At 34.2% G+C, this 65019-nt stretch overlaps 4 protein-coding genes across 4 annotated transcripts; 3 read left to right on the top strand and 1 right to left on the bottom strand.

The window, feature by feature from the left end:
* Window positions 1-7135: 7135 nt before the first annotated feature.
* rgs8 (regulator of G protein signaling 8) lies at window positions 7136-20885 on the top strand. The gene is made up of 6 exons (XM_042726082.1): window positions 7136-7334; window positions 14099-14166; window positions 14643-14747; window positions 14831-14892; window positions 18938-19104; window positions 20005-20885. Exons 3-6 carry the CDS (start codon window positions 14647-14649, stop codon window positions 20197-20199), a joined length of 525 nt encoding a protein of 174 aa, XP_042582016.1. The 5' UTR covers window positions 7136-7334; window positions 14099-14166; window positions 14643-14646; the 3' UTR covers window positions 20200-20885.
* Window positions 20886-27784: 6899 nt separating this feature from the next.
* On the top strand, window positions 27785-30080 carry LOC109058064 (regulator of G-protein signaling 5-like). Its single transcript, XM_019075283.2, has 5 exons — window positions 27785-27899; window positions 28091-28171; window positions 28289-28350; window positions 28915-29081; window positions 29166-30080. The coding sequence occupies exons 1-5, from the start codon at window positions 27826-27828 to the stop codon at window positions 29406-29408; spliced, it is 627 nt and encodes a 208-aa protein (XP_018930828.1). The 5' UTR covers window positions 27785-27825; the 3' UTR covers window positions 29409-30080.
* An 11833-nt stretch (window positions 30081-41913) lies between these two features.
* LOC109058048 (regulator of G-protein signaling 5-like) lies at window positions 41914-50165 on the top strand. Its single transcript, XM_042726081.1, has 5 exons — window positions 41914-42067; window positions 43356-43469; window positions 45000-45061; window positions 46779-46945; window positions 48342-50165. Exons 1-5 carry the CDS (start codon window positions 42024-42026, stop codon window positions 48501-48503), a joined length of 549 nt encoding a protein of 182 aa, XP_042582015.1. The 5' UTR covers window positions 41914-42023; the 3' UTR covers window positions 48504-50165.
* Window positions 50166-57378: 7213 nt separating this feature from the next.
* On the bottom strand, window positions 57379-60301 carry LOC109101225 (regulator of G-protein signaling 4-like). The gene is made up of 5 exons (XM_042726080.1): window positions 60148-60301; window positions 59719-59847; window positions 59397-59458; window positions 58547-58710; window positions 57379-58450 (listed from the first exon to the last, which is right to left on the bottom strand). The coding sequence occupies exons 1-5, from the start codon at window positions 60189-60191 to the stop codon at window positions 58202-58204; spliced, it is 648 nt and encodes a 215-aa protein (XP_042582014.1). The 5' UTR covers window positions 60192-60301; the 3' UTR covers window positions 57379-58201.
* Window positions 60302-65019: the final 4718 nt, after the last annotated feature.

Below are 65019 nucleotides of genomic sequence, written 5' to 3'. Positions count from 1 at the left end.
GACTTAAATACTGCACATCCAATTGTAAAATCAAAGAAAAAAACGAGAGTAAGATTTTATTATTATTATTTTTTTAAGACTTAAAGTTTTTGTGATCATAACGTCATAAATATTACATAAACAGAACATAAACCTATTGATGAATGCAGACAGAACAGTTATTGAGACAAAAGGGGGGGGGGGGGGTTGGGTATTGCCACCTGGCTCAAGTATGTAACGACAGTAGACAACCCATAATGGGTTAGCAAAATGTATTTATTATATCAGAATGGGATTTCATGGAGCACCTAAAGTGACATTTTTACTTATGCAAAAGTTATTTTAGGGCTCTGTACATTTACAACATCAAATGATATAATATAATATAATATAATATAATATAATATAATATAATATAATATAATATAATATAATATAAAAGGAAAACATAGCCTATCATTAGAAGGGGAACAAAATAAAGTTTTAAGTTTCCACCAAGAGTCCTTGTGCTACAAAATAAAATATGCGTAGCAACTTAGATGATAACCATTGTACATGATAAACGCTCTGATTTCACCTTAGTTCAAGGATGGTTCAATAAAACAGAAAGAACAAAAATACACTCTCTTATAGAAAGATATTTCACCCTTTTTTCTTAAAGGAATAGTTCACCCAAAAATGTAGATTGGTTTAAAGTTTAAACACACAGCTTTTCACTTCACAAAACTGATAGACTGGAAACTGGATTAGAAGTTGTGGGTAACTGTGATGCTTTTATCAGCTGTTTGAATGCTCATTCTGACGGCACCCATTCACTGCAGAGGATGCATGGATGAGCAAGTAATGCAATGCTGTTTCAATGAAGAAACAAACTCATCTATCCTAAATGGCATGAGGGTGAGTAAATTTTCATCAAATGTTCATTTTTGGGGTGAACTATGTCTTTAAGACACTGGACATGGGTGTTACCTCTTGTGTTGGCAAATTATTAAAATGAAATGTGTTTACTTTTTTTACGTCACAGATCATGCATCAAAAAATTTACAAGAACCAAGTTGGCAGCATGAAGGTCACGTACTCCACATCCAGGGCTACATGCTAACAGATATCTAACAGATATTTCCAGGTACTTGATAAGCTTGACTATAAACATATACTGTCATTAGGAGGTTGTGCAGTAATATATCTCCATGCACACTAGAGGGCAGAGCAACTTCACTAATAAATGTGTAAGTTGATTTTGTGCTGTGGAATCTGTCATGCATAACCTGGTTTTCTAAAGAAACAACTGTAGACGGATTTCTGGATACCTTTTCAACAATTTATCAAAAGCCCCAAAACCTATAAAAAGACACCCCCCAAAAAAACAAAGTCTTAAAATAAAGAATCTTTTGTTTAAGGTTTATGTAACAAGCCATTAGCCATTTGCCAACCCATGCTAAAAATAGTTGAAATGTCTGCATCAAAGACCACATTTGTATAACAAAAATAGTCACAGCTTCCAGTCTTATGAGTGATAATTTACTTCCAGCTGTAACCACAAGACTGCTGATGTTGTTTTTAACTTTGCTGTTTAGGGCCAAAAAAAAAAAAAACAGGAATACACAAGCTTCAGCTGAACTCTTTCATAAGAGAAAAAAACTGATGTAACCATCACGTTTACAAAAAGATGAAAATCCATTGCTGGAAAATAATGCTTCTACATTAATACACTAGTGCTGTTGTTGTCATCCTGTTTCTTAATAAACCCTAATAGTTTTAAAGACAACATTGCCACAGTTTTATTCAATGGAAAATTCTCTGTACATGATTGAATGGTACATTTGTAATGGTAAGTGGAGGGAGATTTATGAAAAGTCATGTCTTTCATATAATCCTCTATTAACATCTATGCTAGTTAAGTTGTATGTGGATGTGCAAGTAGCTCAATTCATTACAGCAAAAGGCCCTTAGAGACATTTGGATCAGGTGAAAAGCTTTGAGTCGTCATTCACCGCATGCTCTCATTCTGCCCATTAGCTTCAACACACTCCCTCCAAATCAGCTTCTTTTAGATCGGACGCAAGTATGAAATATATCCTTTTGATAGTTTATTAATTTAAAATTGTTCCTCTATCTATCTATCTATCTATCTATCTATCTATCTATCTATCTATCTGTCTAGCTATCTATCTATTTACTGTATCTATCTGTCTGTCTGTCTGTCTGTCTGTCTGTCTGTCTGTCTATCTGTCTATCTATCTATCTATCTATCTATCTATCTATCTGTCTGTCTATCGGAACAACATTAAACAAGTAGCTTGGAAGTCTGTTATCAGATGAGTCTAATAAGAATGGAGTTGGCACACTGCCTCATTTTATGCTTCGTCATGATGTCATCTCTATTTCCAGTTTCCACTGTGACAAAGACATAAGCCTCTTATGTTGTCTATATGCAAATATAATCCAGTTGTCTTGTGTTTACTTACTGCTGAACGGTTACAGTCATTTTGTTTGTAATAAATAAGCTTAATAACCATTACATAAAAACTATTTGCAGTATAGGTACACTTCCACGTCTACAAATTAGGGCTCTTAAAAAAATAGTAAGTTTTAATAAATGTTTTAATAAATGTCAGACAAAGTCAGGAAGTCAGAATAAATGTTATTAAGTTTTTTGATTTCATATGTTGGAATTGAATTTTGAAATGCAGTTATTTTATGACAATTTCATATTTTTTTATTTTATTTATTTTTTTATTTTTTAAAAGAGAGTGCTCCTGTTATGCTCTATAATGTCACATTCTGTGTCACAATTACACTGAATGTTCAAAATAATTAATGAAGTAACAGGGTTGTGCATGTGGGACACAGCTGAAAATAATTTTAAAATAAGTTTAATATAAATTCAGCAAACAACAGTGTGTCAAACTTGTGACACTTTATGATTTTAATTGCTGGATACAGTCCTGGGACATGATCAGTGAGTTGAGACAGGTCAAAATAACCATTTTAATTGAGCTGTATAAAACTAGTTTCTTCATTGCTTTTTATGCTCTTTTATGTTCATTTTATCTTAGATGATAGTTAGAAAATAGTTAATAGTTGGCCTATCACTGTGAAGATTATTGGAGTTGTGCATTTAATGTTTTCCAGAAAGTAATTTGACACCAAATGAACCCTGTTATTCATGGAAAGTGTTACTTTGTAACCTTATACACAGAAAATACTTAGCAGGAAAATATTTTATAATCTTTGTTGCAAAATGCTTACACTGTATCACAGAGAAATGCACATTAATAATCATTATACCATAGTGTCTTTCTATTGCCATTGTTCAGCATGTTTTAATTTCAACATTTTTTCCCTCCTTTTTTTTCATTAAAATTCTCACTCTTTGAAAGTCTGTTATGTTTCTCTTTATGTGCAGGTGCAACTTTAGACAAATGATTGACATCTTTTTCCAATTTGGACATAGTGTTAAAAATCAATGTATAGTCTGACAGATAAGGTCATTCAAAGCAATCTGCTACAGAGGCATCTGAAAAGCCTTCTTTTATCTTCTTCTTCTCTCCACCTACAGTGTGTGGGTGTAGAACTGTTTCTTTTCTCCTGTCATCACGTTACAATGAACAAGCCTCCCTGAATGCTCTTCATTCACTAGTGATCTTGTGGGATTCCTGCCAACGTATCATCAGTGACTGCATGGAAAGTGACACAAGAGGGGAACCTAATGGCTGGAAGAGTGGACTAATTGCAGGGGGAGTACATGCTTGTCGCAGGGGGCAAAAAAGAAAGTAGGAGGCATTTAAACAGTCTGATATCTGGAAGAGAACTGTGGAGCAAAGTGAACAGGGTAGCGTACTGTATAATAACACAACTGCTGATCTTTTATTGTCTGAGGGCAGCAGGGTTAAGCAGCCCATTGAGCAGACATACCTTTTGTATCTCACCTCCAACAACATGAGTGTCATTGTTGTACTCGCTCTTGATAAAATAATAATGAATTTCATCATGAGCACATCTGTTTTGGATGTATCACCCCTGAAATAATATTGGCAGGTTGAGTGTGCTTGGCTGTCAATGCTCAACAACTCTCCATTTATATTATTCCCGAACAATATGCTAATATCAGCATTCTCAGTAATCCTGTTTATAATATATGTTGCAAAAAAATATATTCCATCAAAATACACGGTTATTTTTAAATAGCCATCAATAGAGAAATGCTCAGGCAAGATAGTAATTACAGCATCTAGATAACCAGACAACCTTTGACCCCTTGTTCCAGAATTATATTTATTCTTTATCAACCTTATTTTGCAACACAGATGTAAGCTATTTTCTTTAAATTTGTGAGACTTTCAATTCATTAGCCGCTGCCGTTGGGTTTCTGTTGATTTTTAACAATAACTGAAATTGTTGTTGTTAATTGATGGTTTATGCTTTTGTTGAATTTTTTAATTCATTTTTTTTTTTTTTAATAATCATGTTTAATTGCAGAATTATTGACGAAACATCATTTTTAATTTGATTATGTCATTTGCAATGCCTCATGCGATTGTAGTTCATTCCATACAGTAACTATTAAATACACATGTACCATGTCTTTTTGTCTGATTTTCATATACTTTTTACTTTAAATAAAAGTTTTTAATGTTATGATTCACCTCATAGTTAGTTGGCTTGGTTCATGGCTTATAACACTTTTTTTTTTTAAATCCCTATGTAAAAGATGAATGGAAAAAGTACTTCCAGAACCAATGCCATTGGCAATCTATATGTCTAAATAGCAAGAATAATAAAATGCAGTGAACTGCACAGTAAATCTATTTACAAGGCAACCAGTATGTTTTTAAATTTTTTGTCATAAATTAAAATAATATGATAGCAAATACAAGTTTGCAATATAAAGCAGCATGACAGACTGTTTTTGTACAGGTAAAATAACTGGAAGAAAATGAATATGGAAGCCTCACACATTCAAGTTACAAATGGCTATGACCACTCTTACATTAAAAATCAGGTGAATAATGTGAAGTCATGTTAATTTATCTTGATTTTGGTATCTATACATTACAATTGGTAGTATCCATCTGCGTCCTGTGGTTACTTTATATTCAAAAGCATCAAATTAGACATTTACTGTACAGTATGTATTTCTGTATCATACTGATAGATGTCATATCTTTTCATTTCAAAAGAGCATCAGCCTTCATCTCATCAGGCTTTCCCAGCGATTTGAAGCTTAGTAGATCCACCTTTGAAGCTGATTAAGCTGGGATGTTCCTCCTGACCAGTTAACATCACCCTGTCTGTGACCCACTATACAAGGTATTTTACAGATTTATGTCAGTGCAACTTAAAGAGATTTAAGTAAATATCTTTTCAGGGGATGTTATATATAGATTTATATCCAGTGTAAATTAATTTATTCAAGGAATATTGTGGAATTTTAGTACAATTTAAAATAATTGTTTTCTATTTGAATATATATATTTAAAGTGTAATTTATTCATGTGATGGCGAAGCTGAATTTCAGCAGTCATTATTGCAGTATCACATGATCCTTCGCAAATCATTCTGATATGCTGATTTGGTGGTCAAAAAACATTTTTTATTATAATCAACATTGTGCTGCATTTTCTTGCTGAATAAAACTATCAGCAAAAAAAAATTTATAAAAAATACTTAAGATTTTAAAATTGTATCATTATTGCAGTTCATAAGTTTCTGGCATTTTTTTATTTTTTATTTTTCAAACAACCATGTGAGAAGACGTAACCATGTTCATATTCCAGAAAGACAATACCAAGATTCAGCAGACTCAAATTGTGAAAGACTGGCCACCACAGAGTCTTGACCTTTACCACACTGAAAGTCTTTGAGTTGTGTTGTAGTTGACTTTACACTGCCTTTCTAAAAACTTTGCACACTCTAATATTATGTAGGAACGCATTTTTGTTTTGATAACATTGTGCTTTCATTGTGTCATTGTTTAAACAACATTATGCAACATCACACCATTTATTTCCATCAAGAATCGCATTACTCTTTGGCTGAGATCTTGTATTGACAATAAGAGAGTCAAGCCTCTCTGTAAAGTTTCTTCAACACACAGAATAGAAATTTCAACATGCAGTTTGATGCTAATGGTAGTAAGACTGAATGAAAAATGAAAAAAAAAAAGAGTAAAAATTAATTACTAGACAGTCCACTGTCCATTGTCATAGACATTTCCTTGACAGTTAGTCATCAAGTGAGCATATCTCCTCAGCCCCTTAGAGGGAGACTAATTCTAACATGCATGAAGAGTTTATCAAACAGCTGCTACACAAAAGGCCCATCGTCCTTGAGAACCCACAGAGTGGATTTCCACATCATGCCCTTTGTGGGGCTATTAATATAGATATTATTTCAAGTGGAGCTTGCTCAGCCTTGTGGTGAAAATGCCAGGATGTAGAAGCTTAGTAAGCGGTCTGTATTTGCTTGATGCGACAAAAGCAACTAAAATATTCAGTGATTTGAATATTGTAGTCTTTCTCAGAGACAGTGCATTCGCTTTCTTCAGTGAACAAACTCTAATGAAGGCTCTGAATACCTCCAATTCATTCAGCATGGCTGTTGTGCATTATTCACATGTGCCTGTATGTGTTCATATGAGCGTCTAAGATGATACGACACTATTTTGAGGGCATAATATGCCTCCAGTGGAGAGCTGAGAAGGCTGAGTACTCAAGCAGTTAGTCTACAGCCCATACTCAGAAAAGGGCTATCAAATGAGGCCAGCATGTCCCCATTTTAAAGCCAGCAAGGATTTGCCACGGTGAGCGCAGGATGAAAAGGCGGCTTTGATGTCTACGCCAGCTTGATTTAGTCACCTTGTTCCTTTCCTCAAAAGAACCCATTACCTCGGCCAAAACCTGCGTACTAGACCTGAAATTTCCCTCTGGTCTATGACATACATCCATGCAGAATAACAATTTGACAGCATGAGACCTCGCAACACAAACAAGACTCTGAAAAGCCTCGATGGAGCAAAACAAGGCAGCATAGTATTGGCAGTTGAATCTCCGGAGAGACCAGTGTGTTGACAAAGCCTCTCCCTCTGCCTATCTTTCTCCCCTCTCATCTCACCTCTCTCCCTCCTCTCTCTCTCTCTCTCTCTCTCTCTCTCTCTCTCTCTCTCTCTCTCTCTCTCCCTTTCCTCGCTCCCTCACGCTTTCACACTGATGAGCACGCTGTGTGATGATTGCTACATGTGGGCAACAGTAGATATCTCTACACAAGAACAGAACGACGCTAAACCCGTCGGATAAAGCAGCTTCTCCAGCCTGAATCAAAGAGCTGTCATACAACGGCAGTAAACTGTAAAGGTAAAGGCTCCATATTCATAACTCCTGATCAACTGTTGCATAAATTGCTCACACTGGCTTTGTGTGTCTAGGATATTTGTCATAGTGTACAGCTCTCACCATCTGTCCTCCTGTCATGTCTTCTCTTGTGTAGGGAATTGAGTAGAAGATCATCTATTTGGCTTTTACAATGTAACATTTATGAATGATGGGAAGTGTGCAGTTGCTTATTATATTTTGTTGTTTTGTGAATGTTACTCATCTGTGTTTGCATAAATGCTAGATTCTTTTTTATTATAAAGTGCAGGAAATTAATACAGAGTTATATTGTTTATAGCTACAAATAGCATCCCATTTACATACACATTGTTTTTAATTTTCTGACATGCATAATGAAAACTGTGAAGGGATTTGTTGAAGGGATTGGGCAGCTAATCCATCTCTCCAGCAGTAACTGTGAGGGCTTTGTAGGTTTGTAAATGTCAGCGAGGGGAAGTGACAGTGATGAGGAGAGACTTTGAAACACCCACACACACCACCCACTGCTCTTTTTGAGACACACTGAAGATATGTTTCATTCTGCTGTATAGAATCCTTATTTAAAGGCACTTTTGCAGGCTTTGGATGTTATGATTATAACTTTGAAATGGGGAAGAATGCACAGCATCTTAACATTAGTTAAAATGAAATTAGAAGTACAATGTACATTAAAATGTAAGAGACTCATAATTTTATGCATGATGCATTATTTAGTCATTCCAATGGGAGTTTTATTACCAAAAACACTTTACACAGTAATAATATACATCAGTAACATTTTGGCACTACTTTAATGATAGTATAACATTATTAAATTAAAGAATGCTAAAATATATTTATTTTTAATTAATAATTTTTATTAATTTTGATCAGTTTTATTTATTCATAATTGATTGTGCATGAGTTACTGATCTGAACACCCACATTGAATCTGCATGCAGAAAAAGCTCTGATGATTTCCACAGAATTTGTACACCTGTCACTGACCACTTTTCATTCATGTTGGCCATTCATTTACATGAAAACAGCATTTTGGGGGCCTGGAAACACAGTCTTTTGAAAATGGGTTTCAAAGTTTTCAAAAATGATACCATTATCTATGTATAACCTACAAAAAACTAAACTAAAACCACAAAACACATTTTTGTTCTTTGAAAGAAATTATATATATAAAAAAAACTAACATATTTTATTTCAACTTGTTGTAAAATTGGGTTAACTAAAACTAAAATGAATAAATAAAAATTTATTTAAAAATATATTAAAATAAAATTTAATCCAAAATTGTAAAAAAAAAAAAAAAAAAACTATAATAGTACAATATTTATTATTAAAATAACCATAAGGCCTTTTCATTTGTTAAATATTTTGTCATAATTTTTTTTTATATGAGTGTAGTATTTCTTATTTTACTATTCCATTACACACATTTTCCCCCTAGTAAAAAATATATTTAAAATGCATTTACTTTTCATACTAAGTATATTTCAAATCTATTCACATATTTACTGACATATAGCTTGAGACTTAGTGATATAAAAATTTATAATTAACCTTTATTTGGAGTGCTTCTTGTGCACAATGCACATTTCTTAATATTAAGCCTAAAATGTGTTTTAATGTCACTACTGATGAGGATTGTATGATCTTTGATCAATTCTGGTCTTTAAAGGCAAGATATACCTGAAATTTACTTGCAATAGCTCCAATTTAGCACAATCAAATATACTTTAGTATAGGCTATCTTTAGTTGTTCCAATTTAGCAGACTTTAAGTATACCATGAAATACCTGAAAGTACAATAGCAGGGTATGTTTATTAAATACATAAATATGCAAATGTATTTATAGTATATTTATTAGGGGTGTGATGAGACTACGTGTCTCGCGAGATCTGACTGGTCTCGGGAGAAGGTGGATATCCTCATGCAGACCTTTCAGATATACAGTATTTGCATTACACTGGCCCTTTCACCAGTGGTATGTAATGTAAGGTATGTAAGATATTATATTCACATCAGACAAATGGCCGCATGATAAGTGGGAAAATTACGCAGTGATGTCTTTATCCAGTCATAAAAGCAGAATTCACAGTTTAACACACGGAATGTCACGGAATTTCTCAAATTTTGAATTAACGAAAAGTAGGTCATCACACTTAAATCAAATTATGATATGGACTAGTATCTGTAAATATAAAGCCGAAAAAGTCGATTTAAATATGAATCCTGCATGTTCTGCCTGTCTCTGTTAATGAATGGCAGAGGCGTGGTTTACACACACACGCATACACACTGAAGTGCGCGTGACGCTCGCGCCGTCTCACTAAATGAGGCCGTAAACACATGAACAACATCTCCAGAACTGCTCTGAGAGTCACTTCACGAGCATTTAACCGTTTGATTTGAGTAAAACTAGCTCATATCACATACACAGAACTTTAAAGGTATTCACGGCAACCCGTCAAAATAAAAGTCCGGTTTGAAATAACGACAATAGAATGTACACAGCCTACTACTACTAGTGCTACTACTACTAAAATGAAACAAACATTTTAAAGGAATAATCACACAACATTTCTTCCATGAAGAAATGTCACTGAGGACCGGACCTCGGTAAATTTTTCATGTTCAAAAATAAGATTTGTTCTCTAAATGACTAATTTGCTGTTAAACTCCTATATGAATATCTGCATGTATAATTCAGTTTAATTCAGAAAGTTTAGTGTCCGTGTTATAGAAATGATCACTGCGAGATGCTGGGGGAGTGAACGAGGCTTGAGAGAGTTGCCAGATCCAGCTATTATAAGAAGTTATTGACCTGTCTTTTCCACTTACTTTTGACACTTTAGAAAGTTAATAAAGTAGGAAGTAGAAGTTGCGGTCTAGGGTCAGCGATATCTTTATCTTATCTAATTTGCAAAAGATTTGAAATAATTTCAGTTTATTTTTATTTATTTATAGGTTTTTGTTTATTTTTTAATTTTTTAATAGCAATATGTGGCAACATTGCCTCACCGGCACTTAATCAAAAAAGTCAATGGACAGGTTATTGCTGACAAGATACGACATTCGATCTATGCTAAGTCATTCAGTATAGTAGTTCAATTTTCACAAATCATGCTATATAAACATTCATAAGCTGGGGAAGTCGTGGCCTAGTGGTTAGAGAGTTTAACTTCTAACCCTAAGGTTGTGGGTTCGAGTCTCGGGCCGGCAATACCACGACTGAGGTGCCCTTGAGCAAGGCACTGAACCCCCAACTGCTCCCTGGGCGCTGCAGCATAAATGGCTGCCCACTGCTCTGGGTGTGTGTTCACTGTGTGTATGTGCACATTGGATGGGTTAAATGCAGAGCACGAATTCTGAGTATGGGTCACCATACTTGGCTGTATGTCACGTCACTTTCATAAGAGCACTAGACAAAGTTATCAGCTATATAATGGTTATAAATAAAAACTATAACAGCAATATGCAGGTTGCATGAATAATAAATAACTGATAAAATTATCCACCCCATAAATATAGTAAAGTATTAACAAATTTTGATGCAATAAATAAGGTATGATTTAAAAATTATCATCCCTCCAAAAAGCGAAAACATACATTTCTGTCTCTTTTAAAGTGTTAATGGTGTATATGATTAGTTGTATTTATAGGGGTTGTTGTAGCACAATTCTATAATAAGGGGGTTATTATAGAAACCCCCTGGACCACACTAACCATGGTGGTATTTGAGAATAAGTGTTCCTCGTATAACCAAGCGGATGGTTACTGTTCCTACCACATTCACACAATCGCAGTTCTATCCAATTTTTCTGAATTATGGCCCATTTGGAAGAACAGCCACTATGTGCTAACCTTTTTCAAACAGATGTCTCTCTGTCCCAGATTTAATGAGACCTCACACAGATAAGGCACTTATTCTCATTTTTCAGCATAATTCACAGCTACTAATTTATCCTAGAAAAGTAAAAAAGGGCTTGCTGTTTTGCAGATATCTAAATAAAGCAACAGTGACCTTAACTTCAGAGTTTTGTTGTACCGAATGTGATTTGACTAGACAGTAGCCATCATGTTACATACTGTAGGTAAGGACCTCAAAGAGGAAAGGACATTGACAAAAATAGAAGAGAAAGAACCGTAGGTGGGCTGCAGCCTGGTGTTACCCTGCAACTGTCAAGGCAAAGCGTGAAACAGGGTGTAAATGAAGGTAATGTCTCTGGGGCACAGAAGCACCTTGCTAAAACAGCAGCTAAACCCTCACTCTCACAAACCCCTAGGAGACATGTGCTTTTGGTGGATGATACCACACTGAAAAACAGCTTAATTTAACCCACACTCTTTAAAATAAAGCTTCCAAAAGAAGGTTTTCACAGTCATGCCACACAACCATTTTTGGCTTCCCCAAAGAACCTTTCTGTCAAGAGTTCTTAAATATTTTTTTTCTTAGTAGTACACTTTTAAAAATAAAGGTTGCAAAAGGAGGTTTTCAGACTGATGCCAAAGAAGAACCATCAAACTATGAATACTTTTTATAGTAGAAGGACATTTTAATAACCTGAAGAACCTTTATCTTAAAAATAAAAAGTTCCAAAAGGGGATTTTGCAATGACTCATTAGAAGAACCCTTTGAGTTCCCCAAATAACCTTTTTTCCACTATAAATAATCTTTTGCACAAAGGAAATGCTAAAGGTTCTTCATGAAGCCATCAGTTCCGATAAAGAACCTATATTTGTAAGAGTGTAAGGTGGTTAAGTGTTCTAGCCTGGCCAGCTGGTCAGTTTTGAGCACTTTTAAGATATTCTGTCTTAGAAACTGGCTTGGTCAGGTCAGAAGACCAGTTAATACCAGCTAAGGCCAGCAAACCAACTCAGACTCGTATAAACTGGTGGGATTTCACACCAACATTTACATTTAATCATTCAGCAGATGTTTTCATCCAAAGTGACTTGACAAATGAGGAACATCACGAGCAATTTATTAAACACGAGTCAACATATTGTCTGTAAGCGTTGCTGGAGAACTTTGATGGTTAAGTATTTTAGGCTCTCTCAAGGTTAAATATTTAACTTGTCTATTCCAGAACATGGAGAGCAAAACTAATTTAAGGCTGGTAAAAGCAACTGCATTATTTTTTCAACATGGACAAGCCAAAGAGCCTGGAATTCAAAAATAGCAAAGCGAGGGTAGAAGATCATATGGAAAAGCACATTGAAAGTGGGTAGAGGAGTCTCAGTGGGAAACCTGACATCTCACTGAGCTCCATCAGACCTTCACGTGTTCTACTGAGCACGAGGGTGAGATGCATTTTTCCTGAGATGAGTTATCTGTGAGAACCCCCTCAATATCAATGTGCCAGTTTTCACATTATTGATTTATCACTGAATTATACTATTATTGTTTAAATTAAAATATGTATTATTTACAGAATATTTTTTTATTTTACTTTTTTATTTATTTTATTTTTAGTTTAACAATGTGATTATGCTGTCCTGCTATGAACTCTATTTCCAACAGTGTATACTTACCTAACCAAAATAAACCCCAGAACTTAAAAAAGTTTTATTCTAGCCCATTAGCATCTTATTTAAATGTGAGACAGGACCCACAACTATGAAATTATTCTGAGCACAGAAACTCAGATCCCAACATCAAAGACAAATTGAGAATATTATATTGCCGAACCCTCACAAAAAGGGAAGGAGAAAGTTAGCCATGTTTTTATTTCACTCGGCATCTCATGATGATTTTATAAGGATGAGACATCAGAGTATCTTTTAGTTAGCAAACTCCCTGTAGGTCCATTTGTGCTGCATGGCTGCATAGAACATGAACTGGCTTCTCCCTGCCTAGATAGATTTGTCAGTGCATTTTATAAATAGCATGGCACATGTTCTCATCCAGTGACTGTAAATGAAAATACGCCTCAAGCATCCAGTGCATCACCATCTTGAGAGAATTTGGATTGTTTAGACAGTCTGCAATTAGAATACGTTTCATAATTTCTGCGAGGCCTCACTAGAAATGCATTTACTCTATTTTAGTGCATCCTATTAGCAACATGCAGCATCTAAATAACATAAAGTACCTCAGATATATAACAATATTTAATTGGTTTATGGAAAATTCACCCCCTTCTTAACTATTTTGAGAACTTTTAACCCTTCAGTAGTAATTAGTCACACAGTCACCTTTTTTTAACCACCTTTTAAGAATTTCAATACCAGAGCTGAGTTTAATAAGCAAGCACACAGATTAAATTGGAATATACCTTCTCTTTAATATCCATGGTAGACTAAGCGTTTCTGATTCCCAAGTGTACAATAACACAAAGTTATGTTTTTCGTACATTACTCATGCATTACTTATGCCTGTTAGTGTCTGTGGAGCAATTTATGATCCTTCAGAAAAAGAAGAAATGGTCATTTTCGTGCAGTGCTCTCTATTAAAAATAACTAAATGTGAAAGCAATAGGTTGCATCAGCCTCATAGGTTGAAAAGGTAAAAGAGTGATGTTATTTGGAGGGAAGTGTTCCTTTAGAAGAACTGAACGTGCCCAGAACTGCAAGTGCAATAACAAGCAAAATAACGTGAGTCTTATGTTGGTCCAAATGTTTTATATTGCATCAAGGGAAAAGGTGGCATCTGGCACGCAAGTAATTGTGAACCATGGGAATAGTGATTAACAAAATATGCTCACAGAGGAGTAGCATATATATGTGTAAATCTTTTTCATTTTCACAGGCAAATCAGCTCTTCACTTGTTCCTACAGTACAACCGACTGAAAGAAACTGCATTGCAAGGACATTCAGTGAGTATCCACTTATCTTGTAATTTATGTAAGAGTTAATGTGTGTATCTCTGTTTCTGTCGCTGTCTGTCGCTGTCTCACTCTCGGTCCTGATTGATTCTTCTATGATGTAAATGTACAAACCGAATCCATGATAATGCCTTATTTGAGGGCCAGGTGCGCTGCTGCATTTCAATGATTCACATTTTGAGGGAATATTCATGTTTACAATAGTGAATCCACATCTCCAGATAATTACTGAACATTGCAATGGTGTGTTGTATAATGCAGGCTCATGGTAACGTCTGCGAGCATCACTACAATCTAATCAAACAGGCTATTATGCGCACCTGAGCTGTTATTATTATCAGTAATTTGGTACGTTCTAAAAATAACTCATCACCGGTCTCTTATGAATACACTAATGTCATTGACAGCTGCTAATCTCTTGTTGTTTAAGATTGCTTTTGACTTTGTTTTTCTTTCCTTTTTGTCAGGGCCATGAAAACTAGACTAGGGTGCCTGTCTAACAAATCAGACTCATGCAGCGATTTTTCAGAATTCCTGCCTCCTGCTCAGGAGAGATCCACAAGATACTTGAAGTGAGTAATATGTTTTTGTAAGAAAAAAAAAAGTGAGAATATGTGTTTATTGGCTGTATTATAATCATGATTGGCTTTCTTAGGTTATCCACTGATGAAGTGACCAGATGGGCAGATTCATTTGACGCACTGCTGTCCAATAAATGTAAGTCATTTTACACATGATTATGTGTTTGTGTCTGAATTATTGCACACATTTGAGTGATTGTTCAGTTAGGGACAATTCTGACTACTTTAAATTAAATTTCATCTAGTCACATTTCATGTTGAAATATTTAGCACATGCAACTATTCAATAATAACATTTAAAACTGTATAAAAATCTAAATTCTTAAATAAATCTCTGATAAAGCAGCTATCACATTATTATGTAAAAATCTTAAAAGTAATTGTTATTATTATTATTATTCCAGTTGTTATAAATGCACTTAATAGTCTAGTATAAGCTCAAAATAGTGGCATACTGATAAATGTAACATTTCAACACTCTAAAAATTAATGATAAACAGACAGACAAAAGTTTAAGCTATTATATTTAAAACTAGTAAAATACAATGATTTAAAGTGTAATTTAAAGTGAAACATTTAATTTGATATTATTACAAAGTGCAGTTTTTAAAAGCGTACATATTGTGTAAAGAAACTCGTAAAAGTGTACTCTCTTTGAGTACACTTAAGTGATCTTTTATTTTATTAATGTTATATTATCTGCAAGTACAGTTTAAATATACTTTTACATTTACTAAAAGAAAACAAGAAGATAGAATAGAAAAAGAATAGAGAAAGCTAGTGTTAGGGGCCTTTTTTCAAAAGAAAACAAGCAGTTAGAAAACGAATAGAGAGTGCAAGTGTTAGAGGGTCAATTCAACAAATAGATAAAATAGAATTAGAATAGAAAGTGCTAGAGTTAGAAGATCAAATAAAGATGGAAGAGATGTGTTTTTAGCCCTTTATTGAAGATGGATAAGGACTCAGCTGCTCGAATTGAGTTGGGCAGGTCATTCTACTAGAAGGGAACAGTTAATGTAAAAGTCTGTGGAAGTGATTTTGTGCCTTCTTGGGATGGCACAATAATGTGCCGTTCACTTGCAGAAAGCAAGCTTCTAGAGAGCACATATGTCTGATGCAGTGAATTTAGATAAAGGGGAGCAGAGCCAGTGGTGGTTTTGTAGGCAAACATCAATGCCTTGAATTTTATGCGAGCAGCAGAAGATTAATCTTGCAGCCGCATTTTGGATTAATTGTAGAGGTTTGATAGAACTGGCTGGAAGACCTGCTAAGAGAGCATTGCAATAGTCCAGACTGGACAGAACAATAGCTTGAACAAGGACTTCTGAAGCATGCTCCAAAAGAAAGGACCTGATCTTTCTGATGAGGAATAAAGCAAATCTGTAGGACCGGGCCATTTTAGCAGTGTGTTCTGAGAAATTCAGCTGATCATCAATCACAACTCCAGGGTTTCTGGCAGTTTTTGAAGGAGTTATGGTTGATGTGCCTAACTGAATGACTAACTTTTGAGACTTGAATTACATGACAAGCCCACATTCAACATAATTAAGCACACTTCCTTTTTACAAGTGTTGCCAGGGTGTTGCTATGTGACTGCAACAATTGTGTATTCTTTGAGTGTACTTAAGTGGCCTTTCATTTATTTATATTTCCCCCTTATATTCACCCCAATGTAAACATTAACAGTTTACCTATTTCAAAAACCACTGATTTACAATGATGCTTATTTTAATCTAAATAGGACCATATTGTATAGATTTTGATGCTGTTCACCAACCACACTCCAATACATTCTTACAGCAGTTCGCATTGAAATATTATGAAATGTATTATTATTATGCCACATGTTGTCCCAGAACTAAAAGACTTGCTTAAAACTTTTGTTCTTGGCTAGTCAGTCAGAGATGTACTGTTGTTCTGCCATGATATGGTTCACCAGCAACTTATGTAAGAAGCTTTCCATATTAATAAGAAGGATGCCATTTCCATGTGAGTCACGCGTTTGGCTGTGACTTCTCTTGTCGATTGCTTATAAAATGACAGGCCTTATTTCCTCAGGCTTAATTCCAGCTTCAATTTAAACTGTGTGTGTGTGTGTGTGTTTGTGTGTGTGTGTGTGTGTGTGTGTGTGTGTGTGTGTGTGTGTGTGTGTGTGTGTGTGTGTGTTTGTGTGTGTGTCCTTTCCTGAATCTCACAGCACTGACACCCCAGACGAGACGTGCCACAAATAGCCTCTCTCTGTTCTGTTAACAGGACATTTGTTCATGCTAAAGACTTCTGAAATCTGTCAATAGTAGTACTCGGAAACGACAGACAACAAATCAATTAGATGTCATTTATTAGCAGAGCTTGCAAAATCTGAGAGAAACCCCAAAGCTAGGAACTCATCCCACCTGGTTATACCACGAACATGACTGATATCTCAAATGTATGTAACTTGTTGAGAAGAGTGTGGTGGATGATAAAACAAGGAAACAACACACTTAAAACCACTCAGTGCACCTTAGCAAGTGTGCTTAATTGTATTAAATGTACTTAAAGTCTTAAGAGTATATTTTAAAAATTGTACGTGCAGATAATATTAATAAGATAAAAGCACACTCAAAGAGAGTACACGTCCATGACTGTTTCTTAAAAGTCTTTTAAAAATATGCTAAAGTGTACTACTTTTTCACAAGAGAATCAAAAACTCTCTATTTGTTGCATATATTTGACATTGAATGCAGCACAACCTATCAGACACATCTTATCACATATGTCACTAACAAAGCACAAAAACTCATTGTCCTACTGAATAGCAAAACTCTGTTGATATAATAATGATGATTATATAATGATAATAATAGATGTTATGTCTTTCACTGACTGCTATGGCTGTGTCTTTCCCAGACTGTCAATTGATTACCATTGTATGCTGGGTAAAATCTTCTCTTCAGGTAGCACAATCTGTAAAAGGCATTTCAGATATAAATGACTTCCTGTGTCCAACAGAGCCAGATACATGCTTCATGCAGAAAATCAGTTTTCAAAGAAAAAAAAAAAAAAAAAAAACAAGCAATGGCCACGCTAAAGGAGAACAATTTGTTCCCTTGCCAGCAGGAGAACATGTTGCCTCTGTACTGCCTCTTGATTGTCCTTTCATTGAATTTCCTGAGAAGCACTATTGTCTCATTTACCCACCCTGCTGTTTATATGAACTTTAACTGTAGCCAAGAGAAGTCTACCTTACAGAAAATGGATACAGGGTAAAAAAAGTGCCTTACAGCATAAAAGACCATATGATGATCATAAAATATGTTTAATAGAACCGAGGCTCACTGGAAAAACATGCCTGTGGCAAAATTTCTGCAGAATGCATTATATATGCAGCTTCTTGCACATTTCGTGACACATTGAAAGTGAAATGTGCAGTGAGTCATGCTAAAAGCTTGTTCAGTTTTATCTGGAACAGATTAATGTGAATCTGTCAATGTTTTATTATCACGCGAGTTCAGAAATAAAATGCCCGGTGAGTTGTGCTTAAAGGCTAAGGCTCTATTGTGTTTGAAAATAATGTACCAACTACTATAACCCTACCCTAAAGCTAACCTAGATAAAAAGTGAGATAAAAGTGCATTTGCTGAAGCAATCATACCATTTTAGTTTGCTTCTACCAGTCTTTGAGTTCTTTTATTATGAGTGCAATTCTGTACCAGGTGAGCTTCAGAGAAAGTTTACTACATCAGAAAAGCCATACATACTGTAAGAAGCTGGTTGTGTGATGCAAATGTCAAAATGTATTAGTTTACACATCATTCACTATGGTAAAATATTTCAAGGTCATAACATTGTGTGTGCAAGGAACCTTAAGGAAATTAAGTCTTTATTAATCAGTAATCATGCCCTTCTAATCAATATTTGTGTGAAAAATTAATCAAAGTTGTTGCTGCCACTGGCTGTAGTTTTGTGACAATGTAGGTAAAGGCACATTTTCCAGTGTTTCTGCAATGTCTCATTTGAAACACGTCACAAATGTGACAAAGAAATGTTTTTGATGAATGAAAGCAACTAGCTCAGTGTCCTTGGGAAGCATTTCCTGTATCCAGTGGGGCTTAGATATGGCATATTAGACATGGCAAAGATATATTGGTTTTAATATAGTAAGATGCTTATCCATAATCTTATTCATCTTTATTTCATAGATGGTTTGGCAGCCTTCAGAACCTTCCTCAAAACAGAGTTCAGTGATGAAAACATTGAGTTCTGGTTGGCTTGTGAGGACTATAAAAAGATCAAATCCCCTGCTAAGATGATGTCTAAGGCCAATAAGATCTACAAGGAATTTATTGACGTCCATGCGCCCAGAGAGGTATGTCGACTGCTTCTAGAAAACCATAGCAACTATACCTGAACATATAATACTCTTGTGGTGAAAGTTGAGAGGAATTAGTTTGAATCACCAGTGCTATGCATGATGGTGCTAATAATTACAGAGTGTATTAAAAACACTTCAATCTGTATATATACAGTGTTTCCAGACACTACAGCCAAACATAACTTGAAAGATTGTGCTGTAATTCTTAGCTTTTTTTTTTTTTTTTTATCAAATCATGTTGGTAAGGTGGTAGCTGAACATTTTCTAAAAGTATCAAATAGAAATCAGTTATTTTAAAATGTAATACTATTTCACAATATTACTGTTTTTAACTTAAGGTAGTGTGTGTATATACTATTATAACATAAAATTTTATTAAAACCATACAGTTTTACAATATAAACTAAACATTTTATAAAACTGTACTGTTTTTAATTGCTTATATAATGCACTTCCGAGTTTGAGACCTGTGCTATAAAGACTTTTCCTCCCTCGGAGTTTGTACTTTAGCACCGCCTACGCTCACTTCACTTCTTCCCTGGCTTCAAACCTGAAGATCATCTTCTTGTTCAGCATGACCTTCAGATACTTTGTGATTCACTACTTGTTATTTGGGAAGCACAGCCCTGTCCTTAAGCATCCTGACTGTGTGGGTCACAGAAAATATAAATAGCTAATTTAAGATGGGACGTTCCTACCAAATGTAATAATCCTGGTTTCTGTGCTCAGACGATCCACGAACTGAATAAAATTGGTTACAGTTCAGAAGTGTGAAGCATGATTACCAGCGATAGTGGTTGTTTTTGTGTGAACTGGCTTTGCCAAACACAATTTTTATTATAAGAATTGAAAAAAGAGCAGAATTTAATATTCTCTAACCCTTATATCTCTGAAGTTAACATAGACCACAGGACCAGAGAGGAAACCAAACAGAGGCTTCTGGAACCAACGCCCAACAGTCTCAATGAAGTCCAAGCTAAAGTGTACAGCCTCATGGAGAAAGACTCCTATCCTCGGTTTATAAGATCAAAGATCTATCAGGACTTACTGAACAGGACACAGATATACTGTCAGAGGAAATCGGTTTAAAAGTGAATGTTTATTTGCTTGCCTGGTTAGATTATATTGAGATATTGAGCAGACTTTAATTGTAATATATGGCATAGTCTGTGTGTTTACAAAATAATTAGATGAGAATAATCAAATAAAAAAGGTCAAAAGGCGAACTAGTTCCTTGCTAGTTTGTGCATTTAAACTTAAACATGACCCTGTACTGTGCTTCTTTGCCCAGTTCTATTTGTAACATGTGGCTATATCTCTCCCTTCAATTGTGATAGAATGGTCAATGTTTCTTCTGAATGCTGGCAAGCATGTAAATGTAAATCAGTCTCTTAATGGGTAATATGTAAGAGTAGAGTATGATAATTTATTTTTCTTATCTTCAATGTAACTTGTGTACACATTAACACTGATATATTTCAATAAAACAATTTAAGACAGGCCTGCTGTGTTACTGCATGCAGCCTCGGCCTTTGAACATCACTCATTGATTCCCTTAAAATCTAAATCTAAAAATATTTTAATCCTATACACATACGCACATTGAATATATATATATATTTTTCTCTGGGGGGTGATATTTTTAATGTAACATTTATGTTTGTTTATTTTGTTTATTTAATTTATTTAAGCTTATTTCACATGTTGATGTTCTGATGGTTTACAACGACATGTTCTTGTGATGATAGATCAAGTAAAGCATGTCACTTCGAAAAGTGTTGGTTTGTGATTTTTTGTGTTTCAAGCTTTATTCCTTTAGTTGTCTGGGAAATGAAACAATACAAATGAAATATACAAACTGATTTTAAATCACTCCACTATAACAAATATTTTCTTCTGTTCTGCAGTAACATAGAGTAGGTTCAAAAGTTCAAAGTTTCATTTTTCACATTCACAATATTTTACTATCAGTGCTTTAAAAAGTGTAATGTTAAACAAATAGTTTACCCCAAAAATGAAAATTTGCTGAAAATTCACTCACCTTCAGGCAATCCAAGATCCTCTGGAGTGAATGGGTGCCGTCAGAATGAGAGTCCAAACAGCTGATAAAAACATCACAATAAGGCATAAGTAATCCACACGACTCCAATCCATCATTAAATGCCATGTGAAGTAAAAAAAAAAATCTCTGTGTTTGTGAGAAATAAATCCATCATTAAGGCATTTTACCTGTAAATCATTGCTTCTGGCCCATAATCCATAATAATACTTAATCAGGTGAAAATGTTAATTGATGTACTGGAGTCAAGTCAGTTACCCGTGGATTATTATTATTCTTTTGTCAGCTGTTTGGACTCACATTCTGACAGCACCCATTCACTGCAGAGGATCCATTGATAATCAAGTGATATAATGCTAAATTTCACAAAATCTGTTCTGATACGGAGAAAAAAAAAACATATACACAAAACATAACACAGCCTAAGGGTGAGTACATTTTCAGCTAATTTACATTTTTGGAGAGAACGTTTAAATTGAGTAGCCTACTTAAAATAAGGTAATTTGTAATTTGTATTGAGGTAATTTGTAAGATGCTCAAGAATAGAAATCCATTCCGAAATAAAATCTACAGTACATGCTCGTTCTTTTTACAGTGTTGCAGAATAGAATACTCTAGAATAAATACTGTAGGTACAAATGACCACAGACAGACTGCAAATGTTATTAAACCTCTTTAGCACACAGATGTGATGCCCTCGGCTCATCTGGTTTCTTCCAAGGGCTATAGCCCAGATGGAATAATTAAATCTTCCACCCCTTCAGATCAGTGCTCCCTGAACACAGTTTAAGACAGCGAGAACATCTGCTGGCCTGGGGCAAAGTCCTCCCTGGAGGCATTACAAATAGATTTACGAGTCACACATGCCTCAAATCTGTATTACCTTGAGAGAATGAGGGGAACCATTCAGGTGGGAGCTCAGGTTAATTACAGTCTTTTCTCTTTGTTTAAGAATTCCAGTATTCAAATCTTGCATGATCAAAAGAAAATATGAAGTGCAGCAACAAACTCAAATATCAGTGCATTTTCTCCCTGTTTTTAATAAGAATTTTACACTCGTTTTTCTGAATATGGAAATATAAAACATTAAAAATTGGATATTCTTTCCAGATGAATGATCATAGGTCGACATTTATATTAAGAAACTGTGTTAATTTGTTAGGATGTTGCATGCATATTTATTTGACTGGTGACAGAGACAGAGAAAAAGAACACCTAGAGTTACTTCTAATATACAAAGGCAATGCTAAATGAATTATTGTATGAGATATTTATTATTGGTTTATCCATTCATTCATTCTCCAAGCTGAAGTTCATGAAATTAAAAGCTGCTTTAAGATTGATATTGATCTGTAATTGTAGTTAATGATAGGCCTGAACAAAAACTAATCTGATTTCAGTTTGCCTAATAAGTAGGATTTATATTTTCTGCTGAATAGCTATCATTATTCACTTAATCCTCAAAATTTGGAGAAAATGTGTGTGTGTGTAATGTTTAAAATCAACTTACAGGTTTGTGTATTTATTTGTTTATTTATTTATTTTTATTTCTTAAGGATATCTATTTTGACACCATTATTGGTGATGTTTGAGAATAAAATGTGTAATAATTGGATATTTTTGCTTTGAACGTACAGTTACTCATTGTTGAGCTATTAATTGCCATGATCGCTACTGTGAGGGAGTGAGGAGACGAGGAGTAAACTTCCAACGAACAGACTTTATTAGACATCGAAGGCACACACGCACGCACACGCACAGCAGTGGGAATAGACATACAAGACAGCACGCAGTAATCAGGAAACACAGGGCTTAAATACACATGGAAGGTAATCTGGGAAAACTGAAACCAATAGAGTAATAAATAAAAAAAACATGGAAACTAATGAGGGAACACCTGGAATCAATAAACAATCGAACATGAGGGAAAACTGGGTCATGGAAAGCATGTGGGGGAGGAAAACACAAAACACGGAACCCAGGACTGACATTATGGTTAAGTAGATAATTAAATTAATATAAATGGCCAAATTAAATTCATGGAAATACCCATTAGTATCAATATGAAAATCAGACTAAGATATTCTGCAATTTTATATAAAACAAAATGTAATGTATACTGTATATCATGACCAAAACCTGACATTTTCTGATAACATCATACAGTATGTACTACTTAAAATAAGAATCAACTCAGTATTACACAGTTTCAGTATTAAACTACAAGTGTACTTTAAGCATTTTGTGAATGATAGCCAATACTTTCAAAGGTTTTCAAAACAGTAATGCCAGGAATCATCACAGGCCAGGTCTTTACCAACAATAAGCTGATGCAGGTAGATTCCCAGTCAAAATCCCCACTCATTGAGTCTCAGGGCTTATTCACAGCACTTCAGGATCATTAGAGCTGACAGCAACCTCGAGCGAGAGATTTGCACATCTCTGTGAGAGTGTGTTGTTTTTTCCCCTGTACTGCCAGGAAACTAGTTGTATAACAAGCAAGCAGAATATTATTGGCCTTCATTCAAGGTTCTGGGTGATCATAATTTCCATCAATGGCTATTTTCAAAATCTGAGTGTATAGATTTCTTTCGTATAAAATTTCACTTAGCATTTACTTCAAAAACATTAAGCACTGTCATCAAAAGTAGTATAATAAATGATGAGAGGGATAGACATACTGTAATGTAATTATTGGAACTTTTTAACTGTTTTGTTTTCAAGGAGTTCCAAAGAGCTTTGTGTCTGATTTGAGCTGAGGATTAAAGGACTGAAGATCCCTTTTACACTTTTCCAAAAGAATGCTCTAATTTTAATGATTACATTAATAATACATGATTGATATATCATTATACATGAGAATTTACATTACATTTTTAAGTTTGAAGGAGTATCAGAATATCCTAAGCAACTTACATTGCATTTAAAAAGTACATTTTGTCAGTTGCCTGGGAATTGAACCCTTGACCTTGACTCTCTCTCTATATATATATATACACACACACACACGCACACACACACACAGTATATGCGTTATGGTCAACATGTTGAGCTTTTGGAATATTTAAAGAAGCGTTCACCTTTCAAATGAAAAGGGAAAAAAAAAACACAATTTACCTAAAATGAATACATAAAATATAATCATAAAATCTCATTCCAAAACTATAAAAGTATCTCAATGAGTGTAAAATAACACTTATATTCCCTTGCTCACTTTAATTCATCTCCATTTTGGTATATTATAACAACATTGCATTAACCTCTTAAAATTATGAGCAATGTCTTGCCGTCTTTAGAATGTCTAAAGATAGCAAAACATTGCTCATCATTTTAACCAGAGGTATGCAATATTCTCATCATATTTTACCACTGTTCTGTATATAAACATAGGTGCATCATGAACAGGAAGAATTTGTGTGTAAATTGTTTGTAAAATCATTGTTCTGTAATTATCACGTAAAATTCAGTGCAACATTTGACATCAGTGCAAATTTATGAAGGATTTACATAACTTGTGTTTCATAGACAGACCCACTGAAGCTATAGTGTGTTTGTTTTGCCTATTAAAGACCATTTATATGTACTGTAGCATTTACAGGGATTTGTTTACTGTAATGAAAAATATTACTTTAAGAAATGAAAAGTAAAATGTCATTTAAAATAGAATATGATCGTGGATGATGGAAAATTACAAACTAGGACTAAAATTATGCAACATTCCAGAAAACAAGTATCCTTTGTTCAAGCATGAATCGTTCTTATCATGAAAATTCTGTCATTTGGAGGACACCGAAGTCATGGTCTGAAAAAGAAAGCTTACAAATGTGGAAAAGTTGGTTACAGCTGCCAGTATGTCCTACTTTACCAATGTCTTTCTTTAACTCTTATCATGTTAAAACAAATATGATGGTGCTTTCCATCCTGGGATCCTGAAATAGTTTCAGAATCAAACAGCAATATTCATAATGTGATGAATGTACTTTGATCATTGTGTCGTGTGAAGACTTCATTAACATTAAAAAATGTTAGCAGTGCCCTGAGGTAAGACTTCCTCTGGATTGCACCTTCTCTATTTTCCGTTCTCATGGTGCAGCAGTGGGACGCCCACTATCATCTCTATGAAGAGACCCAGCAAAAGGGTTTCATCCTGCTGGGACATCTCTGGTGGTATAATTACCCTTATGCGAGGCTTATTATCTATACAAAGGAAAAAGAAGCTGTCAACAACAAGCTTATTTTCCTCTCTGCATGTCTTCCACATCTCTGAGAAATTGCTTCCAGGCAGTGGGGTGAAAGTGAATGACATCTATCCGAGCAGACACAGACATCTCAAGGCCAGCTGATGCGGAAGATCCCTTGTCCTCATACAACCAGATTTTTGGTCTTTTATATCCTGAGTGTCATGTTGGGTGAGAGAAAGACCTTCGTGTCTGCTGACATCATAAGTTATTGATCTGAGGTGGGATTCCCTCAGGTACTATATCTTTCTGGGATATTAAACCTAATCAAATGTTCCTCGTTCTGTGCACAGATGGAACAAGTTAGGTACGGCTGTCCTGATTTGACATTTGGATCAATGAAGCGAGATGTTTGACTTCATTGGACTTACGATGAAAGGCATAAACATAAAATACTTTAAGTAGGGATGCACCAAATTTTCGGCAGCCTAAAATGGCATTTTTGGTTTTCAGCCGAAAGACAAAAATATCCGAAAATACAAGCTGATAATATAGGCTACATATAATAATATATATGGCATGGCGCACCACCTGGCAGTGTTCAGGGTGCAGGTTTCACTCTCCTCGTCACTGCGTCGCTCTATGAATGTGCGTTACATAGAAGTTGCTTGAAGTCCATTGTTTGTGATGATTTGGGGTGCAATGTCATCTGCTGGTGTTGGTCCATTGTGTTTTTTGGAAACCAAAGTCACTGCACCCGTTTACCAAGAAATTTTGGAGCACTTCATGCTTTCTTCTGCTGACCAGCTTTTTGAAGATGCTGATTTCATTTTCCAGCAGGATTTGGAACTTGCCCACACTGCCAAAAGCACCAAAAGTTGGTTAAATGACCATGGTGTTGGTGTGCTTGACTGGCCAGCAAACTTACCAGACCTTAACCCCATAGAGAATCTATGGGGTATTGTCAAGAGGAAAATGAGAAACAAGAGACCAAAAACTGAAGATGAGCTGAAGGCCACTGTCAAAAAAAAAACCTGGGCTTCCATACCACCTCAGCAGTGACACATACTGATCACCTCCATGCCACGCCGAATTGAGGCAGTAATTAAAGCAAAAGGAGCCCCTACCAAGTATTGAGTACATGTTCAGTAAATGAACATACTTTCCAGATGGCCAACAATTCATTAAAAAGTTTTTTTTTTTTTTTTTTTTATTGTTCTTATGAAGTACTTCAGTCTGTGTGCATTGAATTTATTTAATACACAAGTTTCACAATTTGAATTTAATTGCTGAAATAAATGAACTTTCCCACAACATTCTAATTTATTGAGATGCACCTGTATGTGTGTATGTATATATATATATATATATATATATATATATATATATATATATATATATATATATATATATATATATATATATATATCATGCCTTTAGCTAACAACTGCTAGTTTAATAATATATTAAAATGAATGAATGAATGACTGAATGAATGTATGAATGCATGAATTAATGATATTTCATGATATCATACAGTAAGGTACATTGGCTTACACTGCTAGTTTAATCAGTAAGTTTACCCACATTTAGAGTAACAAACATTACAATGCCCAAAGAAAAGCCTATGTATTTTGAGAACATTTGCGAGTATGTTCAGTGAGGTTAATGCTGGAGGCAGTGATAAAAAAAATTTGATTCACAGATAATACTGGAAATTACTTTAAGACATTATTGTTGTTTGTTGTGTAAGTTCAAAACTCATCTTTATATTACATATAAATATATATAAATATATATATATATAGAGAGAGAGAGAGAGAGAGAGAGAGAGAGAATCTTAAATTGAACCTCTTCATGTTGCCATAGTTTTTACTCAAGCACTCATTTGAAACTGTATAAATAAATAAATAAATTCCTGTGATTTTGGCAAAATGAGACAGAATTTAATGAATATGCAAATCCAAGTTGGCATACGTATTGTCGCGTATTGCTTGCATTTATTTATTTACAATATGAAAGCCTTCAGTGCAGGTTACAGGTTAAGAAAACTGTGAAAGACACGATCAGTGACCACCAAGATCATCCACAAGAAAATACTTTTCTGGTAAGTCACGAACTGTGCTTCTCCTGACATTTGACCAGCAGCCCTGCAAAGATTCAGAGCTGCGGATGTTGTTTTTATTTATGCTTTTGAAATAATCATATTTCTGGAACAGTGTGTCAGCAGTGTAAAAGAACATTAAAATGACCTGAATTTGGGGACTTACAATAACCACACTTGTGAACATCACCATCACTGTGGACTTTCCTGCCTTTTCACTTACACATGAATGCATAGTACATGAGTGGAGAGTGAACTGGATCGCGATTGGCCGAGAGGAGAGATGATGCTCTGCTTCCTGCTCTATATAAACTGCCTGTTCCCTCACTGCAGACACACTGCTGATAAATTTCACCTAGAGATCACACTGCGCAATGGATATTTATTTCCCTTCTGGCTTTCCAATGTGTAGAGGAATAACAGGGCTCTCAAACAATTGCCTAGAAAGGTACGATCCTTATATCAACCTTTTAAGGGTTTTATGTGCTTTTTATGTTTTAAACAAATCATCTGAAGGCTTAAACGTAAACCTTTACTTTTTTATATAACATCAGTAGGGGCTTTTAATCTTATAAGAACTGTGTATATTTCAAAAGTGTACATATGTTGTGTATTAAATAAATGCTTTTCTAACATCAGGGCCAAAAGATTAAAAGCATGTGTGGGTGGATTTCTGCAGAGACAAGACTTGAGCAGCCTATGTAAATATAGAAAACCTAGGTAAGTACATTATTGAACACACTGGCTTTTGCTTATTTCATAACATGTTTCTTTTTGCATGATAAAGCTTGTTTAGTTCTATACGGTTTCTTCTCTGACTGGCTTACATCTTTGCAGGTTGACCTTGGAGGAATGTCTGATGTGGAAACAGTCTCTTGAGAAGCTTCTGTCCAGCAAACGTAAGTCCACACTGAAAAAAATAAATAAAAAATAGGACTCAGAAATTGCTAATAATTTCACAAATAAGTACAAAGAATTAACAAGTAATATAGTGTGAAATTTTGAAGCAGAAACACTCAATAGTTTTTTCTTGTAAATTGTACTCCAATAATCTTTGATAATCAACTTTGAAATATAAATATATTTTTTCATTGTGTAATAAAGATGACCCCATTTTATGTTTAAAAACGTTATGAGGAAAAGCTAATTATTAAAACTAAATAATGAATATGAAAAATTCTAAAATCAAGTAAAAATCAGCCTCAGTAATGACGTACATTAAAAAAACTGACTGAATTAGTTTTCTTATAAAACATACTCCAATAAGTTTTATTTGCAACTTTTTTAGAGTGTATGATAATACAAATCCATGAGACCATGGTTTACATTTAGATGCTAAAAAATAGGACTGCAGTGCACAGATGTGTCTGTCCTGCTGTCTGATCTGTGTGGGGGGCTTTAATCTGATGAGATACGTTACACAACTAATCCCTTCTCTAACCCCATTTTTCTCTCTCTATCAGATGGACTATATGCCTTCAGAGCTTTCCTAAAATCTGAGTTTAGTGAAGAAAACATTGCTTTCTACCTGGCCTGTGAAGACTACAAAAGTACAAAGTCTGCAGCTAAGATGCCATCCAAAGCCAAGAGGATCTACGAGGAGTTTATCGGAAGTGAAGCTCCTAGAGAGGTAAATATGCATAATAAATCACCATATCCTGTGGTACTGTTCCTAAATTAAAGATGTTTGAACTCACTTCCTGTTTGGTTCCAGGTTAACATCGATTATGAGACCCGAGACATTACTCAAGACAACTTGAAAAGCCCTACGGCATCCTGCTTCGATATGGCCCAGTACCGCATCTATATTCTCATGGAAAAGGACTGTTACCCACGATTCCTGCGCTCCGCTGCCTACCGCAATCTAGTCAACCAGCTCACAGTGAAGAGCGCTAAGGCAAGAAGCAAAAAGGCCATTGTGGCAAGACCACCAATTGAAATTGAAGAACCAAAATGAAAAATGTAGGTGCATTTTGGTTCTGCAAAAGATGGAGCTTGGGCAAGAAATGGAAGGGACCGGTGCAGACCCTAAAAAGGCTGCTTGAGGCGGTCGGTGTGCCATGAAGAGATGAAGAGAACCGCATAACGGAATCAGAGTGACTGCATTCCCAGATCCCCTTAATAGTGTCCATGAGAGGGAACAGCAGAGATGCATCTGTGCACCTGTACACCTGTACTCAACACAAAGGAGATACAGACTTTACTGAAGTACGCATGGGCGTAAAAGCACATAGCATACTTTCAAAAAGAAAATTATGTGTTTTGTAAAGTTTATAAAATGGAGAAAAGTGTTTGCATATTTAATGCATTTATTTATTTTATTTAGCATTTTTTAAAATAAATAACCCCTTACAAAAAGTATTGTGATGGTACCATGGTAAAGTGGTGGTATTTTATTTTTAAAAAATAAATGAATACATAAAATAATATTAGCAAAATCATCATGAATAAGAATGGTTGTAAAATAGAACAATTAAAAAAAGACACTGACAATCTGTCTGGACTGCTATAAGGCTAAAGAATGTTAAAAGTTGGTGTACTAGTATTTATTTTTTTTTATAAGGGATTTTAACTCAATTTTAAATTAAAGTGAATACAATTTTTCATTAAAGTGATAATGTGCTTTCAATATGTTGTGTGTGTGTGTTTTTTTTTTTTTTTACTTACAGGTCAAACTGAAAGAAAAAAGCAGATATAGTATTTATACATATTAGATATTATAACATTATAATTTTCATATTTTTATTAAATTATTAGTAAAAGTTTTAGTTTAGTAAAATATGAGCCAACCAGCTAAAATAAAAAGGCCTCTTTTTTACCTTTTTTTTTTGTTTGTTAATTTTTCTTTTCTTTCTTCTTTTTTTAGGTTTTAGTTTAAATTTTATTTTAGTTACTTTCTTAATAACCCTGGACTGTTCCTATTTTTATTTAATGTGAACAGAATAAAAATATAAAGCCCAGATTTATCACAGATGCTGCACTATGAGGTAAACAGGCTTGTTATGCACATGACTGGCCAGACCGAGCTTGTGTTTCATATTTAACCATCAATGCCCACAAGCAACGAACAGCTTCAAGTGTAGGTTTACACAGTTGCCAAGGCAACGGTTTGGACCCAGTTGCCAAAGCTGTCCACATGATTCTCTCAGCTCAGGATTAAGCCACATCATTCCTGCTGACAGTAATGAGAAAGTTCATCACCCAGTTCGAAAATCAAATACTGGAGTTCAGAAAGAGGAAATACATTTGATAACGTCTTCGCACGAGCAGCCATAAAGATTTGTTAGCTTTTGTATTCGTTTACACATGTAATGACATAAAGGGCCGTTGTTTGGTTTGTAAATCATGTCATTGGTTGCTTTCACATTAGACTGTGCATTAAACTATATTGCACCGCCCGCACAATAATCACATGAATATTCTCATTAATCCACAAAGGCAATCAGAATTTGTCCACAGAATATGATTCTACAATGAAACACTGGCAATGGCTGAATATTTTCATTTCATCAGCCAAATGGGGGCTAGAAGATGGTCCAAGCGATATACAGCATATAGTCAACACAACATTAGAAGCGAGTATCTCATGCTTCTTGTCAGATGAAGGTCCTGTTGATTAAAGAGGGGCTACATGTACTTGAGTGTAGTGCTCTGGTAGTAATTTGATCTCAGACTTTGATTATAAAAAGATTAATGGGCTAAAATGTTATGCAACAGTGGGGTTCATTCCACAAATAAATAAATAAATAAATAAACATGGAAATCAATTTCAACATGGTAGCCATAATAAATAAATCACCTCATCATTATTTTGATTTATTATTTAAAAAATTATTTTATTTTTAATTTATTAAACATATTTTGTATCAGGGTTATTTTCATTAACTAAAACTATGTACAAACACTTTATTGCTCATTACTGGAATTCAAATTAACATGAACTAATATTAAATAAGATATAATTTTAAAAATTCTACTTATTTTATTTCAGCTAGCTGCCAAGGAAATTTCTCATTTTTGTTTAGTTTAAAATAACTAAAAATAAAAACTAAAACGTGATAAAATTGGTTTAGACAAATTAAAAAAAAACTTACTAAAACTTAGGTATTTAGGAATTAAAATGAAAACAAACAAATTTAATCTAATCAAATAAAAAAATGAACAAAAACTAGAGTATAGTGTGTAAATTATATTAAAATGACTATGTGTGTTTATGTATTGCTTTGGGTAAAAGTATCTGCCAAATGAGAAAAGTAAATACACACACACATACACACACACACACACACACACACACACACACACACACACACACACATATTTTTAATTGTTTTAGTTTTAGAATATATACTGTATATAGGCCTATGTATATGTGTGTGTGGGGTAATATATATATATATATATATATAGTTTTTACTAAATTATAATATATTATTTTTATTTATGTATGTGTATTATTGTGTATAAATAATGAGATATATATATATATATATATATATATATATATATATATATATATATATATAGATATATATATATATAAACTAAAATAAATAAAACATCTTATATTATAATGAATATAAGTGAACTTATCAGAAATTTGCATTGGATATTTATATTATTATGATTGCTAGACAAGCCTGTAAAAATAACACATTTCATGGCTGAAACCGTTCACTTTGATCTTGAAGTTAACGCCAAATGCATAAATGTAAATGCATACATGAGGTTAATGCATTCAGGTATGGTGATTTCCTCCTTTGACTTTTACAGCTGCAGTTCATCATATCTGTCCTTTATAAGAATTGCTGAAGGTGTGACAGTCCGATCTACAAACGTAAGAGCCGAGAATTCATTCTGAATGACTGTATGCCTGTGTATTTAATTCAATCCATAAACCTACCACCTTGTTCGTCAGAAGTGAGAGCCAGCGTTAGCAAGTCCATTCACAGACTTACAGTGCATCAGACCTCAAAGCAAATTTTATCATGTTTGCTGGCCCACGTCTTCAGAAATCTTCAATAAAACAGTGCGCATGATGAGTCAGACAGTAGCATCAAGGTCAGTTCATGCATCCCCCACAAGCATCACATATACAGCCTGATGCAGCGACGCCTCAATGCTAGGCCCTCATGAAGACTACAGAGAACACTGACACACTAGCAGCAGCTAGTGACAATATATTTCACCCTTTTCCCACATATTTATCAATAAATGCACTGCATGTCAATATGACACACGCTAAAGTTAGCACTTGGCTTAAATATATCCATTTGTATTTATTTGCACTTACAGGAAGTAGAGGAATTTGAAGCCGCTTTATTTCCTGTTTGTAATTATTTATGAAACATTGCCTCCTAGTGGGAGATCAGCATCAAGACACCAACATAATTTTTGTGTCAATTCCTGCTAATTATGTTTTAGATAAAATACATAATTATGTTTAAAGCAACATATACTGTATGAAACAGAGCATCACATTAGTAGTAGCAGTAGTATGTATGATTGTATTAGTGCTATTAAAAGTGTAACATTTATTTTATTTATTTTATTATTAAGGCTCTTGAGGTTTTTTTTTTTTTTTTTTTTTTTTTTTTGGTGCAATAACTTACCACTGCATAAATACACAAGTTTAGATAAATTATGTTTGAAATACACAGATATATTTGAAATCTACAAAAATCACATTATACTATTATTATTATTATTATTATTAATTAGTGCTCTTAAAAGTGTGAAATATAATACTTATATTATAGTTTATTGTATTATTAATATTTTAATCTATCGATTGATCTATCTATCTATCTATCTATCTATCTATCTATCTACCTACCTTTATTTATTTATTTATTTATTTGTTTGTTCTTGCACTTTCATTAAAGTTATAGTTATATACGTATAATAACACAAATACACTTTTTTCAACCTTCTTGTGTTTCTTGTGATCTTGTGTTTTGAAACAATGATTATGTGGATTGAAATATATATATATATACAATTTTGATAATTGATCATTTTGTGGATTTTTGCAGTATTTTGAAAATGTACACCTTTAATGTGAAAACAGTACCAAAGTGTGGGGGAAAGCATGAAATATAAGATACTTATACACTGCAAAAAAATAAAGATTAAAAAAAATAATAAAAAAAAATAAGAAAAAAGAAGAAAAAAGGCCACAATGTACTGTACTAATATGAAGGAATTGTCCATATTGATTTATACAGGTGTTTTACCTGCATTTTGAATTTTACACCTTACTGTGTTATAATTAATAGAAATATCCATAAAATTAATAAATAATATCCTGGCAGAAAAGAACCAATACAGTTTCCTTATTTTATGCAAAGGGTGTAAGCACAGATTTCGGCGTCCTGGTCACTTTCTCCTTTTATTTAAGGTGACATTTATTTTGCAAGTCTTTGGTAGCATCTTATTCTAATGAATTTCCAATCGTTTTTTTTTTTTTTTTTTTTTTTTTTTTTTATGTGTGTCAGCAGATGGCAGCATCTTCAAAAGAAAGACCACGGTATCACAGCACGATAGTAATTTCAAAACAATTAGGGGGCACTCATGAGCCAACATGCCATGAACACAAACTGCTGTAAGCATATTCAAAAGCTGCTGAAGATCTACAACCCTTTATTGATATTTGATCAGAATTTTTCTCTTTTGTTGTTCTTTTTTTAACTTTACTTGTTTCTGCTTCATAATCGCATCTGAAATATAAACTGACAGCATGAAAGAATTGATTGAACATGCCTATGACACTCACTATGAATCGTGTCAAAGGAATGCAGGCACTCTTTTGATACATCCTCAGATGACCCTTTGAGAGCAGGATATAGAGGGACACTGTGAACACACGCTGAGAAACACATTCCCTTGGTGCTGATAAAAATGAGAAGCTATTCCAGTAAGATCTTGTATATCAGGCACTGTTCGTCCCATCATGACACTTGTGTTTATGGCAGAGACGTTCAGCCACTGGATCTGAATCATTTGTTCCTTCTATCCTGTCTGCATCATCAAAAATATTCAGGCTGCTTGAGAATAAACTGAGCATTTTATGGCAGGCTAACTGTAAACTCTATATTTATTACCAGTTCACTTTTTGAATTCATTCACAGTTAATTTATATTGTAATCAAACTAATATTTAAGGGTCATCCCTCTGTTGCTTTGCACTCCAAGCGTGGGAAAAGGCTCGTTGCTGTTCCCCTGTGAAAAGGAAAAACTGTTCTGTCCACTGACCTTGTTCCTCGGGGCTTTGGAGCTTCTGTCTCCTGTGAATTGGAGCTTTCACAGTCAGCCCTGTGCATTAACTGCCATTTCTCATTTCTGCTGTGTCATCATTGGGTCCTCACTGTTGTCATGGGAATTTTAAATATTTAAAAATATATATATATTTTTTGATATGTAAAAATATACATTTGTGAACTTCTAAACCAGGTTATGTATTTTATTTGGGCTGGGATTTCTTTATTTCCAAAAATAGCTCAGCATGGGTATTCCCTCTTTACCCTGCTGGACTTCCCAGCATGGGACAGTGCTGTCCTGATGCCCCAAACAGGCCTTTTGGTCCACCAGCACTAAAAAGCATATGGAAATTCATCCTGATCAGCAGGATTTTCATAGTGACGGCAGGGAGAATTAAATTGAATATTACTTCTGTACCCATCCACAACTTTGTGTAATAACTGATTTCATACTGCGCTTGGAAATTGTACCCAAAAGTGGAAAAAAGGCCTAAAATGTGAAACAGTATACAGATTTATTCAAGATGTTGGTAGTCTTTCAAACCCTAAGGGGTGCAGTACTGTCTCCAATACTGAATGCAACTTAAATAATGTCATTCTAAGCTGCCATTTTCACCCTTAAGCATAGCACGTAGTATTTATTACCTCACCTTTGTTCTTACCTGAAAAAAACACTCAGATGACCACACAGTACAACACACAACACACCATATTTGAACTGAAAGAGCATGCCGATCTGTTCATCAGAGCTGATCCAGAAACTTTTGACAACAAGGAATGTTCAACCTGTTTTGGCCTCAGGCAGCATAATTGAGAACACATGCTGTTTGAAAAACAACGGCTTAAAAGACATGCCTGATCATTATAATGCTAGCATGAAACACTTGAGTGTTTTCAAGTGGAGCTGTACGAGCAGCGGGTGAAATCTCACGTATGCGGGAGAAATCACATCTTAGACTCATCATTAGGCTTTAGACTGCATGATTATAATTGAAAAAAAAAGTCATCAAAGCATAGTATTTCTCTAGCATTAACAACTGTAGCTTTGTCATTTAAAGGAATAGTTCACCCAAAATTAAACTGATGGAAGTTTACTCTCAGGCCATACAAGATGTAGATGAGTTTGTTTCTTCATCAAATAAAATTTGGAGAAGTTTAGCATTACATCACTTGCTCACCAATGGATCCTCTGTAGTGAATGGGTGCCGTCAGAATGAGAGTCCAAAAAGCTGATATAAATTCACAAAACATACGCACTTCAAACCATTGCTTCCAGCTAAAATAAGTCCTTTATCCATAAGATTACTTCCTTCAATGAAACAGTTGTTTTCTTTTTTTTTTTTTTTTTTTTTTTTGTATTCCATTTTTTTTTTTTTTTTTAAGGTTTTAATTGTTTTGCTGCAGAGGATCCATTGGTGAGCAAGTGATGTACTGATGCATTTTCCCATATCTGTTCTGAAGAAACAAACTCCTTTACATCTTGGATGGCCTACGGGTAAGGAAATTTTCAGCAAATGTTATTTTTTGGGGTGAAATATTCCATTAACATTGAACAACTGCACAAATCACTTTTAACTTATTCATTAAATTACTCTGACAGTCTCGTAATTAATACACAATTTCCTGGATGTACTGTATGTGCATATTTTTCTCTTGACATTAATCATAAGGTCATATGTGAACACCAAAATGCCATTATACAAATAAAAATGTCTGGCTAAAAGTAGTCTATTCCCCATTTCCTTCCCATTTCAGCCAAAGATTGTAGATTAGGAAGGTCCATAGGGTGGGATATATTTATGGTTCCCACAGTGAGGTTATTGCGCAAACATCATTTGATGATCTAAGAAGTGCTAAACCAGACAGCACATATTTTCCATGATGGATTAGCTTCAGCGTCAAGTTTGGTTTGGCATCTCATTATCATGCGCATTTAAGACTTTTCTTGCATATTACAGTAGTCACATTATCAAAAAGACTATCACTTTCTGCAGAAGTCTTACATTAAAACAAGATAGTTTTTATCTTTTTATACTGTACATGCATACATAGATTATAGCTTTTTGAAATGTTTAAAACATACATATTTGAACATGTATAATAGCAATATTAAAATAAAGTTCAAGATTTCATTATGAGCACTACACTAAATAAATTAGCCTATTTCATGCAGACTGTTTTTGTCTTTCTTGGTAAAAGACATTTAGTTTCCAGGCAGACTTTACACATCTTTTCTCAGTTGTAAGTAATTTGTTTCTCTAAGGAGGGGATTGGGTTTAAGGCCATGTTATTTGTCCTTTTTCCACTCAATATGCCGTTATGTAATGTCTCATATTAATTCAAAGCAAATAATTTATGCACAGAACTCTTCCCATATTAAGCCAGGGTCCTCCGGAAAAGCCTTCGCAAATAAACGATTCAATGTAATCAATTTATGCTGCTGTGGGAATATTATTTTAACTTCCTCTCAAGTGACTGGTTCTGGTGCGCTGTGTGAAGACAAACCCTCAGCCTGTGCCCTGCACCATGTCAACTTTATGATGATTGAAGCTGCCATAAAGATGACAGCAAATCTGTTTGGACGGTGTGCATGTGACGACCTTTATAGCCATCTGTCGAAGCATGTTCTGTTTTCCATGCTGAATACAAACCAGAACATGCTTTTCAAAAGGATTCATTTGATTCTTTTTCAGAAGATTTTCCATTGATTTTCAGTCCTCCAGCTCTGATGTGGCTCACCACTACAGAGCCTGAAAGAGTTGGTCATATCAGCCATGCAATATCTGACACCTGCCTCTGAAATGTTTTCGACCCTGATGCTTTCCAGGTACAATCAGCACCAATGATCTTGGCTGGCCAAGTGCACTCAGTGCACTTGCACAGCATGACAGATGTGGCTTCATTACTTGGCCTTGTTCTGCAGCATTAGTATCACAGAGTATGAGCGTACAGCTTTGTGAGACAGGATAACGGATGTGGACTATTGTTAAATACAGCACCTACTAACCTAGTTTACATTCACTGTTTGTTACAGTGGTCGTGATAATACTGTATGCACCACTTTTAATAAGACATTGTAATTCTTTTCAGTATACAGCCATATCTTTTCTATGAAAATTGGACTGAGAGATTGCACTTTATGTTTGCAGTAGTGTGTCTTATTATGCTGGCTGTAACTCATCAAATGATAATCAAATAACAAATGAACATTATAACCAGCATATAACTGCCAAAGTGAGGTTATTGCGCAAACATTTGCTGGCTATCACTTGATTGAAGAAGATCTAAACTAGACATGATGGATTAGCTTCAACGTCACATTGTGTTTGGCATGTCTTTTTCATATTCCATATTTTGGAAATTCTCAGAAGAACTTTCTTGGCATCCTTTTCATTGACAAAAGTGATTGAGGCATGTTAGGTGCATTCAAAAAATCAATAAGAATTTTAAAATGTTTTTGAAATAGGCTCTTATACTTACCAAATCTGTTCTTAGAAAAAAATAATAATAGTAATATTTAATTTCAAATAATGTTTGAATATATTTGAAATCATCAGTTATTTCTTTGTTGGCAAAGCTGAATTTTCAGCAGCTATTACTTCAGTATTCAGTGTGACATGATCCTTCAAAAATCATTCTAATATGCTGATTTGATGCTCAAGACACATTTGTTACTATTATTATATGCTGAAACAGTTGTGAAGCTTAATATTTTTGTGGAAATCATGATGCATTTTTCCATGAATCTGTGAATTCATTTATTTATTTCTAAACAAATAAAGTCTAAAAATTTAAATTAATTAATTAATTATTTTTACAGGGATCAGATCAGGCTCATGGGTGCTAATATATTAAGATGCTATAACTCAGTTTTTGTTCACTTCCATTTTCCATTTTTATGAATATAGCACTATTTTGTTCACCATGGTTGTGTCATTATCTGATTTCCATAATTCATTGGTGATTTGGCTGCTAAAACAACAGTGCATACTAATAAAAAAAGTTTGGGATCCTTCAGATTAAGTATAGAGCTGCAGATGCTACATATAACTAGGAACAACACAATGTTCGGAAAACTTCCACATATTTTATCACTAGTGCTTCTGGTGTTTAATAGTATCTTATATTCTGTTCTTTTGTGACTACAGCTTATTTGCAATAAAATGGTTTCAAATGGGTCTTTCTCATATGAATGAATTAAGAATTAATTCACTGACAATTTGGAGTAGCATGGCACTAATGAGTCCTCAAAAAACAATTGTATGGAGATTATGTAACAGGGTTTGTGGCTTTATTAAAACAGTAGTGAAATGCGGTTCAACCATAATCATAAAATCATCGAACACCAGCCCCTAGAACAATGATATGAATTAATCAGTTCCTTCCGTTGTGTGATTTTGAAGGAAATGACTTGCCAAAACATTAGCTGCAAGTCTAAACAAACCGTATGGTCTGAGACAAAAAAATCTGCGATTAGGTGATAATAGTGTTTGCAGAAATTCCTGCTGGCACATCAGAGAAAGCTTTGCTTGTTTTCCTGTCTGGCAAGGATGTCTATTAGGTTAAAATTGTTTAATTTTGCTGAAGGCAAGAGCAATTGTTGTACTCATGCCCAATCATTGGACATAAATGGTATCCAAACATGATACACAACAAGTTGAGTTTTTGATATGAGCTTTGCACAGGGAGCCCGTATATGGAGTTTTGATCAGTGTAATGATTACCCAAAAAATACACATTTTAATAGTAGATGTGTCATATAGCACTGAACAACCAAAATAGTCAATCTATACTTAATGCACTTATACTGTATAATATAAAAGCATGTTTCTGCCACGTTAAAAAAGTAATCATAATAAAATAAAAAGGCAATTGTAACTTTTTCTCTCACAATTTGGACCTTTTTTCTTCACAATTCATATTTTTTTCTCACAATTCTGATATAAAGTCAGAATTCAGATTTTGGTATTCGCAGTAGACATTTTTTTTCTGAATTCTGAGTTTACTTTTGCAAGTCTGTTTGTTAAGAAAATGTAATTGGCGTTTTTTGTTGTTGTTGTTGCTGCTGTTTTTTTATCTCACAATTCTGACTTTTGTTCTTGCAATTGCAAGTTAATATCTCACAATACTGAACAGATACATTATTTAATTTGCACCCTTTCTGAAATGCTTAATTCTGATTGGTCAATCTCGGTGGTGCGATACTTCATAATTGATCTCTGTTGTCAATGGTAACACTGTATATCCACTCATCCAGATAAACAAACGTCGCTGATGTCACTATTGTGTGGAAATTAAAGGATTCTAATCAGTATTCATGTCCACATCGACAATACAGTCATCAGCTCAGCGTTGGTGGGTTTATTTTAAACGTGTCCAACACGTCTGGCTCTCCAAACTGGCATTTTTATATACCTTGTATTCCATGATGATCCTATTTGATTGCAGTGCTTGACAGAAAGACAACACTATTTTTTGTATCTAGTGATGACAACGCCTGTGATGAACAACAGACATAAATACAATAGTCCAGAAGTTCGGTAATGAACGTGTCTTACGCATAAAAGCCTGCCGCCTACCAACTGCTCCATGTTTATCCAATCCATGAATATTGCCACAGGCCATGTTTGCATTATTTAGCATAGAATATTTGAATAATGACATCTATTTCACACGAAATATATCTGGAAACTAAGAGAAAACGTTTAAACATTGCTGTAGCGTGATGCTCCTATTCTCACACTTTGTTTATATTTTGTAAAAATAGCTTGTGTGGGGTTGTTATGCAAGTCATATGCAGACCATATGCTACCCAGATTTAAAAAATGCTTCATAGCATGGTCTGTTTTATTAACAACCCGTTTATTGTAGCATGGCAACTTGCTGTATGCTTTCATTCGGATGAAAACAACATTCTTAAGTTGACAGTAAATCCCATCAAGTCAGGTGGTTTGTTATATATATATATAACTTGCTGTATGCTTTCATTCGGATGAAAACAACATTCTTAAGTTGACAGTAAATCTATATAATGCATTAGATTGCAATGAGTGTTTAACAAAGTGCAATGCCCTTCTGGTCAAATGCAATTATGTAATTTTAGTGAAACACTAACTTAAATTATACTTGGATGCAGTTGATTTATGCTAAGGGTGGTGTTTATGAAAAACAACAAAACTCCCATATAAATCTTACATAAACCTTATTTATGTAACAGCAACATATCATATTGTTTCTCCATTATAAAAAGTACTCAAACTACATCTTTTTTTTCACCTCCCTTATTTTCATTGCATCCCCTTTTTTTAACTGCACAAAGAATGTTCTAGCAGAGCCGTGTAATTGAGAGTTTGTTTAGTTGTCCCCAGAAAAGACAATGTTGTGTCTTCATTTTCCATTATCATTCCTCAGAAAGAACACCAGAAAATGTTTATATACTGTATACCTTAATGACTTTGAAGAATGTGAATACACAGAAAGCAGTTAAATGCAAATAATGAGAATATTGCATGTCATGCATGATCTTTCTAAATATGATGATGGTCATAAAAAAAGAAGCTATACTTCTTTTTTATAGATAACTAGTATTAGTTATTATGGTTAGATTGACTATGTTAGATAAAGATCATACTGTAGTTAATCTTTAACAATAAAATATAACAAAGCAAAGTGGCAGTGTGTCAACCTTACTTACAATGAAAGTTGTTTAATGTAACTAATATTCAACATTTGTTGGATAAATGTATGGTAACACTTTTTTTTAAGGTGTCCTTTTTACATGTTACATGCACTTACTATTATAATAACAATAAATTTTACATAATTGCATACTAGTAACCCAAAACCAAACCCTAATCCTAACCCTAATGATATAGTAAACGCATATAGTTAATTAACATTACTCAGTATTGTAATTACACTGTAACAAGGACACCTTCAAATAAAGTGTATCTAAATTTACTTTTTACTTTAATTTACTTTACTTTAATTTTACTTTTTTATGTTTCTATAGTAATAACTGGTTGAATTGTCTGTTACTAGGCATAGATATAGATCTAAAGTGTTATGTACTGATGTTTCAGTGTTTTGGCAAGTTTAAAATTTCCTCTCTTGTGTTGATCATCTCCAGAGCTCCCTCAGCTCCGATTGTAATTGCAAGCCAGGACTTGATTGGCTCTTCAGTTGTTGGCTTTGAGCCAGCAGACTTTCTCCATATAATAGAGGGAAGCAGGACGACAGCTTTTTAAAGAGAGAGAGCAGACAACAACTCATGGTGGTGGACTAACTGTGCAAACCTAAAGTGAACAGCAGAAAATGTGTAAGGGATTAGCTGCCCTGCCCCAGACATGTCTGGAAAGGTAAGATCTTCAAAGAGTCTTAGCATCATGGATTAACTTAAAATTTACCCCACGATATGTTATCTAGATAAGTCGGTTGACAGTCTCCTTTGGGAATTAGTGCTTTGTTCTGGAGCAGCTGGGAAGTCTGTATGGTGTTTTGTATGAAGTTTAGCTGTGAGTGTTGATCATTGTATATGGGAAGACTTTATTCATTATATGGCGATTAAGAGTTATCTATTGGTTTAACATTTTCATTTATCCAATGTAAATTTTATAGAAACTAAAGGATTGTATCTGTTGTATTGTACAGTACATTTTACGTTTATCTTATTTTCCTTTTAGATACATAAAAAAAAAAAAAAATCTTCTGAAAACATCCAGATTCCTCAATATTACCAAAAGGATAATATTACCAGAACACCCTTAACATTGTTAAGTTCTGTTCATAACAAGATTTGGAGCATAGTTCCTGAGAACAGACTTTAAGTATAGCAATGAGGTCATTTATTGTGACTATTGAGCCATTTTCTGATCAAAAAATTGGCTCATTCATTGTGTAAACATACGTTTATCGCTGTTCTTTGGTCCTAATTCTTGGCCCAGGGCCCAAAGTACTTCTGAAAAGTGTATTTGTACATCAGAAAGGCAGTTTTAAGATGGCAACATGAGGTGGTTCATAATGTATCATTATATAATTGAACCATAAAATCGTAATTTGAATATAAGTGCTTTTAAGCTGAGAAATGTGTGCATTGACGTCAGTATTTCTGGAGCAGTAGATCTGTCTGTGGCAGCAAGATGTTCATGAAACCTCAACAAATCACCAAGTTTGTTGACGTCACTTCATCCACAGTCATCTGGGAGGAATAAGTGTTTTTGTTTTTTGTCAAAAAAATAAACTTACAAAAGGATATCGCATCTGCTTTTAACTGCAGAGAGTGTGAAATAGTTCTGAATAAGTGTGAATTGAACACCTTCAACATGTACTGTCAAAATGTGGTTATAACTGTACTGATGACAGCTGTACAGGTCAATAATAAAAGCTTTCTATAGCTGACGTGCAAAAGGATAAAAAGTCTAAAATAAACAAATTAGCATTCTCTGAAAAACAATGTGTACTTTGAGAGAAGAAAAGAAATGACGCTAGTCTGATATTATACAATCTGTTGACAGGTATGCTGTACACTTTGGAAATATCCTCAACATTTATTTTGAAATTCAAATCAGACATAACATTAATCAGTTATTAGTGTATGTTAAAAGCGCTAATGGACATCTGTATGATTTGTGTTTGTGCTGTCTTCAGGGCTAAGGAGATCAAGACTAAATTGGGAACTCTGCTTCAGAAGCCAGAGAATTCCATCGACCTTATTATCCCCTACCAAGAAAAGCCTGAGAAGAAACCAGAGAAGCTTCAGAAGTGAGTTCCTGATGTTATACTTCCTCTCTCTTTTTTTTCTTTTCCTTACGGATGACGACTTCAACTCTGCATGTGTCTCCTCACATGCCTCACATGCTCATTTAGACCAAAAAGTCCAAGTATACAAAAAGCTCCCTTAAATGCATGTCACCATTCATAAGTTTCTAAAGAGCTAAATCGACCTTTTCTAAATTGTTCTGTTTGCACTTAAAGGTGGAAATCTCAGGATGATTGTTTTATGTTTTCAGGTGGAAACTGTCCACCTTAAATGGTGGAAATCATCAACCATGATGTTTAAAGGTGCAAATCACTTCAGGATGTTTGTCTGGTGTTTTCAGGTGGAAATCATTCAACTGAAATGGTGGAAATCATCCACCATAATGTTTAAAGGAGGATGGTTTGATATTTTTAAATAGTCATCCTGAGATGCTTTCCACCTTTAAGTGCAAACAGAACATTTCGGAAGCTCAGTTCAGCTCTATTTTGAAGTGTCTCAAGGGTCTCCAAATTGGTAACCACTGGTGCTTACTGGACAAAATGGTAAATCCACTCTAAATCCAACATACTCATGTTGTCGGGGAAAACAAATAAAAAAAACTTTATTCCACAGGCCATTGAGTAGCTAAATGTCATTTTTAAAGCACATTTTGACTAACAAGCCTTCTTCAGGGTGCATTACTATAGTTCCTGCAATATATTTTATGTCTTTGTAGTTAAATGCTGCTGTACACCATGTTTTAACACATAAATAGAAATTTAAGTGGGTTTTATATATGATATGTCACTAATTACCCCCATCAATTAGAAGCTTGTCTATTTTTAAGTATTCGGCTCTATTCAAGTATTCTAACTTGAAAATTACGAGGTTCTTACTTGGGAAGCTACAGTAAAGAAGCAATGTTCAATGTGAATTCATAAAAAAGCATGAGAATAGAGCACATTAACTACCTATTCATCTATTAATACCCATAATTACACAGATTATCAGACATCACTAAAAGGTGGACATGTAGAGAAAAGGGCTGAAGAGTAGAGAGCAAGGGAGTCAGAGAGAAAAAAAAATTAGTTAGTACATCCTGTAATGGAAAACTGCAAGAGTCTGTTTATAATGAAAATTGTGTCCAAATTGACCGTAAAAACATTTGCAGACCACTTCTGCTCCCTTTTACTTACATAATGCCTTATGCAAATGTTGTTAATAGGGTTGTATTTTTTTAGGCAGAATAAAAAAACTAAATGAAATATCCCAATCACAAGATGAGATGTGCATAGAAAACACAGGTACATCAGTAATCAAGTTAGGACGAAAGACTTGGATAAAACCTGTTATACAAGAGATGTGGAAATAAAATAAAATTAGAACTTTTTTTGGTTTTACTGAACAGTAAGTGCATATATTGCTAAAAATGCCCTTTATTTATTTCATATATCATATTTCTAGACCACATAAACTATTATACCAATTATTGTGTATGGATACAGCTTGTTGGGTAATACAACTAAGTGAAGAAATCTGCTTGTTTTGTTCAGACCCACACCTGAAGAAGCAGCCCAGTGGCGTGAGTCCCTTGATAAGGTCCTTTCCAACAGCTGTAAGTATGATGTTTATCTTAATGGCCATTCGGTTGCATTTTGCATCTTGAAAGTTCTTCCAGGCACGAAGGTTTAGTTTATCAGTTGGGTATGTAAAACACATTTTAAAACTTTGTTTATATTTGTCAGTTTAGAACCTCTAAAAGTCTAGTGGTTGCACTGATGCACTTGATTCGGTATGCGTAAACAGCTTGTGCTTGAACAGACACATTAAACTTTACAAGCTACACATCTGCGAGAATGTTCCTAACAGTAGTTTATATCTATAAAAAATAAGATTCTTTCTGACACACATACTGTACATACGTAAGCAAAAATTTTCTGAATGACTTACAGTATAGACTTTTAGTGTTTTCATGTAGAGTTAATTATAACTACTAGAAAACTTTTTGCTTTTTTTTAGATTTTGCTTATTCTAAATATAGAAATGCACACACCTAATTCTGTGACCATCCTTATTGAAATTAAAGCTGCACTAATGTACATAACTTTGGCCTCTCTATCATCACCTGTGGTTGAAACAAAAATTGCAAGGTTGATCTTCTCCATGGATGAATCTAATGCAAGATTGCAAAGAAAAGAAAAAAAATCCTATAAGAGATATATCCAAAACATTTACTGCCATAGTAGCCAGAAAATATTTTCCATATGCAAATGAGGTAAACCTTGAATTTGATTGCTCAGAATATAAATTATTATTGTATGCTAAGGCCTGTTCACACCAAAGACAACAAGTTTTAAAAATCATTTCAAAAGAAGAGCCTGCAGCACAACTATAATGATAACAGAAGAATAACTTTAAAGCGTTTGAGCATTCAAAGCAGCAGACAGCAAAACAAGAATGTTGTCATCTGTTGCTGTGAACACTAACATATTTATCATTAAAGTTATCATTCTTGGATTAAATAAGCCTTTGCTTTGTGAATCTGCATAGGTACAGAAGAACAGAGTCTGAACAACGATTGCTTCTGTAGTCCAGCTTTAAAGTGTATTCAGTAAATGATCAAACTCTTCTTTATCATTGTAAAACCCATTTTCTGATTCGTTGTTGGTTCTTTACAAAAAAACAAACACAAGCAAACCTATAAATAAACAAAATGTCAAAAAAGATCCTTTGTCTCCACAGAAGGGCTGAATTAGTCAGTTATAGTAGGGAAAACAAATCTTTGTTATTCATTTAATTATTTGTTTCAAGGCCAGTTTGTTGTGTTTAATTATAACAATTTACCTTGGAAAATGTGTTCATTTTATTTCAGAGTGGATTGTTTGCAGATTAGCGTAATCAGTCCATACTGCATTATATATATTTTTTTATTCAAATATAACACCATTTCTTTTGTTGACACTAAAACACCTCTATTATGTGCTCTGAAATTAATTTTCTTTTTACCACTGTTTGTTAGAATCATTCCCACACAAACAATTGCAGTTGTAATTTAATTCTGCACTGAATAGTGAATAATTCCATTGATTGATCCACAGAGGTGAATCATGGAGTACTTGAATACCACATGCTGTTATACAACATGGACTCATGAGGGATTGCATTAAGGGCTGTGTGCCCTAGGCGTGCACGGCGGTAATGTTTGGATAAGGATGTTAAGAGCTGGTGAGAACGGGGACTCCAGTGGCAGCGTGTCACCAACACATTAGCACAAAAAGAACACACAGAGCTGTACTCGCTCTAATAGCTTTTCCACATTTTTAATTCCATAGATGGCCTGGCCACCTTCAAGAGCTTCCTCAGATCTGAGTTCAGCGAGGAGAATATTGAATTCTGGGAGGCTTGTGAGGACTTCAAGAAGACCAAGTCCCCCCTGAAAATGGCCATCAAAGCTAAGAAGATTTATGAGGACTTCATTCAGACCGGTGGGCCCAAAGAGGTTTGTTTGTTTTGCCATTGATTTTTTGTTGATTTTTTTCCATGGTAATCACACTTAGATTTACAGTTCAGATAAAAGGTACAGTGCTTCAGAGGTAGAAGGAAGCAGTTCTCCATCAGACCCGTTATTCATCTCCTGTGAAATTTGTTTCATATCAGCTGTTTAGATCACTGTATAAACGTGGAGGCCAATGTTCTCCCCCCTAAATGTCCCCAAGGAGCTATAAAAAAACTTGAAAATGATGGAGTATCTATTTTGTTTTTTGTTTTTTTAGTTAAATGAGCTTTGATTATATAAATAATATATATTTGATTATATATATAATAAATTGAACTTTAGGACATTGAGAAGGTTATCAAAGCTCCACATTACCATAGATTTCCATTGAGGTATCGCTCCTTCAAGTTATTTTTTTAGGTCAACATTAGCTTGCATAAAGCATTTTAGGCATATTGTTTTAACTACATGATTGCTGGTTATTTTTTATTTGATATTTCAGCACCATAGGCTAGATATAACTAATGAAGATCCAGTTTTCCACTTGAGTATTTGCCAGGTCATTTCATAAAATTGTTCTAATAGCCAAAAGGTTGTAGGTTCTAACCCTGTGCCAATAAATCCCACTTTTAAACCAATAAGGTTCTTAAAGGTCTAAAAAGAATTTAGTAAACAATCGTTATGTAAAAAAAAAAAAATGTTTGTATCAGGATGTTTGCACAGCCGTGTGCTAAGGTTTAAAGTATAGTTATGTAACAGCCATTAGAGAACACACACATGCAAACCTTGATAAATGTAACAGCCATTTGTTTCTTAGCGATCATAACGATTTTTAAAATCAATGAAATGCAAACAGAATCTCATTGCCATTTTATATATAACTTTTTTCTAATTCTGTGATTGTTTCCGCATCAATATTTGTAGTTATGTAATTTTTTTTAGCTCTGTTCATTCAATTTTATTACAAAATTATTACAATAAAACAAACCAAAATCTAAATACATTTAAATATAAACAAGTAATAATAAAAACATATTCAAATCAAATGGAAAAATTCAAAATGTAATTAATAACACAGCTCAAAGGCTTCTGAGGCATTTTTCTATATCAGGTAATGTAAGGAAACTGATGTGGTCATGATGATATTTAGTTAAAAAAAAATCAAATAAAAAAGAATACAATTCTCTAATCAAGCCTGTATTCTTAAAAAACTGCAGGGAATCAGTCAAATTGGATGACTTCGTTCTGGAAGACTGACTGCTCCTCAGCCCCCCTAGAGTGCTGAGAAACTGTCAGAATTGAAATAATGTATTTCTTACTCATTATCTTTGGCCAATTTGAAGCATTTTGTGAGTGACTTTTACACACTTCCTCCTTATCACCAATATCATGCTTTTAGGTGAACATCGACCACTGCACCAAAGATGTGACTCTGAGGAACCTGGTGGATCTTTCTCCCTCCACCTTCGAGCTGGCTCAGAGCCGGATCTACACCCTGATGGAGAAAGACTCCTTCGGTCGGTTCCTGCGGTCTGAGCAGTACCAGGAACTCCTCAAGTAAACTGACTTGTCCAGCTGCAGGGAGACTTATCACTTTGGTCACAAATTTGTGTCACAGAAATCATTTTTACTCAAAGTCTTTAATGCACACTTTTTTGACAAATCTCTAAAGCTCATTAAACGATACCACAGTTGGTGGAAGGGGAAAACATCGGGAACGCTTGCAATGTCTCCCTGCAGCTGACTAAACTGGTCCACTGCTAACAAGAACATCTTAACAATGTGATTCCTGCCCAGTGCTCTGAATGTCAAAGTCAAGAACTTCAAGAAAAGAAGTTGATTAGGGTTTAAGACACAGTATTGCTCCTTATAAAAGTGTGATTTGTCATTAGCAAACATTTAATTTGTACAAGTGCAAAATGGCAAGGATTTGAAGCGCCTCTTAAAATCTTGTATACAGTATATGTCCTATTAATTGGAGTCACACTCTTTTCTGACTCCTGTAGACTAAATAAAGACTAAAACTGATCCCTACTTGTAATTTATGGATAAGTGCATAAGTGTTTCATGTACTTTTGATGAGGACGTTCTGACCCGAGCATCTAAGCAGCATGTTCAACAAGGGAAAGAAGAGGATGGGAAATGGGAACGGGAGAGTGTGGGCTTTTTCTTGGAAATGTCTGTGTTAACATTAAAATGCCCAAATGGTAAACCAATGGAAATCACGGGGAAACAACACACTTAGTATTGAAAGCTTCACTATAAGTCAAAGCTAAAAAAAAAAAAAAAAAGAAAAAAAGTGTGACATGTTAAGATGCACTCCAGTCTGTGGGAACTTGTTGTTTGGGTTACCGCTATTGAAAGTTGCTAAGATGGGAATATCAAGTGGGAGGTGAATCTCTATAAAGCACTGGGCACATTGTTTTTTCTTCTAAAGGCAATGTTTATTCCCATGCCACTTTAAAAGCAGAACACATTTAGATTAAGTCATGGAAACCCAAAACATCCGAGTGTTTTTTCTGACTTTCTACAGCAACCATTTATCACAGTACCATAAATATATACATACTGTAAGACCTATAAACTATTATACTCTAAACAAGAATGATTGCTGCAAAATGTTATTGAAGTTAACATCAATTATTTGCTCTTAGCATCTGCAGCCAGTCGTGAGTCGCAAGTAAAGTTATTGCAGACAGAAAGGCATATCAAATATATGTAACCCACATGTGTGATATTCAGTGTTTTTTTGCATGTTTTTATTTTAAGTGTGTTTCACAGACACGTATACTCTTGCATGTTTCTTTATTATACTGTGTGTAGCTATGTCACTAAATCTAATAACATTCATTCATAAATGAGCAGTGGTAGGTGCTTTCAGAAGTCCTTACTGATGTTCCAAGAAAAAAAAAAGCAAATTATTAGTTCACTGCAGGACAGGTTTAGTTTAATATGGCTAGCAATAACTAGGCATCACCAACATAAAAAGTAAATTAAAGAGAAATTAAATGAATTCAAGAATTAGTTACAATTTAGTTAAATTTTTAAATAATCTTTGAAAATTATAACATTGGCTTAAAAACATACAGAACTTTTGTCAAAATTGTCAGTAAGGACTGACAGAGTACCTTGCATATATGAGAAATCTGCATTAAACTATATGCATGTATGTGTGTAGTTGATCATATAAAATCCATAATCACATTAAAGTTCTGAAGATTTATTTATTTATTTATTTTCAGATGTACACATCAGCCATTTATGAATTATTTTAATTTATTATCTTTAAGATTGCTTGTCTGTATGTTTGATCTTCAAGGTAAAAAGTACTAAGATAACAGTGTGTCCTTTCTGTTATTTATAATATATATATATATGAGGCCCGAATTTGTAATTATTTTTTCTTAACAAGCAAGGCTTGTGATTGTACAGAAGTAATTTAGACACTTTAAAGTCAAGCTTTTGTTTCCTCCTCTATATTATAATTGTTTTGAATCATCATGGAATTATTCAACATTGCTTAATGGTACTCGGTAAGCATGCAATTTCAGTCATATCTGAGAACGTTGTTAAAATTCCAAATTTAAATAATAATGCAACTGTTTCCAGACTTCCTGTACAGCAAGCTCTCTCGTCTATTTCATTTAGCCACTCGGCCAAAGTGTTTTATTTACACAACCATGATATGATGAGTGGATCAGTGTGAAGAATAGAAAGACATCAGAAGAAAGACAGAGGAAGAGGGAGGTGGAAAATTGAAATGAAGCAGATGGGCGGTGAGAGGTTGCCAAAATAAACAATGTCAGACGCAAAGATGTTCACATTCATTACCACTCTCATTCCTAGAAATAGACGTATGACTCGTGACTGGGGGTTAAACCCCTTGTGTACTGGTGGAACTAAAAAAAACATATTTCTTCAACCATTACTGAGTTGCATCAAAAAGGCACCCTTTTGATAAATGCCAAACAAAAGAGCATCTCCATTTTGCTTTGTGCAGACTATAGGTCAAGATCAGCAAAACTGTTCTTAATTAAATTGTTTTTGTTATGCTGCTTTTATCAAAGACATACAAGAACATAATTCATTTCATTTAAACAGCAAATGCAGGCATCCAATTAATCTCCACTTTAACAAGGTTAAATCCTTTCGAACATTATGTTATGACAAGAAGGCTAATCAGAATATTAAATTAAGCCAGTGAAAAAGTACAAAATCACATACAGTGAGTGGACCAAAATAGTATTTGGACACTCTAAATGTATTTGTATTATTTATATTTCCATGACAAAGTGCTAAACAAAGAACTAAAAACAGGAATGTTTCCTTTGCATTTTTGTTTCACATATAGATGACAATGTTGTCAAAAGAATCCCCACTCACACAGATCCACAAAAACAGCTAAAATCACTGTATTATGCATGCCAGGTCGGTAATGGACAATGTCACTTTGGAAAGAAATATTATGCACATACCTTAGGACTGAACACAAATTCATGTTTTCTAGTTAACACAGAGATGATAATGGTATTGTTTGCAGAAACTTGCACTTTTAAACATTTTCAGAAGTTTGCATTTTCAGACCCCCTAGCGCTGTTGTCATGTAAATGAATGGCCAAAACACATTTTAGTTGAAAATGGTGCCCCCCTTAGATAAAAAAAAAAAATAACCCCAACAAAAAATATCACATTTGCAAACAAATTATTATTTTCCCTGTGCTAAATTTACTTTTCTGCGATATTTTTGCAATTGTGTTTAACCTATTGGACTCAATGTTGACTGATTCAATTAAATTCGATTGAAATTTATTTGTATAGCACTTTTTACAATCAAAGCAACTTTACAGAAAATTAAGTTTCTACAATATTTAGTAGTAGCTTATCAGTGGTAACTGTCAGATTATGTTCATATGGCAAAAATGTAAGGAAAAATCAATTAAAGACATAATCAAACAGACGATGAACACTATTAACAGCAATTATTATATGATGCAGTCAAACTTATAGCAAAATGTGGTAGTTCTGTATGTTGTTTCAGGGTTAGCATGATCTGAGGTCCTCTGAGGGGTTGGCATCATCTCTTCTCAGGTGTTCTGGATCCAGACTGAAGCTTAACTGCAGTTAGTAAATCCTAGTTCTCTGCAAAACAGAGAAACAAATAGAGACATAATTAGCATAGCTGCTTTTCCAACCAAGTAAAATTAATTAGTTTAACCCAAGCTAAAGAATAATAATGTGCATTTGATCAGCTATAACTGCAGTCCAAAATTATGAGATGCATTATTTATATTCATATATTATGTGTTCAAATACTTTTTATGGCCACTGTATATCTGTATATGCATTCACAAATAGTCTGTCCATTCACATGCCAATTTTCTTTTTATGGCAGTGTTCATTCGACACAACTGTGGTGGTGTTACCTCAGTGCTGAAACTATGTACAACAGTCCCGCTTCTTTCCATACCAGGGCCAAACATATAAAACATATAAAATCTTATCCAGGTGTTAACACCAGTCTTACGACAGTTTGAGCTGCAGCTATACAAGGTACAAGGTGTGTGTGTGTGTGTGTGTGTGTGTGTGTGTGTGTGTTTGTGTGTGTGTGTGTGTGGACCAGAATGCTAATCATGCCCTTATGGCACAATAATGCTGTTCCTGCTATTTGCGCATACACACAAATGGAAACAAATGTGGCCCGTACACACAAAAACAAAACCAGAAACCAAAAACCAGATAATGACTGTGCAGGGCTCAGATGGAAGGAGAGATAATGCTCTCTGAATACTCACTTCATATGGTCATTTGTGTAGTAAAACCAGACCGCTCTTATTAAAGAGACAGCTGTGAATTTGCAGTGTTTTGATGGCTACCAAGATTTACAATAGGTGAATGTAAATTTTAGGAAATCTAAATACTGAAATGGTAAGTTTGGCTTATATAACAGTTGTTGTTTTCTTTCAGCAAACACCCAAAAATCCAAAACAATGTTATTATATTGATGCAGCTATTTCCTTAATGCATTTCATAAGTAAGTTTGGCTTATAAAACAGTTTTTTTTTTTTTCAGCAAACACCCAAAAATCCAAAACAATGTTATTATATTGATGCAGCTATTTCCTTAATGCATTTCATACCGTATGCTCTCAGAAAAAAAAAAGGACAAAGCTGTCCCTACAATGCCCCAAAGTAAAAAGCTACATCTTTTCACTTTATTTACTGTACCCCTAAATGGTACATATTAGTACTCTAAAGTCAAAGAACTTTATTAATAAACTTTATTAAAGCAACTGTATTTAAGGTTTTTTTACCTTGAAATATCAGATTCAGAATAATTCTGTTGGTACACTGACTTCTTTTCTAGGAGAGTGCAAGGTAAGCGGGAACGAATTTCCCCATAAAATAGAGGATTGCTTTATGGTAGCAACAAACGCACGTGTACAGCAATCCACTGTAATTACCAAACATATTCACAACAGTGAGTTCCGCTGACTTAACTGTAGGTGGCTCCAAAGTCGCATAAATACATGTAACTACATACAGTTGTTTTAAAAGCACATTAACCTTAACAACTACTAAAGAGATCTTTTGACAAAGTTCTATAAAATTTTTGCAGACCTGTCATAAAAAGCATGCTACATGTAATGTCGAAACCGGAAGTCCTAAAACTACATATAAGTACCTAAAGTATTCTTTTTTTAGACTTTTATAATTTGAGTTTTAGACTTTTATAATTTGATATAGTTTTATGCACCAGAAATTTCAATGACAATGGTTGTGTCTCTCTTCTGATTCCCTGTGTAGTAGATGGCAACATGAGTTAAACACTTCATATTGTGGTGCATTATGGGATTGGGTTGGGCACCACTACATACATACATAAGCAAGGTTACTGTGACTTTATCTCACAGTTTAGCCTTTTTTTTTTTTACCCCTCACAGTTCTGATTATTTTTTCTCAGATATTCTCAGATCTTTCTTTTTTTCTTTCTTCCTCCATTTATACGTATGATTGTTTCTTTCTCTATTTCTTACACAGCTTCATTTAAATAGCTTTGGAAAGCACTATACCTGCACCAATAGCACCTAAACTGGCCTAGAGTTGTTTAATCAGTGCACTGAAAACCAACTCGGTTAATTCGGCCTCTAGAGTTACCTGATAAATACATTTTCAGATGCAGAATACAAATATGGCTCATTCATTTTTGGTTCAAGCAAGTTCATTGCTGTTCTGTGTGTATGTGTCTGCTATTTCAAACGGTGCCCACTTCAATAACAATGATCAAACAGGCACTGCAGCACCTGAAGCGCCAGAGCAGAGTGTAATTACATCAAGTCCTGTGCTGAGCCATAATGAGCAGCCTGCTGTCCTGCAGCAAGATCCTGCCACGAAACAGAGAACACAGAACAGAGAACACAGAGAGAAAGAGATAAATTGGTCAAGAAAAACAGCCTGTTCTCTGCTCTACCAGACACTCATTTGCTCCTCTGGAACTGCGGGCAAAGGCAAAACAAGTCAAGTGTAGACGAGGGGTGCTGAGAAGCCACACATTTCTTTTGGGAATGTAAAACAGCTATGCAGATGGATGTTGGATTGTTTTTGTAGGTTGTTTTTATCAAATGTGAGCACATAATGGGACTTGAGTAACTTTGTGAAATGCTTACCTATTATATTATAAGCTAGATTGTCAAAATAACTTTGATGGTAATGGCAATCTCCATAATGCCCTTATCTCAAAGTCATCAGCAACATCTCAATTTTACTAGCATGTTCCTTTGTGCTGAATTTAATTGAACAGAAAGCACAGGGGCTGAAAGCCCCTCGGGGTAAAAAGGCCCTTTTGAAAATATTTTCTCTCCAAAACACCAAATTAAAACAAGCACCACCACAACATTTTTCTAAACAACACTTTGTTGCTATGCTCTGCAAAACATGACTTATCCATGTGGTCACAAAATTTTCCTTTTTAAATTAAATAATAATAATAATAATAATAATAATAATAACAATCTACCTTAAAATTGATGCAATTATATATATTTTTTTAATTTTAAACATTTATATAAACAGAATTATTGTGTGTGTGTGTGTGTGTGTGTGTGTGTGTGTGTGTGTGTGTGTGTGTGTGTGTGCGTGCGTGCGTGCGTGCGTGCGTGTGTGTGTGTGTGTGTGTGTTTGATTTTGTTTTTGGGTGATTGAGTGTGTTTCCTATAGAGCAACTTGTCACCTTCTACCTCTGACAAGTTGACACTTATTTTGTACTTTTGATTTTTGTGATTTTTACCCCGTCCTGCTGCTTTCAAACTGTGTTCCTTTTTTATTATGTGAAAAGTGCTGTTTATAACATTTATATTTTTGGCACACAGTATAGGGCATATAACTATACATTTAAAATATTTGTTTTTAATAAATTAGCCCTGTAGCATTTTTATTTATTTATATATTTATTTATTTAGGCAAATATGCACAAGTAGTATATTATTACTGTTATAAATTGAGTCTTTTGGTTTTCATTTTTGTTCGAAATAATAAAATCATTGGTTTTTCACTAATCAATCAAATATTTTGAAGTGGGACACTTATTTAGCACAAGATCCAATCTGCTTAAAAACACCACTAGAAATACTATATAGTTGACAGGGGAGGAAGATGGAGGATGCCGATTCTTAAACAAATTGTTTTCCATAAGTGAGAAGAAACAGATTTGTTTTGAAGCATGTGGAAAGTGGGCTCAGCGACTGTGACAAACACAATCGAGAGTCATTTCCGAAACATGCCTTCAGCATTGTAGCTGTTGAATGGCCTACACATTGTCTGGTTACTAAAAGCAGGAAAATGTTTTTTGTTCCAATAAAGAACGTGCAGAATGAGCTGTACATGGTTCATCGTTTGCTAAAGTTGTTATTTCCCATATTTCTTTGATTATTTTATTCAGAAATCTTGTCCTATGTTAATTTTGTCTCTATAAGCTACTATTTTATAACATTTGTGCCACACTTTCCCTGGGGGGTCCAGATTTTTTTGATATCCGGAATGTGGGGGTAAAAGCCCCCTTCATTGCCTTTATTTTGAAATGATTTTCAGCAAAGCTTCTTTGATCATTTCTTTTCACAGTTGCTTCATCAATCATGTTTTCAATCATCATACACTTTGAAAAACTTTTCCTTTGTACCCTACAGCTCTGTGTGAGATATACAGCAATACTTTATATTAATACTTTTCACTCATTACTCCATTTGTGTTTATGCTTTCATTTGAATGTATTACGCTTTTGAAGTGTCACATCATTTGTTAACATCCCTAGATTTTCTCTGTTTCCTACTTCAAAAGGCACAAAAGACATCAGAACTGAATGTTCCCATCCTGTATTCATCTTGCACTCGCTCCAGCTCAGCCTCTTTGCGCACTTTTTACAAAATCTCTCTGCATTGTTTTAAACATGATGAGAGATGAGATGAGACTGGATAATATAGTCCATATATTCAAAGAGTATTGACTGTTCTCTCGCAATATTTCAAACATCTTAAAAACACTCTTAATTAAAATCATGTGCTTGCATGTGTGCTAGGTCACATTGACTTTGCAGAGGTAATCTCTGTTTTTAAATCATTCTTTATCAGTGGAGAAATATTGAACAAATTCTTTCTGGTGTAGCTACGAATAGGATACTTGATGAATGTGTCAATATAAAGAGTCAATAAGTAATTTTACTGAAAAGGACAGTTGAGTCTTGCTACATGATTTCTAATGGCCTCTGTAATTTTATGAATATCTGAGAAATACCCATGAGAGAACTTATAGTTTTTGAGATATCTGAACTTCCTGTACTCTTTCACTCAATGTCCTAAACATCCACATACAACGCACTGCAATCCTCAATTACGTCACACTCAAGCTACATGGGTGCTCATTATCGTGTTTTGAGAGATAATGGTTATTGACATGAAGCGTAAAAAAAAAAAAAAAAACTTTCAAGATTCTGCATTCAGTAAGGAAATATAGAAAGTAACCAAATGTATTTCGTAATTTAAATAGTAACTTTAAAAAAAAGTACTTATTGGTTTTAAGAAACTATTTTATTTACTTATTAACTTACAATTAATTATTTTCTGAAGATATATGAATGGTTGACTACCCAATTTTGTTTTTAGGTTTTAAATAGTATCTAAAATTTACTCTTTTTGTTCTCTCTATATATGTGTGTGTGTGTGTGTGTATATATATATATATATATATATATATATACATATATATATATATATATATACGTATGTATATATATATATATATATATATATATGTATGTATATATATATATATGCTTTTATATACAGTATATGAACCCTTCATTTAAATATAAATGGGTATAAAAAATCTTAAGAATAAATCAATTGCATTTTGTTTTAAAAAGTAAAATTAGCAGTTGAGTCTACTAATATGAGACCATTTGAATTTTATGATGTCATTTTATTCATGAATATGACACAAATAAATATGGAACCAGTAAACAAATATGTAAACAATTCACATTTGGCCGTTTATTCAAACAGGAGCATTTGTGGTTTGATATGTAATGTCTGCCTTAAAGCCAAGACGGTTTCACTGTGGAACGCATTGTAAATCATTGGCAGTGACAGGATATATATTGCACATGCACATTCATCACATTCACTTGTCATTTTGTGGATTGTGAAGAGTGGCCAATACAAAAAGAAAATGCTGTAAATTTCACATTTTAAGTAGAAAGAACATACATCACCTCTGAAGTTAAAAGAGCTTATACATAAACATATATAAATATACGGATTACATAACATTACAAGTGTGAAGAGAATAAAGTTGGTTATTAGTGATGTTAATGGTCCTATTCTCATCAGAGCTCAAATAAAATCCGAAGCAAAAATCTATTTCTGTCTGTAACAGTCATTTAGTTGTAAACTACATCACAGGTGTACTGTTTTCCCAAAGCCAATTCAATGGAATTTCAAGGTTGAAGAGTAGATGCAGGTTATTTCTGTTGATGGTAAAAACATTGCCTGCACAAAACCCGTTCAGAACATGACCATCATGCAGTGATTAACTACACACTTTCAATGCTGCTGCAAAGCTAAAAGTGTTACAATCACAATGACTGAACCATCTAATGAACTCCACCTTTATACTCATAAACATGAACAAGCTTTACAAAGCCAAATGAGTTGAACTCACATTATGGCAAAGTTCCTAATATTCTTTGTTCATCTAGGAGGAGATGGTTTGCTTAGGCATAACTAGGCAAGCACTGACTGCGGTCAGAAATGTGACGCTTTCCTTTCTTCTCTAAACTACAGGGTTTGTTGTCCAACAGAGGTTGAGACAGTTCCAGGAACAGTTTGGATTTCAGGAAGCGCCTGTACGAGTCCTTTTCCATAAGCGTGAAGATTTTACTCTGAGCCTCCTCAAAACAGGATGCATCACACATTTCCAGATTCTTTCTAGTGAGTTCTCTGGTGGCCGAATCCAAATTCACCTAAAAAAAAAATAAAAAAAAATGGAGATTTATGAGTACATTTTAGATGTGATAAGGGAATAGATACTGTATACTCCAGTCAAGCAGCGCTCTCACCTCGCTAGGGGAATCGGCTTCAACGTATCGCTCAAATATCTTTCTAGCTTTCACATTCATCTTGTCAACTGATGTCTGCTTGAAATCCTCACAGGCTTCCCAGAATTCAATGTTCTCCTGACTGTACTCGGACTGTAAAAAGGAAGTAAAAGCCTTCCGACCATCTGAAAGGAAAGAATTTCAGTGAGACTCAATATACTGAAAAAATATTCAATTGCATTAAATATTCAATATAATATAATATAATATAATATAATATAATATAATATAATATAATATAATATAATATAATATAATATAATATAATATAATATAGTGATCTTTTATTGTAGTTTTTTAGTTTTAGGTGACTATTATAATATCCCTGGCCTGAAGACATTCAAATCTCCATTTGAACTCATTATTCCTAGGGAGCGGATGCTGAGGAGGTTTTGGAATGAAGAGGCCAGGACTTTGAGTCTGGGGGGATTCTCTAAAGACTGTCCTAGTGGTTGATGACCCCTGTAGCCCACCAGAACAGAACACTCAAGCTCTTCAGGGGCCACCAGTGCAGTCTGCGGACACGTAGCATACACTCTGGGGCGTGAGAAAAATATGGTCTTGGCCTATCAGACTGACAGAACGTAGTCTCCTTTAACAGAGACTTTAATGAGGCCAAGGGCTCTTTGTCAGCAAATACAAGGCCAAATAAATAAGGGTCAGTGCAGAAGTCTCAGGCTTTCTCATTAAATCATTACTATGCTGCAGCCTGCTCATCATTAACACATGCTGGTTTCTAAGATTTGATCAGGATGGTTGAATTTTTTTTATTTATTTTTTTATTGCATAACTAAATAATCTTGACACTTACCTTCATTTTTGATCAGGTTGTTAAAAGATGTTTTCCATTTCTCAATTTCAGCAAGAGGAACTCTAGAATCAGAGGAAAGAATTAATAAACAAAATATATAAATGCTACTGTAAATTTAAATAATATCAGATTAGCTTCAATAATGTTTAAATACTGTAATATCAAAATACAAAATATCTTAATATAAATTATAAAATATTAATATAATATAATATAATATAATATAATATAATATAATATATAATATAATATAATATAATATAATATAATATAATATAATATAATATAATATAATATGTAAGCTTTGTTGGACCAACCTTACCTGTTCACCACAGTGACCTTTGCTTTCTCCTTCTCTTTCTCCTTCTCCTTCTCCTTCAGAGACTTCTGCTCTTTAGGTGGATCTGGCTTTTGAAGCAGGAAGCCAATCTTATGCTTTATGTCTTTGGCGCTGTTGGAGAAAACATATAATTAAATTAATCTTTTGGCTTTAGAGAATCAGTTACATAAACAATTATGAAAAACAAAAGCTGGTTTTGAGGAACTTATATTTTCTGTTAAATAATCAACTGCTTCTAATATGTCACAGGCATGAAAAAAACATTACTCAGAACAAATTGTAATATATTACATTGCTTTGCTTTGCTCTTAGTCTACTTCAGAGTATACAGAGTATGAAAACATATATCATTTTGAACTTTGAACTAAAAATAAGAATATCACCAATAATTTCCAGTAAGGTAGTTCATACCTTTTCAAGCATGTTGCTGGGAGGGCAGCGAGCCCTTTACACATGATGCTGGTGCGTAATACAAATCCAACACTAGAGAAAAGAGTCTTGAGTGTCACAACGCAGGTCCTCACAATCTCAATGCTGTCTCCTCCTACAACTGTGCTTTTATGCAGCCCCAGCCCTCACAACACAACAGCTAGCCAATCACAGCAGAGGCACAAACAAAGCAGATGCAAAACCAAGGTAAATTCCAAAGTTTATTAAAGGAAAGAAGTTTGTTGTACTTAGATCAATTAGGGATGTATAGTAAACATGTGATGGGGTTTTTGTGGTGTACTGTACTTTTCCTGCACGTTTTACATGCTTTATTTGCTTTTGGGCTTTTTTATGTTCACGTGTCCAATAAAAAATAAAATAAAATAAAATAAAATAAAATAAAATAAAATAAAATAAAATAAAATAAAATAAAATAAAATAAAATAAAATGTAATTATTTAAAAAACTTGACAGGTATGATTTCTTGCATCCAGAAGCCAAAATTCATAATAAATTTGAAATGTAGTAGAATAGTGGTTAACTGTAATTTATGTAGCTATAAATGTAAATGTATATATTTTTATTTTATTTTTTTACCCATATAGTGTGCATTCTTTAGACTTGTTACACAAGCCTGAATATATATTTCCATCCTATTGGTATAAAAATCTCTTTAATTTTTTAGTTTTTATTTTTCAATGCAAATCATTTCATCTTCAAATGTCATGTTTTTCATGTTTGACTGAAAATGTCATAATATTGCCTTTATTCACTAGAGCGTTCTGAACAAACAATAACAGTCCAAAATGTATTTGAACTCTTTGACTGACCTCCATGACACCATGCAGCCCCTAAGGTCACAAAAACAACGTTCTCTAAGTTGTCAAATATTTGTGGTCTCCATGCCCAGATTAATTTGTTCGTACCCCCTAATCCCCTGAAGAAAGGAAACTGTGGCAAGAAATAAATATTACACATTAGAACTGCTACAAATGAAAATAAAGCTCTGCTCAAAGCAACTGAACATTTTGTTCTGTCCAAGTAATGAATCGCAATAAAACCTTAAAGAAATACTTCCTTCATGTCAAGGCCCCTTTGTTATTTTGAACTGATCAACTAAATCAAGACAAATCTCCTCAATGGAAAAAAAAAGTATTTACTACAGTCTAAAAGGAAAAGGCAAAAGGCCAAATTCTGTAATGGTTTGGAGACAGGAACAGACTCCTAATCCCTGGCTGTAGTGTAATAGCTGTCATTACCCTGATTTACATATCAGATCATGTCAGGTCTATATTTAACAGAGTGTAAGATCCTAAATTATCCTCTTCCAAAGGAAATGCACTTCATGTTGAATTTATGGAGGCATCGAAATCCTACTATCAATGATTTCATGAAAGAAACACTGCAATGCAGTAATATTAGTAACATTTCACTATGAAAAATGTAGAAAGATCACAATAAACTCCACCAGTTTGCATCATTTAATCTCACTCCTCACATACTAACTTCATGCACAAAACTTGTTTAAAAACACATCTCTTCTCACCATATCCATTTCAATCTGTTGACACATCCATGCAAATATTGAACCAATCCTATCAATAGTTCTGCTTAGTCAGATGACTGGAGAGATCTAAATACAAACTTCTGACATCAGAATAAATAAATAAAAAAACGAAGCAGTAAGTCTATCAGTTCTAGTTCATTCACCTGCACCAGCTATAGGCCATATAAGGTGTGTATCCAGGCCAAAGTGAGAATGTGATAACTAAGCTTATATGGGGTCATATTCAGGGGAAAAGTCACCTCCACCTTGTACTAACCCACATTTTTCTTTATATCACAAGTTACCTGGTCCCAGATGTGTGGCTGTGACTCGAAGCATGTGCGTCTTTCAGCTCCATTAAGCTTTAACTAGATATTGGAAACTTCAGAGGTTTTTTGCTGATTACACATTCAGTGCAGACTCCTGCAGATAAATGATTACTAGATTGCTAGATTAATCTGTAAACAGAAACAGAAAACATCTGACCACAAAATAAGTAAAATACTACTACTACCACTACTAAATAATAAACTTTATTTATTTGTTTGTTTGTTTGTTTTAACCTTTTATCACTTTATTTTTTTATTTTTGGGAAATTGTATTTATATATAAAATAACAGTATTGACATTATTAAATAATTACTATTTTGATGTAAAATACTTCTAATAATAATTTAACTACAAAACAAACCAATAATTAAACAATATAACTGCATGTATATTATTATTAGTAGTAGAAGTAGTATTAGTATTAGTATTAGTTTTCACATACAATTATATTGTTTATTCAGTTCATAGCATATTACCATTAGGTAGAGTTTTGACATCTCCCTCGTATACCTGCCAAAAAAATCTAATGAATTGCTGTTTTTGATTAACATGTTGTAAAATATCTAATGTTACATACCTTTGACTATGTCTTGAGGCTGCATGTGTAGATGTTTAAAAACTGGACATGTGCCTAGTACAGAATGTGCAAGAGCAATGCTACAAAATAGGGCAATTTCTGAAAATTGTCATCTGATGTTACTTTTACGTTTATGCCTCAAAGTGGAAGTACAAGCTGATTACATGCAGACTTTTCTAAGATTGTAGCCCTGACTTCTATTGATTTTGTTCTCTAGCAATTAATTTGTCAAGGTCTGACTAGTTGCTGTTGTGATTGTCACCTTAATATTCCAGGTCAATAGAAACTCAATCAACAGTCTTTTTGGCATACAATGGCGATTAAATAAATAAATAAGGTGAATGGTCAAAGGGGAAAACAAGTGCATGGGCCAGTTTTGGGAATAATAAAAAGCAGAAATGTGATGATTGTAATTTTTTTAAAAGTACTTATTAATTTGTATGTTAAAATGTGTGTATTACTTAAGCTGTCAAATCGGTGTTGTGACAGTCATTTTGGGGTTTATGATGCCTTCATGTCTAAATTGATATAATTTTATACAGAAAAAGTTAGTAAATGATTTTTTTCCACACTAAAATTGAGTCAACATGCTTTTCTGTGGCTACACTTTTGAAACATTGAGTATTTTGATGTTTACAAATTGTCCCTATTCACTTCCATTGCAACAGCCTCATGTAACCTAGACTTTTGCTTTTTTCAAGAATTTTTATAAATCTAATCAAAATAACCAACACTATGCCACAAGTGCTGGCAACTGACCTTAAGACGTACTGAACGCAGAAAATTCATTTTAACAGGGAACCACTGAACACTCAATGTGTGCAGTGTTTACGCTCAATTTGAAGTGCTGTAGGTTCAGTTCATAGCAAGCGGTTGTGCCGTGGCTCATTTCACATGAAGAAACTAGAATCCTCCAAGCTCAATATGTTAACATACACATCACCTCACAACCCTTCTGAGTTCACTTCAGTTGATGCAGACCAGGCGCATTGATCAAAGAACCAGACTCCAGATGAGAAACAAGCCTGTGAGGTGAGATCACCCCTCTTGGCTCCACAGTGTTTAATGTCGCTCTATATCTCAGTCTATCAAATCATGGGTAAAAAAACAGAATGGTTCAACTTAGAGTAATGTCATATCAAATCAGTTCCTGCTGCTACGTTCACACAGGAAATTGAGTCATGGTGGCCTTAGATTGTCCAGGTCATTTTTCGCCATAAAACATATAGTACATAAAAAGAGGAAACAGGATTGTGGTTCATCAGGGTCAATGAACCCAACCACAAAAAAATAAATAAAAAAAATAAAAAATAAAATAAAATCTTTTGTTGGTAAAGTAACAAATTAAAGAAGTAGAATTGCTTAAGTAGAATAAGTAGAAGTAGAATCACTTGCTCCACATTTCAAAACATAGTGAACATTTCAAGCATTCATTTCTGTTTCTTTATTTTCAGGATCTGATCAGGATCTTTTCTTAATTGTAGCTTTCAATATGACTGTAAAGGTCAGGCAAAATGATATTTAAATTCACATTGGACCCTTTTAACATGAAATGAAACATCTAATCAGTACTTGAGATTATCGCTGTCTTAGTTTGTATGCTGTTGTTCCAGTCGTGACATCCCAGAATAAGAAACTGTTTCCTCTGACGCATGTCACGTATCATGGCTGATTAGGCCAAAAAATAATTAACATGTTTTTTTATTTGTGCATTGGGGCTGGTTAGGACAAGCTAGCATCACATGGACAGCATTATTTAGAAGGCGATAGCAGTGGGGAAAAAATCTATTTAAATTGGCAGATATCATTTTGTGCAGACTGAACAATATAAATAAAACAGCTCTGTAAAATTTCACTTAAACGTAAAATTAGTTTTTGTGTGTAATAATATGCATTTATCCTTACAATGTCATGTCACTAGCTTAGCAACATGCTAACAACAATGTTTCTGCCTGTGTAGAGTGTTCTAGATTGTTACTTCCATGATGATGCCTCAAAGGTGCAGCCACAATTATAATTGTGCATAAATTTTCATGGGCAAAATTGAGTCGTTTTTATTAGGTTGAACATTCCCCCACAGAGATTTTGCAACTTGTAGCGAATGTTCTGAAAGTGACTTCTGTGTAAACTATATTAACAATAGACAATGCTTTTTTTTTTTTTTTTTTTTTTTGCCCACAAAATTTTGGTAAAGTTATTGCACTTTTAGAAGGTACCTGCCTATGTATGAAGCTTTTAAAATGGAGCTTAACAGTGCAACACACTGTGTTCTTGCCTTCATTGAATCACAGCCTCCTTTTTTACGCTAGTCCATCAGCACTGCTTTTAGGCACTACCTTCAGCACACATTTCTGCTTGAATGAGAGACAGGTGCTATTCGGGAGTTTATTCTTATCGGCCC

This window comes from Cyprinus carpio, chromosome B6 (assembly GCF_018340385.1).
Source record: "Cyprinus carpio isolate SPL01 chromosome B6, ASM1834038v1, whole genome shotgun sequence".
In the NCBI taxonomy this organism is placed as follows: domain Eukaryota; kingdom Metazoa; phylum Chordata; class Actinopteri; order Cypriniformes; family Cyprinidae; genus Cyprinus; species Cyprinus carpio.
Note: the sequence above shows the minus strand (reverse complement) of the source record. Positions and strands in the feature narration are given on the sequence as shown.

Excerpts from the sequence above, each read along its gene's own strand:
- LOC109058064 (XM_019075283.2), top strand. The coding sequence starts at position 27,826 with ATGGATATTTATTTCCCTTCTGGCTTTCCAATGTGTAGAGGAATAACA. Across the intron at positions 28,351-28,914 it reads GAAGCTTCTGTCCAGCAAAC|ATGGACTATATGCCTTCAGA; the intron begins GTAAGTCCACAC and ends TCTCTCTATCAG. Across the intron at positions 29,082-29,165 it reads GAAGTGAAGCTCCTAGAGAG|GTTAACATCGATTATGAGAC; the intron begins GTAAATATGCAT and ends GTTTGGTTCCAG.
- LOC109101225 (XM_042726080.1), bottom strand. The coding sequence starts at position 60,191 with ATGTGTAAAGGGCTCGCTGCCCTCCCAGCAACATGCTTGAAAAG. Across the intron at positions 59,459-59,718 it reads AAGGTCACTGTGGTGAACAG|AGTTCCTCTTGCTGAAATTG; the intron begins GTAAGGTTGGTC and ends CTCTGATTCTAG. Across the intron at positions 58,451-58,546 it reads AAGCCGATTCCCCTAGCGAG|GTGAATTTGGATTCGGCCAC; the intron begins GTGAGAGCGCTG and ends TTTTTTTTTTAG.
- rgs8 (XM_042726082.1), top strand. The coding sequence starts at position 14,647 with ATGAAAACTAGACTAGGGTGCCTGTCTAACAAATCAGACTCATGCAGC. Across the intron at positions 14,748-14,830 it reads AGATCCACAAGATACTTGAA|GTTATCCACTGATGAAGTGA; the intron begins GTGAGTAATATG and ends TGGCTTTCTTAG. Across the intron at positions 19,105-20,004 it reads ACGTCCATGCGCCCAGAGAG|GTTAACATAGACCACAGGAC; the intron begins GTATGTCGACTG and ends TATATCTCTGAA.
- LOC109058048 (XM_042726081.1), top strand. The coding sequence starts at position 42,024 with ATGTGTAAGGGATTAGCTGCCCTGCCCCAGACATGTCTGGAAAG. Across the intron at positions 42,068-43,355 it reads CCCCAGACATGTCTGGAAAG|GGCTAAGGAGATCAAGACTA; the intron begins GTAAGATCTTCA and ends TGCTGTCTTCAG. Across the intron at positions 43,470-44,999 it reads AAACCAGAGAAGCTTCAGAA|ACCCACACCTGAAGAAGCAG; the intron begins GTGAGTTCCTGA and ends TGTTTTGTTCAG.